This window comes from Salvia hispanica, chromosome 5, assembly GCF_029641045.1.
Source record: "Salvia hispanica isolate PSC_SH4W2 chromosome 5, Shi_PSC_v1, whole genome shotgun sequence".
Lineage (NCBI taxonomy): Eukaryota > Viridiplantae > Streptophyta > Magnoliopsida > Lamiales > Lamiaceae > Salvia > Salvia hispanica.
The window spans coordinates 9360882-9432970 of NC_142696.1; the positions used below are offsets into that span (position 1 = coordinate 9360882).

Consider the following 72089-nt stretch of genomic DNA (forward strand, 5'->3'; position numbering starts at 1 on the left):
CCACCAATATAGTCCGTTAGATCTCAATTATGGACGCCTAGGATTAAGTTTCATGAAAAAAACACGGGTTTGCAGTCTACTGTATTAGATATTGCAGTCTACCGTATTAGATATTGCAGTTGTGGTAAACTGCAATATTGTTGTGGTAAGACTGCAATGTTCAATGAACAGCACTGCAATCTGGTAACGTAAAATTAGAAATTTCTTAAGTTACCCCTCCGTGTTTTTACACGTGACAGCATGACAAGCACACGATTTTCGGATCCACTGGCCTAAAATGGTGGTATGGTGTTACAATAAAGAGGGTTGTCATATTAACACATCCATATATATATTATATATGCTAGACTGCAATAGTATAAACGCTAGACTGCAATATTATATATGCTAGACTGCAATAGTATAAACGCTAGACTGCAATCTATAGATTGCAGTCTAGCGTATTGGATATTGCAGTCGGGAAAAATTGCAGTCTAGTGTATTGGATATTGCAGTCCGTGAAAATTTACCCTTGAGCAATTTTTATGATTGCCACATGGCAGCTTATTATTCGTCCACATGTACAAATGATTGGCTAGGAATGGTGGTATGGTGTTACTTTAAGAGGTGTTGTCATTTTAACACAATTCTATATATATATATATATATATATATATAGGGACGTACTAAGATGACAACCCTCTTTATTGTAACACCATACCACCATTTTAGGCCATTGGATCTGAAAATCGTATGTTTGTCATGCTGCCAAGTGTAAAAACACGGAGGGGTAAAATAGGAAATTTCTAATTTTACGTTACCAGATTGCAGTGTTGTTCATTGAATATTGCAGTCTTACCACAACAATATTGCAGTTTACCACAACTGCAATATCTAATATAGTAGACTGCAATATCTAATACAGTAGACTGCAAACCCGTGTTTTTCACGAAACTTAATCCTAGGCGTCCATAGATGAGATCTAACGGACTATATTGGTGGTATGGTGTTATCCTATCTATGGTGGCACCCTAGTGCACCCCTATATATATATATATATATATATAGGTTTGTGTTAAAATGACAACTCCTCTTAAAATGACAACGTGACAACGCTTATACAGCAATATTATTAACGCTACACAGCAATATTCAATACGGTAGACAGCAATCTATAGATTGCTGTATAGTGTGTCGGATATTGCTGTTCAAGAAAAATTGCTGTTTAAAGAACAGCAGATTGCTGCCCGTCTTTTTCCAGATTTTTTTTTTTTTTTTGCCACGTGGCAGCTTATTATTCGTCCACGTGTACAAATGATTGGCTAGAAATGGTGGTATGGTGTTATTTTAAGGGGTGGTGGCACCCTAACATGCCCCTATATATATATATATATATATATATATATATATATATAGGGTAGTGATAAAATGCAAACTTATATATTGTACAAACTCAAAACTCCTCAACACAGCTTCAACACAATTTTAATACAATATCAACACAGTGTAAAATTTCAAGATTTTAATGTCAACACAGTATCAACACAATATCAACACAACATCAATCATTGACTACCATTGAAATCATGTTGACATTTTCTTGTTGATGTTTTTTTGTGATCCGTTGACATTTTTCAATGGTCAAGATCATAGTTTTAAGTTTGTACAATATTTAGAGTTTTCATTTGATCACATCCCTATATATATATATATATATGGGAGTGATTAATTGCTAACTAATTAGCAATCCCAAACTAAGACTAAATCTTAGCCATTAGATTAGAAGATCTAGGGGTTGAAATAATGCCACATGGATTATATTTTTAATTAAGAAAATTAATAAATAAAATCAGAGGGTATTAATGTCAGTTCTCTCTCATTAAAATCATCTTAAAACTTCAAATTTACGTAACTCTCTCGATTTAAATTATTTTTTCGCAAAAAATATATCAAATTAAAGATAATTATTTTTGAGCTGTTGACATAAAATTCGAGTTGTTGACATTACTATTGAAGTTGCTTTACTGATTTCATAGTTGTAATTGGCTGCGTAGTTCAAATCGATATATGATAATTGTTTTACACATCCATCTAATAAACATGATAACATCAAATATTCAAACCACTCTTTGTTCAAATCAAAATAAAACAGCTGTTTACTTATTGGTTCTACGGCTAAACCATTCCTTGTACTTGTTCTGTAACGCAGATAATCTTTGCTTGTTTGCATTCATCCAGATGTTAGCATGACATATCATATCCATACACTTCTTGTTGCTCTCTGATGTAAGCATTGCTTCGCAATATCTTCCTCTGAGTACCTGTAGAATCTTCAAGCCGCGTGGAGTAAAGCCAATATCCCAATCCCTTCCCTTCCTGCCAAAGTATGTCTCCATATGTCTCATCGTATAAACACCGTTGTCTTCTTTATTGGTGCTTGTGGCCCAATCTAAAGGAATAACCTTGTAAGGAGACTTCTTTATATTTTGTGATAGATCTGTAATGTTATTCTCTATAAAGTATGCCTCAAACATATCTTTCTGCAAATATATCAACAACTAAATTAAAATTTGCATACAAAGCATTTTAGCAAGATACATAAATTATGTCAACAAAAATCTAAACATAATGTTAGCTATATTTAAAAAAGCATACCAGTATTGCAACATCAAAGCTATACTTTTCCAAGGGATTCTTGTCTCTAGGTGGTTTGGCACTATCAATTATCTCAATTTTGTTCATCCTCATCCAGAATACCACAAGATAGTAATAGCCACTTTTAAAAACAGGGAAGAATACCTGTATTATATGTTAGATAAAATTAGAAAAAAGAATTTGACAACTCCTGTCGAAAACTATGTTGGTGAAACTGTGAGATCTTTGCACAAAAATAAATTTGTTACCAAATCAATCTTTCTCCAATCGAAATCTTCTATTGTTCTAATCTCCTGTTGAATTCGCGATACAAAGTTGTTCTGGGATTGTAATGGATCCCAATGAGGCTGCCGATTTGTTATATTCAAATACTGCATTTAACATTTTTTGTTAGTGAAATTTGTCATCCAAATAGTTGACACAGAAATTTAGATTACTCACGCATGGGGATGTTGTCAGAAACAGGCGCGGAGGTGACGATTTTGCCCTTCTCTTTCCTTGTAGTTCAGGTGTGATGCCCATACATCAATTACACCTGTACTGATTTCTGAATGGGGTTTCAGAGATGAAAACACTCCTTTGCTTGCCCAAACAAAGCCATTAATGTAGACACATGAATCACTGAAATGAAAGCGTGCAGACAACATTTAAATATCATTCATAAATTATGTCAACTGCATGGAAATATAAAAGGATTGTAGAAATTATTCAAAGAATTAAATTATGCATACTCATTTGTTCCTTCAGTTTCTACAATGTAGTAGTACATATCTCTTTCGTCTGGGTTCAGGGTTGTTTTCATATGCACGGTTCGTATTTCAAATGGTGAGCGTAGCACTGGGCTAGGACGCATTTCAGCACGAGTCCGTTTCTCTCTAGCTTCAGCCAGTGGAATCTCAGAGATCGGAACAGGGTTCAGATGCTGTTGTCAGTGAATTTAATGTTAGTTGCAATTACAAATCATGTCAACTATATTACACTAACTGTTTCAATAACTAATATGATTATGTCAACTACACTACATATCATGTCAACTGCACTACATATCGTGTCAATAACCGTGTCAATTACATTTTAACAACTATTACAAGCAATGTAAACAATAATTCATTCATTTTTTTACCTTGTAAACAGTCATTCTTCTTTCCGTGTTTTCAGGAGTTTTTTCTTTTTCCTCATGCATCTTCTCTTTCGCTTTATGTTCTTGTATTTGTATGTTCGATTCAGGAGGAGTGTCATCCAGTGTTTCAATACCCTCTCATGATATACTCAACAATTGAGCATGCAACTGCATCCTCCCTGTCTTCCTGAAACTCCATGCTATACGATGTCCATTATATTTTTATCTATGTCAACTATAATATCCACAATGTCAATAACTAATATAAAATTATATACAAAGATTCAAGAGTTTAATATAATCATTATAAACTGTACCTGTTCATTTATGATATCAACAATAGCATTTGTTGCCTTGATTGCTTATTCATTGTTGCTGATTTCAAAGTCAGTATATGCTTTTGATAATATATGCAAGGCATTTTGTGTTCTTAAGTCTATATCAGCTTCATCTTCTGCTTGAATTTCAAACTAACTTCTCCTGTTCTCAAATCCTATAGTTGATGCTTGAATATTGACATGTGCAGGAGATTGATTTGTTGGTGATGTCCTATCAGCTTCATCTTCTGCTTGAATTTCCAACTCACTACTCCTGTTTTCAAATTCTATAAGTGATGATTGATTATTGACTTGTCCAAGAGATTCAGTTGTTGGTGATGCTCTATCAGCTTCAACTTCTTCTTGCATTTCCAACTCAGTTCCACTGTTCTCAGATTCCTTAATTGATTCTTGAGTATTGACATGTCCAGGATATTCAGTAGTTGGTGATGCCCTATCAGCTTGAACTTCTACTTGAATTTCCAACTCACTTCCTCTGTTCTCAGATCCTAAAACTGATGCTTGAGTGTTGACATGCTCTGAAGCATTGGAATCTTGTTGTTGGAGAGATGGGGATGCTGTCTGTGGAGATCCTAGTACGGCTGTCAAGATAGGAGAGTTTGATTCATTATCACCATCACACATCATGTTCTCCTTGCTTTTTTCATCTTCTTCAACAGTCTGTCTGACCTCTTCAGGATTATCAACTGGTGTTGTAGGTAAATTTTCTCTATTTCTTTCTTCTATAGCCTGTTCAAAAATTAGTTCAACAATGTTACTTTCTAAACTGCAAGAGTAATCCAGTGTCAACTAAGAGAAACATATATCAATAAAATGATGTATTAATCTAAATATAGGTTGATTATGTGCTTACTTTATCGAAAAAATCTCCTAATCTGAAAGTTGGAAATTCATTCAAATCTTCAAGTGTTTCGTTTTCTTTTTCAGCATTCCGTATTGAGTCAAATACCGCTTTCCAGTTATGAACAGCAACATTGTTGTCTATATGAAATGACTTGGACAAATGCAGGAAAGTGTCACTCACAGATACAACCGGAGATTTTTGGCTTCCAATTGCGCTTCTAGCAATGTCACAAACAAATCCGAATAAATCATTATTCTTGATCTGTGAAGAAGCTTCTTTGAGGACTCTAACAAGATTGGTCCTGCCATCATTTATCTGGTTGATGTATTTTACGACATTTTTCACCATATCTGATGGGAGTATGTTCTGAGAAGAAGACCCCACTCCACTGTCATCTACATCAACACTTTGTTCTTCATTCTCTTGCTGATGCTCTTCATTTCGAATGTATCTCTTCTTTATATTTCCTAAACCAAAAACTCCTGCACTGATCTCTCTATCTTCTCTAGCCTGAAGATACTCACTTTTCCATCCTTTCATTAATGGAAATGTCCGAGGAACAGGACGCTTGTCTTGTATAACTCTGTCTAAGTAGCAGAGCTGCATATGTTAAAAAATGCATGTCAATTAGTATTGTGTCGTGTCAACTCAATACAAAAGCCACTTAAAATAACTAATACAGCTTATGTCAACTATAGTACGAGCTATATCAACTACACACACAACCTAATGTAATAATGTTAATAATCAACAATGCAAAATGTAAAACATACCATAAGGAAGGGAAGTGGTCCAGCAAATGCATTCTTCTCTGTGATTGACCAATTTTATTTTGCAAATTTGAGAACAGATATTACATACGAACACCAATTTACATTTCTCACGTTATCCAAATCATCAATTATCTCTCCAATCTTAGATTTTACCATTCCATATGTTGATTGCTCAATCAATGTTGATTCTAGCAATAACAAAAACATTGTCTTAAACTGCCTTCCTCCTTGAAGATCATTCAACATAACCTTTAAAACATCGTTATGGTTCACACTTTCTTTTTTCGTACCACATTTCTTTGCTATCTTCCTCATGAAAGCTGCATTACTTTTACACTTATCTCTAGAATAAGTAATGTCACATCTTGGGAATCCATATACAAGCTCCACATCCTCTTCAGTGATATGAATTTTTTTACCATTGTTAAGCTTTATCTTGCACTTATTCTCTTCAAAATTTTTTAATAATACTAATGTTAATCTGCTAGGAATGTAATCAATCTTGAAATGTAGGACACTCTTGAAACCCAACTCCTTCACAGAATTAATATGTTCCTCATTCAGTCTGCTTATTGCATCAACAAAATACATCGGCTTCCTTTTCACTAGAAGCCTTTGAGATAGATTTTCAGCAATAACAATTTGTTTTCCATCCTCTACACTTTTCTTTTGCTTTTTGTTAACAATAATTAACTCTTTCTGAGATACTGAGGTACTCCTTTTTCGCTTGGATGTTCTTCTGTTTTCTGGTTTAAAATCAAACATAATAAATCTATATCAATTATACAAAGTATCATGACAATAACAAGTGTACTCTGTTGACATCAAGTGTGTGTATATTACTAAAGTTATTTCATTAGATATACCAAGCACAATTAACAGAATTTCAGGCATTAAGTATGCTCTGTCATTAACAGGTATTTTTCATATATAGTTAGAACAATTATATTATTACTATTATGTCAATAGTTAAAGTTAACATAACCTGTTGATTATTTAATAAAGTTTATGGCAAGTATACTCTGTTTATATAAATATTACTATGTCAACTATTATTTAAACAAGCTTAGAATATGTCAATACCTATTGACACACTACTACGACCATACATATGTTTTCTACAGCCATCCTAACAGCCATTGAAACAAGCATACCCTATGTCAATAGTTGTTGACATACTACTACAGCCACACATTTGTATTTTTTTCTACAGCCACTCTAACAAGCATACAATATGTCAATATTATTATGTAAATACCTATTCAAACAAGCATACACTACTGTCATTACTGTCAACAGTATATTATTATAGCTATGTCAACAGCTAGTATATAAAATGTCAATAATCTTAAAAATTTAAACAAATCCTTATTTGGAAGGTGAAGCTTCTTCTCTTCCTTTTTTTTCAGCTGCATTTTTCGTTGCCATCTTTTCCGATTCTACAATCGCAAATCAACAAAAAAATTCAGCAAGTAACGAATTCATAAAAAACGAAATCGAGATGTTTATTAAAACACCAAAATCAAAGCAATATACTTAAAATTTGAATCAATTTCTTAACCTGAAGAAGTGGCTTCATGCATTGCCGATTTTGACTGCTGTTCTCAGCTTCAATTGATTTTTCAACCGATTCTTTCCGATTTTCCTCTTCATTCGTCATTTAGATCAGCGAGATTTTGCAGATTTTGAAGAGATTCGAGTTCTATGAATTTGATGAAGATGAGCGAGATTTGAGATTTTTGAAGAGAGATTTTAGAGAAACTTTTAGAAACTGATTTGAAATCAGTTTTGAGTTTTACGATTTTTTTTATTAATGAAATTACGATTTTACCCCCTTGTTGATATAATGTTGTATTTGTTGACATTTTGTTTAGTTTGTGGATTAGTGGCCATATTGCATCTCATTTCTCAATTTAGCTAAATAATCTCAACCTAACAAGACCCTATATATATATACATATATATATATATATAGAGTCCCATTATCCACAAATCCACTCTTAAAGACCGAACCACCGAACCCTACCAAATTAGGGCTTTTAGATCTAGTTTTTTATGGATAAGATACAGAAATTTATAAATTATTTTCGCCTTCATCACGAGCCTATTTTAATTCATCCGAAGGTAAATAAGTCATACTAACATGTTACGAAGATTTAACTTCGTCAAGAATATATTACATCATTCTAGTAGGTTTTTACTTCATTCTAGTAGGTTTTTACTTCATTCCAGTACGTAAATGTGGTTTCGCCGTTGCGTGCCGTTCTTTCTCTCTACAATATCTATCACCAACGCCATGGCGCTAATATGGTTTAATAAACACATGGAATGATGTAATAAATTATTGGAATGAAGTATGTGTAGAAGCATTTGAAGTCCTACGGGAATGAAGTAAAAATCTTATCCAATGAATTAATAACGTTTCTGAATGAAGTAATAAACTCACTTGAATAAATTGCATATTTAAATGTTAAACAAGCAAAAACCCACATCAATGAATTTGAATGAAGCATATGTTGAATTATTTCAAAACCTATTGGAAGCAAGTAAAAACATGTTGTAGTTTCAAGGTATTACGTACAAAATGAAGTAATAAACCTATATAATGAAGTAAAATGGGCTTGTAATGAAGCCAAAAAAAATTTCACAGCAGCACATCTCATCAAAAAAACTAGATTTAATGGCCCAGATTTGGTCTCTAGTTCGGTCTTTAAAATTAGTTCGACATGGATCACAAATCTATATATATATATATATATAGGGATGTATTCAGGTCAGAACGCTAAGTATAAGTAAAACTCAAAACACTTGCAGTCCATTGGATCATATGATCTAATGGTCAGATTAATGCCACGTGTCATCTAATAATGTAGAATTTTAGACTAATAATGTAGCTCGGATAATAATGTAGCATTTTAGTTTAATAATGTAGCATTTTAGTTTAGAAATGTACAGTTTTAGTCTTACAATGTACATTTCTAGTCTAATAATGTACCTCGCCTAATAATGTAGATTTTTAGTATCATAATGTAACAAATCACAGCCATGCAATCTAATGATCCAAGGGCTGTGATTTGTGCTGTGTTTTACGCTAAGATGCTGTAAGGACCCTAACACACCCCTATATATATATATATATATATATATATATATATATATATATATAGGGTCTTGTTAGGATAAGATTTTTGGGCATAATTGAGAAATGAAATGCAATCTCAGCCACTAATTCACAAGATTAACTTAATGTCAATTGACTGAATCTGATGAACGGAGTGATCTGGTTGAGAGAGAGGAATGATGATTGGATCACCGCGGCGGCGGCGCTGACGCCACCGCCGCCGGAGAAGCGGTTGAGGCGGAGGGTTAGGGCTTTGGTGAATTGGTGGACGAGTCACTCGGTGGCCATTTTCTTCACCCCTAATTAAAACATAAAATTACCATTCTACCCTTTCATAATAAATTAATCTAATTTTTTTTTTGTGTGGCAAAATCTGGACCACTCATTTAATAAAAATGAGTAGCTGATATTGCATCTCATTTCTCAATTACCCTAAAAAATCTCAATTGATCATGGACCTATAGATATATATAGGGGTGCGATCATATCATAACTCATATTTATGTGATACCCTAACAACCCCATCATTTTATGGGTCAAAAGTATCATTTTTACTAAAAATGATATTTATACACGATAAAATGATACTTTTATTCCATAAAATGATATTATGTTCCATAAAATGATATTTTTCGTCCATAAAATGAGGGTTATTAGGTTCTCACCATATATATGGGTTATGATATGATCACATCCATACATATATATATATATATATATATATATACACATAGGGGTGCGTTAGGCTCCTTTGCACCCTAAGTGTCCTATTTCCTTTTTAATCTCAGCCCTTGGATCCTTGAATTGGATGGTTGTGATCAATGCATTATTAGTCCATAATGTTGCATTATTAGCCGTTGTGCATTATTAGAATGAAAATGTGCATTATTAGTCTATAATGTTGCATTATTAGCCGTTGTGCATTATTAGAATGAAAATGTGCATTATTAAATGACACGTGGCATTAATCTAACCGTCAGATGACAAAATCGTAGGGCTAGGATTAAGAAGGAAAAAGGACAAAAGATATGAAAAGGATTTGAATACATCCCTATATACATATATATATAGAGTTTTGATCTATGTAAAATCCATTCTTAATACAAAAATACAGAACCAAGCATACAGAGGTCATTTTTAGGTCATCCTAAGCTTATTTTTATGTTATTATAATAAGGATGACATAAAATGATCTTAACATGACCTCAAACCCAAATTTTATAATATGACCTAAAACTTCTTTATAATGACCCATCGTGTTTTTTTTTAATTATTGACCATTAGATTGAAAATCTCATGGTCAGGATTTGGTCTGGATTTTGTATTGAGATGCATTTTTGTATTGATCATTTTCCTATATATATATATATATATATAGAGTTTTGATCTATGTAAAACTCATTCTTAATACAAAAATGCAGAACCAAGCATATAGAGGTCATTTTTAGGTCATCGTAAGCTTATTTTTATGTCATTATAAGAAGGATGACATAAAATGATCTTAACATGACCTCAAACCCAAATTTTATAATATGACCTAAAACTTCTTTATAATGACCCACCGTATTTTTCTTTAATTATTGACCATTAGGTTGAAAAATCTCATGGTCAGGATTTGGTCTGGATTTTGTATTGAGATGCATTTTTGTATTGATCATTTTCCTATATATATATATATATATATATATAGGGGAGTGCTCAAATCCATAACCCAATTTATGTCAAATATCCAAGTCAATCTCACCCCTTCAATTTGTGAATCGGACGCCTAATATGGCTCCATTTTATCATTTTTTTAATATTTAAAAAAAGCTTAAAAGGGTACGGATGGCATATCATATATCATGTAGTTATTTAGTTTCCAAGATTTACGCCACTCATCTTAACGTAAGATTTAATTTCATATAATACTCACGGCACTAAGGTTTTTTTCTTCCAGAACTTAAACACAACCATAGTAAGAACATCCGCGCCGTTCTTCATCATCTCCATTCTATTTTTGTTGTAATCAACGATGGAAGAATGTAAGTATTTTTTACGTTATCTGCATCGTTCATTGAATTTACGTTATCAAAATCGTTGCCAATTTTGTATATTACAAGATGAATGCAGAGCGTATGTTGGGTTTGGTTTTCGATTTAATGTTTTCTGTATTTCGACAACAATATATGAAGTAACCACTATAATCTCGCCATACCACTTTAATCTCGTCATGTTTGATGGAGTTCTACGGAAACATGGGACTGTGTTGTCCGTAATGTAACGTGATGCATAGTATAATGTATTTCATTTTCACGTATGCAGTATTAGTTGTTCCCGAATGTTCTCTGGAGTCGAAGCCAATTGTTGGTCAAAAGTTAATCTCACTGGATTTTGCAGTTGCATTTTATGACGTCTATGCACGTGCAGTTGGTTTTGATACACGAAAGCAAGGTACGAGGACGGTGGATAATGTCATAACTTGGCATAATGGTGGATAATGTCATGTCATAATTTGCCCGTGCAAATTGTTGCAACAGGGAAAGGCTTAAAAAAGTCGTCAGAGGAGTCAGATCAGATGAACGCTCTAAGTGGATTTACCTTGAAACGGAGACGGCAATCTAAGAGGTGTGGATGCAAAGCTGGCATATCCTTCACGTATTTCTCCGAAAGAGGGAATTCCGGTTTATGTAGTCCACACTTTTAATGATGAAAGAATGTAAATAATGTTTATGCATACGGTTTTTGTATTGAATTTATGTTCTACAAATTGTTGCAATTTTGTAAATTACAGATCAACAGAAAGAATAATGAATAGCTTAATTTGCATTATTTTCAATTCTCTGCTCTTATCAACGAGGGGAGAATGTAAATTTTGATTTAGATTTATCAAGTTTTAGTTATTTCTACAATAATTTTATGTATTTACAGTGACTTGTGATGACGGAGTATTATGCTTGAAGGCAGAATTATCTATTAAAAAATTCATTGTTCAATGATGCATTCAATTGATGCAATTGAATGAGAGTGAGTGATCACCAGATTTTGAGGAGAACTAAGATGTTGGTATTTGTGTTGTTGTTGCACTCTATGTTCTTGGGTGAACTATTGAAAAGGTAGCAACAATTAATATTCGATTTGTGGATATAATGTTGTCATAAACTTCCAGTAATGTAAACATTGTTATTCATATAATGTACATGCCTAACATTATAAATGACTTTTCGTACATTATTCACTAGTGAATGACTACATTAGTTATGTGTTTTATGTGCCTCATTCGTTTAGGCAGTGAATGACTACATTATTTACAATTGAATGCCTACGTTATTTAAGAGTTTTCCTTCATTATTTACAAGTGAATGACTACATTAGTTATGACTTGTGTGTACCTCTTCCAATTATTCTATTACAATGGTGTATTACTATGTCATGATGCGTTACATTATTGTTCCTTATATGTAAATTACCAACATACTCCCTCCGTCCCAAGGAAGATGACCCCTTTCTTGGGCGGCACGGGATTTTATGCAGTTATATTTTGTGTGTTAAGAGGAGAGAGTAAAGTAAGAAAGAGGGAATAAAGTAGAGATAAAGGTGTTTCCATTTTAAGTAATGAGTCATCTTGATTGGGACAAACCAAAAAGGAAAGTGGGTCATCTTCAATGGGACGGAGGGAGTACTTAATAAATAATGTATGCATTTTTATCAATTAATGTACTATTCATACAGTAAATAATGCACGCAATGATATCATTAATGTACAAAAGTCAAATTGTACATAAAAATATAAATATTATAAACAATGTAAACATGAATATTATAAATAATGTAAACGCTTTGGCGTGGCAGCACACTCTGCAGCCTCCCTATCCGCAGCCATTTCCTCCTCTTTCAACTCCTTTCGGTATTGTCTAACTGCTGCTATGAGAATGAAATCTTCCTAAGAATTAGCACCACCATCAACTATTCTTGCCCTCTTGGACCCTACCCTGTACATAAGTACATAGAACATGGACGATTACAAATCAACTATGTAATGATGTATTTCACACATGTATTGAAATATAATTTTGCTTAAAGTGCATAATGTTGCATCACAATCTGAATAATGTATATACATAACAACATGAAGACGCACCTGTTTACATTATTGCTACTAATAACATACATTGGTGTATAAAGACTATTATAATGTACTAATTGAGGTTAATAATGTAACGTGCAACACAAACACTTTGCATAACACCACTCATACGCATGACTACAATGTTAACAAATATGCAATACATTATTATCGGTTGTCTATTGGATAATGTATCAGACAGTGGTTAATAATGAAACAAAGGGCATTCAAAGAATGTCAACACACAACTTAATCTAGGGCGCATTATATGTTACATTACTAACAACGATACAATACATTATTTCATGCTTACTAGTTGATAATGTACCTCATTCCTGTTGATAATGTAACACATGGCATTGATTTTGCTCTATATACATAACTCCTATCAAACAGACTATACACAATGAAACAAAACACCACAACTCATGCCCCACCGTCACTTCACAACATTAAAACCAGGGACTAGTTCAAACAAACAACCCAAAGCAAACAAACAAACAAAAACTATCCAAAGTTATACTGAATAATGTAAATTACCTTATTCCCAACAAAAACTAAAGCTTTAACTACAAAATTGTTAATTTTCACAAAAATTCTGGAATTCGTATAAAAAATTTAAATATAAAATTGAACCCTTCAATTCGTGCAATCTATTCAATAATGTAAACCAAAAATCCAATCTTGGTATTAACTCAGTAGAATCAATGGACTACAGTGAAAAAAAAAACTAACTCAATCACCACTGTCGTTTCGATTGTAAAGGCTTGGGCGATTCTACCGCCATCGTCGTGTCCTGCCATCGCCGTGCAAAGTGAAGAAGGATTCGCCTAGGGTCAGCGATGCTAAATTGAGAGGGAGGGAATGTAGTGATAAAGAATACTAGGGTTGAATGTATAGAGATTTTTAGAGAACTAGGTTTTGTTGTCGATTGGGCTGCTTTTGGAGTGAGAAATCGAGAGTGAGGGGAATGTGGGAGGTTGGTTGCAATGAATTGAAGCAAATTTCGGAACTTCCATTTTGAAACCGTGTAATTTAGGTGATGTTCCAAATATACCCCTATATTGTAATTCGGAAGTGCCAATAATGTAACACGGAGAAGGATGTATATTATGAATCTCTACCATCGATCAAGTTAATCCTAAAGCTGAAAATACATTTGAACATAACACTTAAGGTCCACTTGGACCATAATGCTCCCCTATATATATATATATATATATATATAGATGCAAGTATGCACTTAAATCCAGAAATGCGGACTAAATCTTAGCCCTAGGATTAGAAGATCTAATGGTCAATAATTAACCAAAAATATGGAAAGTCATAATTAAGCAGTTTTAGGTCACATTATAAGATTTGGGTTTAATGTCATGTTAAGATCATTTTAGGTCATGCTTTCTTAGTATGACCTACATATAAACTAACTATGACCTAAAACTGCCCTACGCATGATATTGTTCTGTGTTTCTGTACTTAAATCTAGTTTTTATAGATCAAAACCGTATATATATATATATATATATATATATAGGGTCTTGTTAGGTTGAGATTATTTAGCTAAATTGAGAAATGAGATGCAATATGGGCCACTAATCCACAAGCTAAACAAAATGTCAACAAATACAACATTATGTCAACAAGGGGGTAAAATTGTAATTTCATAATTAAAAAAAGCGTGAAACATCCAAATTGTTTTCAAACCAGCTTCTGAAATTTCTCTAAAATCTCTCTTCAAAAATCTCAAATCTCGCTCATCTTCATACAATTCGAATCCCTTCAAATTCTGCAAAATCTCGCTGATATTCAAAATCTCGCTGCTATAAATGACGAATGAAGAGGAAAATCGAAAAGAATCGGTTCAAAAATCAACTGAAGCTAAGAAACAGAAGTCAAAATCGGCGTTGCATGAAGCCAATTCTTCAGGTTAAGAAATTGATTCAAATTTTAAGTATATTGCTTTGATTTTGGTATTTTAATAAACATCTCGATTTCGTTTTTTATGAATTTGATACTTACTGAATTTTTTTGTTGATTTGCGATTGTAGAATCGGAAAAGATGGCAACGAGAAATGCTGCTGTAGAAAAAGGAATAGAAGAAGCTTCACCTTCCAGTTAAGTATTTGTTTAAATTTTTAAGTTTATTGACATTCTATATACTAGCTATTGACATAACTATAATAATATACTGTTGACAGTAGTATATGCTTGTTTGAATAAGTATTGACATATTGTATGCTTGTTAGAGCGACTGTAGAAAACATACAAATGTATGGCTGTAGTAGTATGTCAACAACTATAGACATAGAGTATGCTTGTTTCAATGGCTATTAGGATGGCTGTAGAAAACATATGTATGGTTATAGAAGTATGTCAATAGCTATTGACATATTCTAAGCTTGTTTAAATAATAGTTGACATAGTAATATTTATATAAACAGAGTATACTTGCCATAAACTTTATAAGATAATCAACAGGTTATGTCAACTTTAACTGTTGACATAATAGTAATAATATAATTGTTCTAACTATATATAGAAAATACCTTTTAATGACAGAGCATACTTAATGCCTGAAATTCTGTTAATTGTGCTTGGTATATCTAATTAAATAATTTTAGTAGTATACACACACTTGATGTCAACAGAGTACACTTGTTATTGTCATGATACTTTGTATAATTGATATAGATTTATTATGTTTGATTTTAAACCAGAAAACAGAAGAACATCCAAGCGAAAAAGGAGTACCTCAGTATCTCAGAAAGAGTTAATTACTGTTAATAAAAAGCAAAAGAAAAGTGTAGAGGATGGAAAACAGATTGTTATTGCTGAAAATCTATCTCAAAGACTTCTAGTGAAAAGGAAGCCGATGTATTTTGTTGATGCAATAAGCAGCCTGAATGAGGAACAGATTAATTCTGTGAAGGAGTTGGGTTTCGAGAGTGTCCTACATTTCAAGATTGATTACATTCCTAGCAGATTAGCATTAGTATTATTAAAAAATTTTGAAGAGAATAAGTGCAAGATAAAGCTTAACAATGGTAAAAAAATTCATATCACTGAAGAGGATGTGGAGCTTGTATATGGATTCCCAAGAGGTGACATTACTTATTCTAGAGATAAGTGTAAAAGTAATGCAGCTTTCATGAGGAAGATAGCAAAGAAATGTGGTACGAAAAAAGAAAGTGTGAACCATAACGATGTTTTAAAGGTTATGTTGAATGATCTTAAAGGAGGAAGGCAGTTTAAAACAATGTTTTTGTTATTGCTAGAATCAACATTGATTGAGCAATCAACATGTGGAATGGTAAAATCTAAGATTGGAGAGATAGTTGATGATCTGGATAACGTGAGAAATGTAAATTGGTGTTCGTATGTAATATTTGTTCTCAAATTTGCAAAACAAAATTGGTCAATCACAGAGAAGAATGCATTTGCTGGACCACTTCCCTTCCTTATGGTATGTTTTACATTTTGCATTGTTGATTATTAACATTATTACATTAGGTTGTGTGTGTAGTTGATATAGCTCGTACTATAGTTGAAATAAGCTGTATTAGTTATTTTAAGTGGCTTGTGTATTGAGTTGACACAACACAATAATAATTGACATGCATTTTTTAACATATGCAGCTCTGCTACTTAGACAGAGTTATACAAGACAAGCGTCCTGTTCCTCGGACATTTCCATTAATGAAAGGATGGAAAAGTGAGCATCTTCAGGCTAGAGAAGATAGAGAGATTAGTGCAGGAGTTTTTGGTTTAGGAAATGTAAAGAAGAGATACATTCGAAATGAAGAGCAGCAGCAAGAGAATGTAGAACAAAGTGTTGATGTAGATGACAGTGGAGTGGGGTCTTCTTCTCAGAACATACTCCCATCAGATATGGTGAAAAATGTTTTAAAATACATAAATCAGATAAATGATGGCAGGACCAATCTAGTTAGAGTCCTCAAAGAAGCTTCTTCACAGATCAAGAATAATGATTTATTCGGATTTGTGTGTGACATTGCTAGAAGCGCAATTGGAAGCCAAAAATCTCCGATTGTATCTGTGAGTGACACTTTCCTGCATTTGTCCCAGTCATTTAATATAGACGACAATGTTGATGTTGATAACTGGAAAGCGGTGTTTGTCTCAATACGTAATGCTGAAAAAGAAAACGAAACACTTGAAGATTTGAATAAATTTCCAACTTTCAGATTGGGAGATTTCTTCGATAAAGTAAGCACATAATCAACCTATATTTAGATTAATACGTCATTTTGTTGATACATTGTTGAACTAATTTTTGAACAGGTTGTAGAAGAAACAAATAGAGAAAATTTACCTACATCACCAGTTGATAATCCTGAAGAGATCAGACAAACTGTTGAAGAAGATGAACAAAGCAAGGAGAACATGATGTGTGATGGTGATAATGAATCAAACTCTCCTATCTTGACAGCCGTACTAGGATCTCCACACACAGCATCCCCATCTCTACAACAACAAGAAGCCAATGCTTCAAAGCATGTCAACAATCAAGCATCAGTTTTAGGATCTGAGAACAGAGGAAGTGAGATGGAAATTCAAGTACAAGTTCAAGCTGATAGGGCATTACCAACTACTGAATATGCTGGACATGTCAATACTCAAGAATCACTTATGGAATCTGAGTTGGAAATGCAAGAAGAAGTTGAAGCTGATAGGGCATCACCAACAACTGAATCTTCTGGACAAGTCAATAATCAATCATCACTTATAGAATTTGAAAACAGGAGTAGTGAGTTGGAAATTCAAGCAGAAGATGAAGCTAATAGGACATCACCAACAAATGAATCTCCTGCACATGTCAATATTGAAGCATCAATTATAGGATTTGAGAACAGGAAAAGTGAGTTTGAAATTCAAGCAGAAGATGAAGCTGATATAGACTTAAGAACACAAAATGCCTTGCATCTATTATCAAAAGCATGTACTGACTTTGAAATCACCAACAATGAAGAAGCAATCAAGGCAACAAATGTTATTGTTGATATCATAAATGAACAGGTACAGTTTATAATGATTATATTAAACTCTTGAATATTTTTATATGATTTTATATTAGTTATTAACATTGTGGATATCATAGTTGACATAGATAAAAATATAATTGACATGGTATAACATGGAGTTTCAGGAAGACAGGGAGGATGCAGCTGCATGCTCAATTGTTGAGTATATGATGAGAGAGGGTATTGAAACACTGGATGACACTCCTCCTGAATCCAACATACAAATACAAGAACATAAGGGGAAAGAGAAGATGCATGAGGAAAAAGAAAAAACTCCTGAAAACACGGAAAGAAAAATGATTGTTTACAAGGTAAAAAAATGAATGAATTATTGTTTACATTGCTTGTAATAGTTGTTAAAATGTAATTGACACGGTTATTGACACGATATGTAGTGCAGTTGACATGATATGTAGTGTAGTTGACATAATAATATTAGTTATTGAAACAGTTAGTGTAATATAGTTGACATGATTTGTAATTGCAACTAACATTAAATTCACTTACAACAGCATCTGAACCCTGTTCCGATCTCTGAGATTCCACTGGCTGAAGCTAGAGAGAAACGGACTCGTGCTGAAATGTGTCCTAGTCCAGTGCTACGCTCACCATTTGAAATACGAGCCGTGCATATGAAAACAACCCTGAACCCAGACGAAAGAGATATGTACTATTACATAGTAGAAACTGAAGGAAAAAATGAGTATGCATAATTTAATTGTTTGAATAATCTCTACAATCCTTTTATATTTAGATGCAGTTGACATAATTTATGAATGATATTTAAATGTTGTCTGCACGCTTTCATTTCAGTGATTTATGTGTCTACACTAATGGCTTTGTTTGGGCAAGCAAAGGAGTGTTTTCATCTCTGAAACCCCATTCAGAAATCAGTACAGGTGTAATTGATGTATGGGCAGCGCACCTGAACTACAAGGAAAGAGAAAGGGCAAAATCGTCACCTCTGCGCCTGTTACTGACAACATCCCTATGCGTGAGTAATCTAAATTTCTGTGTAAACTATTTGGATGACAAATTTCACTAACAAAAAAATGTTAAATGCAGTATTTGAATATAACAAATCGGCAGCCTCATTGGGATCCATTACAATCCCAGAACAACTTTGTGTCACGAATTCAACAGGAGATTGGAACAATAGAAGATTTCGATTGGAGAAAGATTGATTTGGTAACAAATTTATTTTTGTGCAAAGATCTCACAGTTTCATCTACATAGTTTTTGACAGAATTTGTCAAATTCTTTTCTCTAATTTTATCTGACATACAATACAGGTATTCTTCCCTGTTTTTAAAAGTGGATCTTACTATGTTGTGGTATTCTGGATGAGGATGAACAAAATTGAGATAATTGATAGTGCCAAACCACCTAGAGACAAGAATCCCTTGGAAAAGTATAGCTTTGATGTTGCAATACTGGTATGCTTTTTTAAATATAGCTAACATTATGTTTAGATTTTTGTTGACATAATTTATGTATCTTGCTAAAATGCTTTGTATGCAAATTTTAATTTAGTTGTTTATATATTTGCAGAAAGATATGTTTGAGGCATACTTTATAGAGAATAACATGACAGATCTATCACAAAATATAAAGAAGTCTCCTTACAAGGTTATTCCTTTAGATTGGGCCACAAGCACCAATAAAGAAGACAGTGGTGTTTATGCAATGAGACATATGGAGACATACTTTGGCAATAAGGGAAGGGATTGGGATATTGGCTTTACTCCACGCGGCTTGAAGATTGTACAGGTACTCAGAGGAAGATATTGCGAAGCAATGCTTACATCAGAGAGCAACAAGAAGTCTATGGATATGATATGTCATGCTAACATCTGGATGAATGCAAACAGGCAAAGATTATCTGCGTTACAGAACAAGTACAAGGAATGGTTCAGCTGTAGAACCAATAAGTAAACAACTGTTTTATTTTAATTTGAACAAAGACTCGTTTGAATATTTGATGGTATCATGTTTTTCAGATGGATGTGTAAAACAATTATTATATATCGATTTGAACTACGCAGCACGTAATATTATATCAGCTATGAAATCAGTAAAGCAACTTCAGTAGTAATGTCAACAACTTGAATTTTATGTCAACAGCTCAAAAACAATTGTTTTAACTAAAAAAATGTACAACTATTTTTCTTCATTTTTTAATTTTAAATATGTACTGGCATTATTATTATAAAAAACATGTTAATAGTTTCCATATAAAAACTCAACAAATGTGAACAGCTTGTCAATAGGCTTCATATAAATTTTCAGATAACTGAATATTTTGAACATATTCATGAATTATGGTCATACAATATATTTCAGTATAAAGCAAATTAAATGTGAAAAACAAAAAAGAAAATATAAATAAACTGTATGTAATGCCAATAACTAAATAATTGTCATGTCAACTGCCTTTTTCAAAAATATTAACAATGTCAGCTGCCTTTTTTTCTAATGTCAACAACTTGAATTTTATGTCAACAGCTCAAAAACAATTGTTTTAACTAAAAAAATGTACAACTATTTTTCTTCATTTTTTAATTTTAAATATGTACTGGCATTATTATCATAAAAAACATGTTAATAGTTTCCATATAAAAACTCAACAAATGTGAACAGCTTGTCAATAGGCTTCATATAAATTTTCAGATAACTCAATATTTTGAACATATTCATGAATTATGGTCATACAATATATTTCAGTATAAAGAAAATTAAATGTGAAAAACAAAAAAGAAAATATAAATAAACTGTATGTAATGACAATAACTAAATAATTGTCATGTCAACTGCCTTTTTTTCAAATATTAACAATGTCAACTGCCTTTTTTTCTAATAAAATGGATGAAAAAATATTTAATTTAAAATAATCTACTCTACAAAGTATTCCGCCAAGTCACAAAAAAGCATAATATTAAATATTTCTCAACCACCTACTCTATCACAAATACTAGATTACCGCTCAAAACAATTTCTGTTACTCTCTCATATTCAAACCCTTCGTCTACCCGGCTTCATCTCTTTTCTAGGTTTCTAAATCGATTAGGAATGTCGACCGGAGAAAGAAACACTGATTCAGTTGGATCGTCAACCATTCTCGGAAAAACGAAGCCAGAAATGGAGGTCAACAGCAAATCAACAAAAAGTACTGAAACGACTAATTCAGGTTAAAGATTTCTTTCGTTTATAAATTGTATGACTTCAATTTCACTTTTGAAAAACACAGTTTGATTATTCAAAAGATTTTATTTTTAGGTTTCATTATTTAATTATCTGATGAGTTCGACTTTTGCTTTTTTAAAACAGCAGCAGAATTTTTTCTGAGGTCAAGTATTATGTATTTAAATTTTTATGATTATTGACATTAAAAGATGTATGTTGACATAGTAGTATTGACATTTTATAAAATAAATGTTAGCATAATGTATGCTTGTTTGAATTGCTGTTGACATAGTCATATGGTTCCTATAAAATAGATATGTTCTGTACACACAAAAATGAATTCATATGTGAAGTGTCAAAGGATAACAAAGTACGTCAACAGGGTATGATGGCAATTGTCATATGTATGATAGTAGTTGCTATAAATTTTGAAATGATAATACTGTATTGTTGACATTTTGTTGAAATAGTGATATTGACATTTTATACAATAATTATTGACATAATGTGAGCTTATCTGAATGGTTGTCAAGATAGTTATATGGGTGACATTATATTACTGAATTGTTGACATTTTTATTGTACTTGATTTAAAACCAGAAAAAAAGAACACAACAAAAAGAAAAAGAAGTACATCAATTGATGGGGATGAGTTGATTACATCTGAGATTAGAAGTAAAAGAAGAAATGACAAGAGACCATTAATTGCTTCTGAGATTAGAAGCAAAAAACAGAATGATAAGTATAGGGAGGCTAAGGAACAGAAAAAGAAAAGTGATTTCTTTTCTAAAAGGCTTCAGGTCAAAAGGAAGACGTTGTATTTTATTGAAACACTAAGTAAATTGAATGAGGCCTAGATTAATGTTGTCAAAGACTTGGGTTTTGGGAATGTTTTTCATTTCAAGGTCGATTACATTCCTAGCTATTTGGCATTTGAATTGGTAAAATGTTTTGATGACAAAGACTGCAAGATAAAGCTAAATAATAAGAGAAGTGTTAGTATAACAGAGGAAGATGTGGAGCTGGTATATGGATTTCCAAGAGGTAGGATAAATTACTCCAGAGCTAACTGTAAAAGTAATGCGTCTTTCATGAGAGATATAGCCACACATTGTGAAATAAAACAAGGAGGAAATGTTAGCCATAAAGCTGTGGAAGAGCTTATGTTAGAAGATAGTGAAGGAGGGCCATGGTTCAAAAGATTGTTCTTGTTACTATTAGAATCAGCATTGATTGAGCCATCAACATGTGGAACAATAAAGTCTAAGATTGGGGAAATAGTTGATGATCTGGATAATATTAGAAATGTCAACTGGTGTTCGTACACATTGTCTGTTCTGAAGTTTGTAAAGGAAAATTGGTCAAAGAAAAAGAAGAATGCTTTTGCAGGACCACTTCCTTTGCTCATGGTATGTTTTACGTTTCACATTAAAGATTATTAATAGTGAACATAATTACATTAGGTTATATGTGTAGTTGATATAGCTTATAATTGTTATTGATATGTATTTTATATGCAGCTCTGCTACATGGATAGAGTTTTACAAGCCAAACGTTCAATTCCTCGCACATTCCCATTAATGAAAGGCTGGACAAGCACACATCTCCAGGCTAGGGAAGATCGGGAGATAGATGTGGGAATATTTGGTAATGGACTTATCTTCAAAAGATATATCCGTGAACCGGAGCAGGAGCAGGAGCAGGAGCCTCAACAACAGATTCCCAACGTAGTTGACAGTGAGGTTGGGTCTTCCAAAAGCGTTGTCCCAAAAGATATCATGCAGAATGTATTGAAATACATTCAAATCATGAACTATGGGAAGACCAATCTAGTAAAAACACTTGAAGAAGTTCCTACACACGTCAAAACTAATCATCTATTTGGATTAGTTTGTGATATTGCTAGATCTGCAATTGGAAGCCCAACAACTTCTGTTCAATCTGTGGAAGACAAGTGTGTAAAATTAGCAGAGTCATTTCTTCAAGACAAAAATGAGGCATTTGACAACTGTAAAACAATCTGTGAAGCACTAGTTACTGTCGAAAAGAAAAGGGAAGCGCTTGAAGATTTGACTAAATTTCCAAGTTTCAAATGGAGAGATTGCTATAACAAAGTAAGTACATCATTTTGTTTACATACATTTTGTCTAAGTTGAAATTAATTTGATATTAATTATAAATAACCATTTCAATAGACTGCTGAAGAAGAAGGAAAAGAAGAACAGCACACTGAAGGACAAGAAGAACAACAAAGTGAAGGAAAAGAAGAACAAGAAGGATCAAAAGAGGACAACACATGTGGCATCAATAATGAATCTGATAACAAGCGGAGTGAGACAGAAAATCAGAAAGATCTTGAACAGGTACAATTTACAATAACTATCTTAAACTATAAAGATATTCTGCATAATATAGAAAAAAATATAATTAACATAACATAATGTGTTTCAATTGAAATAACAGGAAGATAAGGAGAATCAAGATGACACAAATGTTGAAACGGAGAGAGAAAAACCTCTGGATAAAGAAGATAATATTGATGAGGTAACTAAAACTGAGATTAAACAGTATATTAGTTTTATAAAAGGAGTGAAGTGTCGTTGACATGACTTGATAGTGTAGTTGATATGAGTTATAATAATTAGTGACATGGCTTCTAAGTGTAGTTGATATGGCTTCTACGTGTAGTTGACATGGCCTCTATGAGTAGTTGACATGGCCTCTATGAGTAGTTGATATATTATGTACCGTAGTTGACATTACTTTTATGACAAGATATGAACCGTAGTTGACATAGAAAGAATTTGTAGCTGACATGAATTTTATGTCAACTGAAAACAGAATATTGCTTCAATTTCTGAGATTGCACTTCCAGAAGATAGAAACAAAACTGAACTCAACACAGCAGAAGTAAATGATGTTGATATACTGCCATACCTGGAAGTTCATGAAAGAGATCTCTACTATTACATAGTGGAAACAGGAACAACAGATGAGTATGTATATTTTAATAATATTCACAATATAAAAAAAAATTAGTTTTCTAAACAGTTGACACGATTTATGATTGTTGTTCATATGTTATTTTAATAACTTCATTTCAGGAATGCATGTGTGTATGATGATGATTTTACTTGGGCAACCAAGGAATTGTTCAACTCACTGAAGCCCCATGAAGAAATCAAATCAGGTGTTATTGACTCATGGGCTTCACATTTGAACAACATTGAAAAACAAAAGCCAAAAACATCACCTGCACGGTTTGTCATGACAACAACTCCAACAGTAAGTAATTTAAAAATTTATATAAAATATTTGAATTACAGTCCTCCTTAACCGAATATGTTAATTGCAGAATTTCAATGTTACAAATCGGCCAGAAAGTTGGAATACTACGATGGCAACGAACAAATTCATCGATGAAATAGAGAATGAGATTTAAAAAAGACTAGAATTTGATTGGAGAAACATTGATTTGGTAATTAGATCTAACAATTAAATTTTTTAGAAAATATTAGGATGTGTTCTTTGAATGTAATTTTATCTTCCATGTGATATAGGTCTTCTTTCCAATCTGTGAAAACCGACATTACTACCTGGTAGTATTCTGGCTGAAACAAAGTAAGATTGAGATCATAGACAATAGAAAAGCATTTAAGGGAATGGATGAATTAGAGGAGTATGGACATGAAATTGGTTTACTGGTATGTTTTTTTTTATCTTATTGAAACAGTCTGTACATTTTTTTGATATAATTTATGCACAATGTTAAAATGTTTTTTATGTATACTTTTATTTATTTATTAATATATTTGCAGAAAGATATGTTGGAGGCATACTACAAAAAGAAGAACTTGTTAGAGATATTGGAAAATATTAACAAGTCTTCCATCGATGTTCTTTCCTTGAAGTGGGCCACAAACACCAACATAAAGGACTGTGGTGTCTATTTAATGAGACACATGGAAACTTATGTTGGAAAAAAAGATAGTGAATGGAATGTTGGTTTGTCTGCACACAGCATAAAGTTACTCCAAGTACTGCGTGGAAGATATTGCTACAACTTGATTGCATCAAGTTACAACAACCAGAGAGTGCCCATTTTAGAAGTAGCAAATGCATGGATGGAAGAAAACAAGAACAGATTGAAGAGTTTGAACAACAAATACAGAAAGTGGTTTGTTAATAGAAAGAAGTGAAACAGAATTTGGGATGTATTTAACGTTTAATGTTGTTAACTTTCTTGTTTTGGGATGAATTTCAAAACAGCTACTATTGTGGTTTCTAACTTTTGAACTTATTAAAATGTATATTTTCTGTTAATTTTGGTTATGATTCACATGACTTATTATTATTGTTGATATGGCTTATAATTGTTATTGACATGACTCATAATTGTTGTTGACATGATTCTGTAGATACTTAAAATAGTAAATAATATAGTTGACACGGCTTTAACGTGTAATTGACATGACATTTATATATCGTTGACACTATATGCACCATAGTTGATATAATTGTTATTGACATGACTTATAATTGGTGTAGACATGGCTTATACTTATTGTTGACACAGTTCTGTGCATAGTTGACATGACTTATAATTGTTGTTAAAATGATTCTGTGAGTAATTGACATAGTATGTAACGTAATTGAAATGGGTCTATACGTAGTTGACATGACTTATAATTTTTGTTGACATGATTCAATTTGTAGTTAAAATACTATGTAATATAGTAGACATGCTTGTATGTGTAGTTGACACGGCTCTAACGTGTAGTTGACATGAATTTTATGTACCGTTGAAACGATATGCACAAAATTTGATATAATTGTAAAACTAATATAGTTGACGTGGATTGTACGTGTAGTTGATATGGCTTAAAACATAGTTGACATGACTAGTATATGCCGTTGACACGAAGTTCACCATAGTTGACATAATTATATTAGTTGTTGACATGGCTACTACGTATAGTTAACATGGTTTGTAACATAATTGACATAACTTATACGTGTAGTTGACACGATATGTAGCGTAGTTGACATGACTGGTATGTGCCGTTGACACGATGTGCATGATAGTTGACATAATGTTGACATGGCCAGTATATATAGTTGACTCAATTTTTAAGTGGTTGACATGTGCACATTAAAAACATGAAGGAGCATGAAAGCAAGGCATGTCCAACTTGTATTGAAATGTCAACAACTTATAACCAAATGTCAACACTTTGTATAAAGGTGTACAACTCAGAAAACAAATCTTAAAATTAAAAAAACAGAATCATAAATAGATTTCAATAGAGATGAAAATCAGATATAAACAACAAATGAGAAAATGTCAATAATTTGTAGTCTATGTCAACAAATAAAAAAAAAACCCTGACTATTAAAAAAAACAATCATGTCTCCTTTCAGCCACAACTTCTAGCATTATGATCAGTAACTTTGTGACACTTTCCACAACGCCTATGAGGTTTATTTGCCTTTTCAATTGCTTTCTCTATGCTTGACTTAATCCTGCTTTTCTTGTCACTTGCACCTCCTTTTGTACTAACCACATCTGGAGCATGGACAGTTATTTCTTCAGGAACAGCAATACCATATATGTTCATGATTGAATCATTTTTATCAAGAGAAGACGATCCAGCACAGTCATCTTTAAAGATTTGAGGACCAATACCCGCAAGCAAATTATCCAAAGCAATCAAATGATCTTTATTTCTAAAAGCACGCTGATATAGACCAAAGTAACGACCATGACACCTGTTAGCAATCTGTAGTTTGTCATCTTTGTTAGAACCTGCGCACATATAAAATGTCAACAGCATATATAAGATGTCAACAGCTTAAACAACACATGCTAAAACTTAAACTGAAATATCTATAGAAAACAGTTTGCAGACCTCTGTCAGACGCACTTTCATCAATTGTGAGACCATGAACTGCCTTTAGTAATTCACTTTTAAGCCAACGGTTGCCAACATATTTCTCTGGAATATTGTTGACATCTTTGTTTCTGAGGATGAAAAAAAGGTGGCTGCATAGATAACCACACCTTAAAAATAGTTTACACTCACATTCATATGACTCAGTCTCTATCTCATGTCTAACTGTAAAGATCTTCTTTCTAGCATCAGAAACTTTGAAGACCTCGATGTTCTCCAATGTGGACATGCTAATCATCCGACAACTCTTATCAGCCTCAACAATCAAATCTTGTACCACTCTAAACATCCTATCTGTGTAAACAGATCCCAATTGCTTCTCAAATGCTAAATCAGTGACATATTTTGGAGTGATTACAGAATCATAATAGTCGAGCCTTTCAGTTTGATTCCTTTGAGCATCAATGGCATTGTTATACTGAAGAGTGAAATCAGCAAAATTGAACAACGGTTTCGAGTACCTCTTAAAAAAACTGCTTTCAGATTCTGAAAGAGATGTTGTTCTCATTAAAGAACCCATAGGAACATCTCTAAAGAAGGCTGGGATCCACATCTGTCTGATCAAAAACATATCCTTAAACCACTTATGATCTTCTACACTATATTTTTCAACAATACTAGTCCATAATATATCAAACTCATCTGGATCTAACAACTCTGACCAAACACAAGACTTAAACTCCTTACTAAACTTTTCTCTATCAGAAATTGATTTAGGTATCTTCTCAAATAACTTGCTCATAATATGCCACATACACAAACGATGCCTTGTACCGGGTAATACTTTCTCAATAGCAAGCCTCATTCCCCAATCTTGGTCAGTAATTATGATTCTTGGAGCAACACCCATGCATTCAACAAATACAGTGAAAAGCCATGAAAATGCATCACAATTCTCACCGGATACAAAACCAGCTCCAAATGCAATAGGACACCCATGATTGTCTTTCCCAGTAAATGGACCAAACACCATACGATACCTATTGAACAAATACATCAACACAAAACATCAATAATGTCAATTATAGATATATGCTATGTCAACTATTAAATCAGAAATGATGCAAAGTACAAATGTATCATATGTCAGCTACCATGTCAACTACCATCTATGTCAACTAATAAGTATAATAAATAAACTACTTGTTTGTTGAATATGTTGTATCAAATGCTACAACATCTCCAAACATGTGGTAATGCTTCCGAGACTCAGCATCAGACCAGAATAAGCTCACTAACTTATTATCTTCAGATGATAATTGATATTTGTAAAAAAAGCCTTCACAAATTCTCTTCTTCTCTTGCATCTGATTTAGAATCATTTGCACATCCACTTCTTTTAATTTCTCTTTAATATCACGTGAACAATTCCTAACATTAGTCAACGTACACCCAACAACATCATAACCACCGAAAAACTCTTTTAATAAGTTAAAAGTAGAGGTAGGACCGATGTTAGCTTTGGTGCAATCTTCAACAAACTTGTGATGAACATCATTCAAACTCCGATTACCTTTCAAAAATCTCTTATGATCTTTATCAACCATAGTATGATTATGTTCCTCAACAAACTGATGCACTAGGTAATACTTATCACCAAAATCAGAAAAAAACTTAAAACTAATTCTCGCTCCACATCCACATCTTTTCGTTCCACGTCTACGTCTCTTCTTTGAAGATACTTCTTCATCATCAGACACATTACCATCCTCAGATACATTAACATCAACATCCAATGAATCTACCGTATGAAATCCTTGTCTATTGCAAACAATATACTGAAAAATAATAACACCACCACTAGACCTATTCCCAAATCTTCGACAATCAAAACGACACTCCTGAGCATATATTTCATAAAATGAAATTCCTTCCTCAAGAGAAGAAAATTTTTGACCTTCATAAGGCCTTAACTCAGGCTTGCAAATTGGAATAACAGACCCTACAACATAGAATATTTACCCAAGAACATAAATCATGTCAACAGATTTTCAAGTCATGTCAACAGAGAATAAATCAACAACATAACAGCTTTAGTTATCTCTAAAGAGGTGGCTGCACTCTTGTAAAATTCTTAGACAATTATTATAAGTTATGTAAGCCAAAATATCAGAATAGACTTCAAATTACAAGGATCAAAATGTCCAGATTAATGAAACAGAAAGTGAACAAAGAGCATGACAACAACACAGAATATTTACCAAGGAACATAAATCATGTCAACGGATTTTCAAGTCATGTCAACAGAGCATAAATCAGCAACATAACACAAAAAAATCATCTTAATGAAAATCAAACCAAACTACCTTCACCATTCATAAATTATGTCATCAGATTTTCAAGTTACATCAATGCAAATCAAAAGACTTACGTAAATTACCCCTATAGTTATCTCCAAAGAGGTGGCTGCACTATTATAAATTCTTAGACAATTGTTATAAGTTATGTAAGCCAAAATATCAGAACAAGCTTCAAATTACAAGGATCAAAATGTACAGTTTAATTAGTATACACTGATGGAAACACACGATGTCAACAGAATAATTAACAAATACACATAAATCATGTCAACAGAGCATAAATCACCAACATAACACAACAAAATAATGTTAATGAAACAGAAAGTGAACAAAGAGCATAGCAACAACACAGAATATTTACCAAGGAACATAAATCATGTCAACAAATTTTCAAGTCATGTCAACAGAGCATAAATTACCAACATAACACAACAAAATAATGTTAATGAAACAGAATGTCCACAAAGAGCATAACAACAACACAATATTAACAAGTAACATAAATCATGTCAACAGATTTTCAAATCATGTCAACAGAGCATAAATCACCAACATAACACAAAAAATTCATGTTAATGAAAATCAAACAAAACTACCTCCACCATTCGTCGACGTAGACTCAGAATAAGATGAAGAATCCATCAAATAACACTTAGCTGTTGATTATGAACTGAAATCGGACCTGAAGATGAGAAAAAAAAAAAAAACTAATTAGGAACAAATTTAACTGGGCATCAACAAATAAAGGATAAAAACAGAATAAAAGTGGGTATAATCGACCGAAAAACGTCAAAATCAACAGAGAAATCCGTCGAAAATCCGTCGAACTGTTCGTCTGTTTTTCGAAAATTGAAGCACAAATCAGATATCATTGAAATCGTTGAAATCGTCTGAGTCTAATTTCGTGAATCAATAGAATCATAAATCCTTAGAATAGATTCAATCAGTGATAGTATTGAATTGTTAAATTCTCAGCAGAATCGCCGATGCAACATGAATATGATGAAGAACCCTGAATTAAAACGCGAAAAGACCATTATACCCTTTCATATTAAACTAATCTAATAATATTTATTGTGTGGCAAAATCTGGACCACTCATTTAATAAAAATGAGTGGCTGATATTGCATCTCATTTCTCAATTAGCCTAAATAATCTCAATTGATCATGATCCTATGTATATATATATATAGAGTTGTAATCAATGTCGAACCCTTCTTAAAGACCGAACTAGAGAACAAATCTGGGCCATAAGATCTAGTTTTTTGATGAGATATGTTGCCGTGTAAAATTTTTTCGCTCTTCATTACAAGCCAATTTTACTTCATTGTATAGGTTTATTACTTCATTCTGTACGTAATACATTGAAACTACAACATGTTTTTACTTGCTTCAAGAAGGTTTTGAAATGATTCAACATATGTTTCGTTCGAATTCATTGACATGAGTTTTTACTTTATTCACATTAAAAAATGCAATTTATTCAAGTGAATTTATTACTTCATTCAGAAACGTTATTACTTCATTGGATAAGGTTTTTACTTCATTCCAGTAGGACTTCAAATGCTTCTACACATACTTCATTCATATAATTTATTATATTATTCCATGTGTTTATTATACCATATCAGCGTCGTAGCAGTGGTGATAGATAGTGTAGAGAGAAAGTACGGCACCCGACGGCGAAACTGCATTTACGTACTAGAATGAAGTAATAATCCTATTAGAATGAAGTAAAACCCTACCGGATTGAAGTAATATATTCTGGAATGAAGTTAAATATTCGTAACGTGTTAGTATGACTTATTTACCTTCGGATGAATAAAAATAGACCGGTGATGAAGGAGAAAATAATTTATAAATTTGTGAATCTCATCCATAAAAAACTAGATCTAAAAATCCTAATTTGGTATGGTTCGGTCTTTAAGAGTGGGTTTGTGGATAATGGGACTCTATATATATATATATATATATATATATATATATATATATATATATATATAGGGATGTATTCAGGTCAGAACGCTAAGTATAAGTAAAACTCAAAACACTTGCAGTCCATTGGATCATATGATCTAATGGTTAGATTAATGCCACGTGTCATCTAATAATGTAGAATTTTAGACTAATAATGTAGCTAGGATAATAATGTAGCAATTTAGTTGAATAATGTAGCATTTTAGTTTAGAAATGTACAGTTTTAGTCTTATAATGTACATTTCTAGTCTAATAATGTACCTCGCCTAATAATGTAGATTTTTAGTATGATAATGTAACAAATCATAACCATCCAATCTAATGATCCAAGGGCTATGATTTGTGCTGTGTTTTACACTAAGATGCTGTAAGGACCCTAACACACCCCTATATATATATATATATATGTTTGTGTTAAAATGACAACACCGCTTAAGGTAACACCATACCACCAATCCTAGCCAATCATTTGTACACATGGACGAATAATCAGCTGCCATGTGGCAATCATAAAAAATTGCTCAAGGGTAAATTTTCGCGGACTGCAATATCCAATACGCAAGACTGCAATTTTTCTCGCCTGCAATATCTAATACGCTGGACTGCAATCTATAGATTGCAGTCTAGTGTATTGGATATTGCAGTCTAACGTTTATAATATTGCAGTCTAGCGTGGTGTCACAGTGTCATTTTAAGAGTGTTGTCATTTTAACGCATCCCTATATATATAGAGTTGTGATCAATGTCGAACCAATTTTAAAGACCGAACTAGAGACCAAATCTGGGCCATTAGATCTAGTTTTTTTGATGAGATGTGCTGCTGTGAAAATTTTTTCGGCTTCATTACAAGCCCATTTTACTTCAATATATAGGTTTATTACTTTATTCTGTACTTCAAATGCTTCTACACATACTTCATTCCAATAATTTATTACATTATTCCATGTATTTATTAAACCATATTAGCGCCATGGCGTTGGTGATAGATATTGTAGAGAGAAAGAACGGCACACGACGGAGAAACCACATTTACGTACTGGAATGAAGTAAAAACCTACTGGAATGAAGTAAAAACCTACTAAAATGAAGTAAAAACCTACTAGAATGAAGTAATATATTCTGGAACGAAGTTAAATCTTCTTAACATGTTAGTATGACTTATTTACCTTCAGATGGATTAAAATAGGCTCGTGATGAAGGCGAAAATAATTTATAAATTTATGTATCTTATCCATAAAAACTAGATCTAAAAGCCCTAATTTGGTAGGGTTCGGTGATTCGGTCTTTAAGAGTGGATTTGTGGATAATGAGACTCTCTCTCTCTCTCTCTCTCTCTCTATATATATATATATATATATATATATATATATAACGGATACGCTTTTCTCTATAATTGTATGGAAATATTAGTTCACACCCTATATATATATATATAACGGATACGTTATTCTCTATAATTGTATGGAAATATTAGTTCACAAGTAATCTCTATAATTATGCAAAATTATGATTAAATCTAAAAATAACAACTATTCTTGAAACAGAACAATTAGTTAACCTTTATAATTATGGAAATTAATTTTGTAATAAGTCTTGATTTAGGTTAATTGGTTGTTATTCAGTCGGTTAACCGATCCCAAAATTTCATCAAAAAAGTCAAGTTCGGTTACTTAATTAACCGACTCGGTTAGAACTGATAGGTTATCGGTTATAACCGAACTCACCGAATTGAAATGAAAATTATTTATGGTTTTTAATTTTTCATCTACTTTATTATTATTATTATTATTATTATTATTATTATTATTATTATTATTATTATTATTATTATTATTATTATTTACAAGTAATACATAAATTGTTTAGGCACTTTAAAAGACTTAACTTTAAATGATCAAAAATATAAAAACTTTTTTCCAACAATAAGTGAAGGGTTATTCTATTTTTAAAATAGTAATAATGCTTAACCACTTTATTGAATTTGAGAGATCTTATTTATAAAATACTAATATTTAGAAACTTTATAAGATTTGAGATATTATAAGTAACTGATAGTAATACAAATTAAAATGGACTTTTTTGACATTACAATATGAGACTATAACAAAATTTGGAAGTAAATTACAATTTTTTCTATTGTGACGAAGTTTGGAAGTAAAGTACAATTTCTTCTATTATTAATTAAAATATAATTAAAATTAAAATTATTTATGATTTTAATTTTAACTTTTCATCTATTTTTAATTTTTATTATTATTATTATTATTATTATTATTATTGTTATTATTATTATTATTATTATTATTATTATTATTATTATTATTATTATTATTATTATTATTATTATTATTATTATTATTATTGGAGTAAAAGAATGGGGTGAGTTTTACCTTCGGGTGATTGATTTGGTAGTGCAACTGTAGGGCCGAAAAGAGTGACCCTGACTTCGCAGATTTGATTTCCATGAGAAGTGAAGCAAACTTGAGATATGGGTTGTTGAAAGAATTACCTATGAATATGGTTGCTGGAACAATTGTGACATGTCGTCTCTGTTATTGAACAACAATGGTGGAGGTGTATGCTTATGGGGATTTAATCTCAATTAACCCCCAAAATTTCGCTCCCTCAAATTCTCGACATCATTCCTACTTTCTGCAAACACTCCAAAGTGGGTAATTATTGGCTGGAATAAATGGTGATTAATCACCATGATTAGAGTTCAATTTGGTGGAATGGAGGGGATTTCTTGAAGATTTTTGCTGAGGAAGTTACGCTGGAAAAGGAGAAGATTCTTAGTCGCAAATGCTGAAGCATTTTACGTGGAACCAAGGAATAGTGAGCGTTGGGCTCAAGATCATCACCACTTATTTATTCATTAGTTTATAGGCCCAAGGAATTTAATTTGTTGTAATTAAATCAAGCCCAAAAGTTTATTTAGTTATTGGAATCTTGTATTTCACGTAGCCCAAAATCAATTGTGTAAAACAAAACATTGGACTTTATATTTATTAATTTGGGAAGGCCCAAATGTATTATTTTATATTTCCATTCCTTTCAATTAATTAAAGTTAACGGAAAACTCTAATTAATCTCGTCATCCCGTTCCCAAACAAAAGATTAATTCGCCCAACAAAATCCCAAACAATATTTGGTGTTGTTCCAAATATAACTTCCAAGATTAATCCTCGGCTCCAACCACAACGTACACGCATAGTACTTAAATAAATTCCATGAAGATAGAACTATTTCTCTCCACCAATTAATTCATACTATGCAAATATGAAATTAATTCATACTATGCAAATATGAATATTAAATCAAGGTGCGCACTTCCCTTCGCTCAATCCTAAATAATTAATCCCTTGGTGTTATGGCAAGTACTACAAAAATTCATCAACACATCGACTTGATTTATCAATCAAGGTTCGTATATCAAAAAGTTCATAAAAAACCAACTTATTTGAGTTTATGTGCAATTATAAACCCAAAGATTAAAATTCAATGACAAATATCATTACAAGACAGGACCATAAGTTTCTATATCAATGTCTGGGTTTGGATCTCCTGCCGTGCTAACAGCCACAGCAGGCCCCGCTGTTCCATACATGTATTTTTTAATTGGTAAATTATAACATTAAAATATTAGTTTTTTTTATTATAAAACAATTAAATGTGTGCATATTCAGCACAACCCCCCTACTATGGATCTTGGCCCATCAATGTCTAGTCACCAATTTTCAGGTTGTAAGTACTTAAAACGGTTGGCATGATTGAATCTCCTGACTAAAAGATTCATAAACTCGAATTCTCATACAAATTAATAAACGCATCAACACATGTAATGATGTTAGTATAACTAATCATAGCGAAAAGAGCATAAAGAAAAAAGATATTCAAGAAAACAAAAGGTATGTGAAAAGTAAGAACGTGGAATATCAGATTTTCAGTTAAAAATTAAGAATAGGTACAAACTTGCAAGTCATAATATTATAGGGAAAGAAACAGTGAAAGATTTTTACAACCCAGTATCAATGTAAAGCAGATGTGGAGAACAAGCAAGAAGTTAAAGCAAGTATAGAACCCTCTATTCCACTCGATAGTTGGGTTTTGGAGGACATCTCTATAAACCCCTATCCGGTAACTGAGGTATTTAACTCAGCAACAAAACGATGATATGTGTTGTGGTCAGGACTGCTCTTGAAGCCAGGAATGAAATCAGAAAAGAACCTGAGAACTGCAGCTAGATGTTGTGGATCTTTAGAAACATATGCTGCTTCCAGAAACAAAGAGGGCCGAACGGTGGTCACCTGAAACCAACACAATTACAGAGAAGCATCTGATTCAGATGTAAATTGATGAAGTAATAGGAACAGATTTGAGGGAACCCACACGAAGGACAATCCTAATGCACGTAGAGATGTACGAGAAAATACAATGCATTTTGTAACTCGGCCAAATTACGAGGAAGACCACAAATGAAAGGTATACGAAGAGTTCAGATACAAGTCACAGGAATATCAATGCTACAAGTCTAGGGGTAGAGTAGGAAATACAAATAAAGAAAGTCTCCATATCAAAACACACATGGACTTAGCAGATTACAAAGGCATTTCACTTTCAGGGAGTGTATCTTTCATAGTGGCCTCAAGAGAAGCTTAAACAGAGAGATACATTGATACACAACCCGCTGTAGTGTAGTAGTGTTAGTTTGGTAGAGTCCTTTATGCAGTAGATTAGTTAAGTTGTTAGGTTTATCTCCAATTATGTTTATCTTTTGATATATATAGTTTTATTCTGATCAGGAGTCTTTTAGAGTGGACAGGCTTGTCTGCACTGGTCGACGATAAGAAAAAGAGGAATAGTCGACAGAAACAAAGAAGAACGGAAATAAATGTGACAAATAAAAGATAACACTCCTAAAACCAAGAGGCCACACCTCCAAGTAGGATAGAAAGCATATAATGAAGTTGACTAAATTTATGAACACTTGAAACATAAGAAACAAAGGCTTATATATAAGAAACTGACTCCTGGTCTACAAAGCTTCCTAATCAGAGTAAAACTAAAAATCAAAACATAAACATAAGACTCCCTACGTCCCACATTAGTTGGGGCATTTCTTTTTGGCATGGAGATTAAGAAATAAGTATTAGAGGTTAAGACAGAATAAAGTAAAAGATATAAAGAAAGGGTAAAGTAAAAATTCAAAAGATAAACATAAGACTCCCTCCGTCCCACATTAGATGGGGCATTTATTTTTGGCACGGAGATTAAGAAATAAGTATTAGAGGTTAAGTTAAGAGAGAAATAAGGGGTAAAGTAAAAAATGAGAATAAAAGTTTTTGCCAAAAAAGAAATGACTCAACTAACTTGGCACGGCCAACCCGAAATACAACTCAACTACCATGGGACGGATGGATTAGGAGATAAACCTAACAACTCAACCAATCTACTGCACGGAGGACTCTGCCAAACTAACACTATACACTGACTAATAACAAAATACTGCAGCAAGATGCATATCATACAGTTATTTATCTATATGACTATCATTTAAACAAAAAGTGGACATTGTTAATTCGTATTACATTTATCATTTGCAATAAAATTGATGAATTCATACCACATAAAGCCCATTTTGTTCGGGAAGACCATTCTTAGCAGATGTAACAGATTAATTGAAAATGTACAAATATCATGAACATGTGACTGATCAGATGGAAATTACAGCAAACAAATCCTGGTGCAAAAACATTTTGGGTCAGAATAATGAATATTACCTTGTTCTTCCGTGCATAGCGAAGAGCCTCAAGGTAATAACCATCTTGTACAAGGAGTAAAACATAGTCATGGTGCAACGAGAGCTGTCTGAGGATATCCTGGCCCAGCTTCCTAATTTGTTGGTTCTGACGTCCAGAGTCCAGAAGTTGAAGTGCTACTTCTTTGGAAGGCTCAATAATCTGCATCTTACAGCATGTCATTTCAGTCTCCATTTCATGTTCAAGTAATCGTTCTTTTCAATAACTGTCAAAATACCAGATTTTAGTAATTTCTCAAATATAATCAAGCAAAGCGTAACCTTGTTCATGATAAACAATCCAAGTTCAGCATAACGCTCATCCCGGGCCAGGATTTGCACCAACAAGACATAGGTATTGGGATAGACCTTCAATTTTTCCAGACTACAACTGCAACGTACATGGAAGAAAAGGAATGAGACAAATAAACAAGAGAAGACCAGTGTAGTCACCTAAGAAAAAGAAGCCATTGAAGTTATTTAAAGAATGACATGCAACTTTTTGAGCCAACATACAAAAAGGAATTCAGATCAAAATTGGAAGTGTCAATACAAAATAGGACTTTTAAACTGCAAAGTAAAAAAAGGAAAAATCTAGTGATTTCATCAATGGCGCCCAGTTAATCCAATTGGAGTTACATCCAAGTTTAATCAGTGCGTCCTGGTATACTATAAAGAAGCTGTGCAAGTTCTAGTTTACAATAACTTAAAAGATGATACACTCTATGGGGATAAAATTTTCCATGAATACCTTCGAAGAAACTCAACAATTATCGCTGTCAGATAAGATCCATCTCCCATCATCTCTTCCACTATTGGAGAAAACACGTGGCTGTAAAAATCTGCAGGTGAAGTAGCAGCTGAAGAAGTGACTGCAGATTGTTTTCTTTGAGTAGCACTAGAGTTTAACTGGTTGTTAGTAGGCCCATGTGTTTGAGAAGTCCCAGCAGGAAGATCTTCACCTCCTAACAAACCAGGCTCCAACAGATCCCCCGTTTCTGTTTTCTCAATAGATCCGTCTGACTCTGAAGTTGCCACGATAGACCTGTTAGAAGAATCATTCTGAGTGACACTTTCGGGTTCTTGGTTGATGCTTCTAGACACATCAGTTCCAGTGATGGTCTCACCAACAGCTGCATTAGGAGCATTTGATGGTGAAATTTCTTCTGTTATGTTTCTCTTATTATAGCTTCCTGTTTTGATTGCTTGTGAGTATGCTGCAAGTAAGACATCCATAGCCCTGGCAACCATAGGCACAGGCTTCCTTTCCAAAATAATGGTACGCACAATCGCCAGAGACAACTGTTTAGCCTGAAAAAAACAAAAAATGGCAGATCATACGTTGAATGAAGATTATATTGCAACACTGGCAAAATATAACCAAAAGAAATTGGTCTATACATAACTTTGATATCATAAATTTCTTCTTTCAAACACAACAACTAATGGCTGTACTCTAACCTTTTCTGCATCCAATTTCCTTCTTTGTAAGAATTCAAGAATAAGTTGAACTTCTGAGCTACTAGCTGAAATTCCCTGCAAAAGATGAATGATAGATGTAATTACATAAGAGATCAGAAAGTATCAATCTGCGAGATAATCTCAGCTACCAAACTTGCCTCCAAATCCAAACTGATTTTCCACAAAGACCCATTAGAAACATCAAGAACAAGATCAGGTACAAGAAATTGCCAGTGATCTCCATAGATAGTTTCTTCAGTGGCACTCAAATTTTTGGACTCTGACGCCCCAGAAGTTTTGGTAGAAGTATGAAAAGACGCAATGCTAGCTCTAGAATATCCTCTCAAACATAGTGGAAGCGGGGCAGAAATTGGTACTTTTGAATCTGCATATATATCGTATACAATGATAACTTTTGCTTCTGCTTGATGAACTAGTAAAACATTGTCAACAACACTCACAGCAATTCTATTCGAATAAACTGGCAGAGAACCCTGAAATGTGAAAATAAAACATTGTTGCAGAATTCAAAAAATAATTGACTCAGAGAAATGACAAATAAATCTTCAGATACAGTAACAAGATCAATAATAAAGACCAATAAAAATAACAACTTATTACACCTGAAGATTACACATCTATCCAATGTATGGTATCAAAAACTAAAGGCAAGCCCTTTATATAAAATATCAAACCCGAAGGAAGACAATCAGTAAATGCAAAATACAGCCATCTTTTAGGCTGTTAATATATGTAGATTATAAAAGTAACAGAGTTTGAGGGAGGGGAGAATGAGAAAAACACGTACCTGTTGTACTACAGCATCTCTATAGAACCTATATAAGCGAAGTAGCATAGCAACTTTATCAAACTGCAGGCAGTATAACCTGCCATACCTGTAAATCAAGGAAAAATATCAAGACAAGGTTTTAAATCTTGTATCTACCCATTATTCAGGAAAAAAAGAACATACACGGTGATAATATGGACTTCTTCAGCAGCAAGAATAGGGTTACTATTCGCCTCAGGTTTGGTCATCACCATCTCAAACTTAGGTAAGCGGATTATTCCCGCAGATGACAGCTAAACACAGAAATTGCACATTTGTCACAACAATTATATGTATGATACTATGATCCATTAAATAACCTTTTTAGCCAGTACTGTTTTTTGGATAACTATAAGACACCAACTTAACAAAACAAAACTGATACCGGAAAAAGTGAAATAGCATTCTCGTCATGTGTACCACCTTCTACATATACCTTATTAATGTCCTAATAATATGCTACACATCGGTTCCAATAAACACAAAATAAAGAATAAATATGTCAATAGCCCAGGATGCATTCAGATATTACACTCTCAAGTCTCAATTCCACTAATAAACCATCATTAGTATATTACTATATTGACTGGAAAAATTACTATCACTATCGACGAAGCTAGATAGCAAGACAGGAAAGTTTTAGGGTCAGATGCAGGTGAGGACGTCCTACCTGAAAACCAGTAAAACTTTTGCATTGCATTCCTGACGCAAGCAGTACCAACCTGCTTTCATGAGTGTAGATATACCAACTAATGCTCAGTTTCTTAGTCTGGACCAACTGGAGGTTCCGGGACTCAGTACCATATGTGTACAAATCCAGCCCACTGCAGTCACATATGGCTTTAAACAATTGAAATACAGCCATGATATGTGTAAAATAAAAATGCAGAGCACTTTGAGAGCATAAAATCATCCGCTCATAAAGAGAACTTTGAGAGCACAGAAATAAAAATGCAGAGCTGAAATAAATAATACAAACAGCTTCAATTCTGGTGAGACTGCCAGGAAGCAAGTTCATATGTGTAACAGACCTACTAACAGTGGTAAGACCACAGAACACTATAGAATCTTAACACATAAATTGAGCATGAGAATAAGATAGTTTTGACAATATATAAACAGCCACAAATGCTACTTATCCAGATCCAGAGAGAAACTTCCGATCAAGTAGATGAACAGAACCCGATGCTATGTAATTTTCACATATTCATGAATTGTAATTAGTCTAGTCTAAAGGGAACTTTAGTACAGCAATACAAATTCACAGTGGCCAACAAGGATTTGAAGAAGTTACCTTGTTTTCACAAAAACAACATCACAGGTCGGACAATCAGTCCAAAAGAACCCCAGAATGCTTTCTGACTCAGGCCTACACTTTTGACTAAAAGTATCTCCAGTATCTTTGTTCCAAATTTGGATCTCGTGACTTGATCGTTGAATAGCCAAAAGCTTGAGATCCAATGAATATCGAATAGAAAGGACTGGTCCTTCACTTATTTGATCAGATGAGGGAGCAGCATAAGGATTATATGTAGCAGTTTTCCATGAAAATACCTACATATGAACATTGTATAATATTTAGCTGAAATCAACAGATGTAAACCCGGCGTCATGAGTCTGTTCTTAGGTTATTACCTGATTAGGGGTCAGAGCGAGAATCAGTTTATTACCGTCATCATAAAACAAACTCCTTGATGCAGGAACATGGCATCTTAGAGGTGGGTATTGAATATAAACATGAGACAGTGCATTAGATCCACTGGAGTACGAAAGAGCAGAAGAAGATGATTCTCCAGTCATATTATGTAAGTTCACGTTCTTAAGGTTGTCACCCTAGATAACTCGGACCAAGTAGATCTGATGAGATGGGCAGGGAGAGAGGGATGGCAAATGGATGTCATATTTACCAACAAGAATATCGATAAGTAAAAAGTCACATATCATAGACTAAACTAAGCTTACTAAGACAATTGAAGGCTTAACACTCGCTTGATATGTCATATAAGTCAAACCTTCCCTCGGAGCTGATGCACAAACAAAAAATTAGCATATCAAAATAAGAAACTTGTAAACTTAACAGGATAAGAGGAACTATGAGATCTGAACTAGCCATACCACATTCTGCATGCAATTCTTCAACACAACAAATTCTTTTACACACATATCTTTTTCAACTTCTGGAACCCTTGCCGAAACACAGCTACCATATTGTTTGGCCTAAAATGAAAATTGTTATCAACACATAAATTTGTGTCTGCATTTAGTGCGAAATCCACATGTATAAGTGAAAGAAAGAGAAATTGCACATTTGATAGCAACTCTCTTGGGTAGATAATCTATCATGCCATACTAGTAATAAGAAGAAGAATCATCGTGTTTTGCAAAATGCCCAAAATGAAACACAACATTTGGAACTTCAAACATCGGTTCCCCATCAAACGTTGAGATAGGGAAATTCGGCATAAGCCGATTACATAGTTCTCCTCTATGAAAGACATTTACCAAGACTCTTTTCATGATTTGAATACGAATAAGTCAATCGAAACAAACCTGAGCAGAACAATTGAGCAAAATCCGCTTCAGTAAAGACGTTGTAGCATAATTCTTATCCTTCATCACTGAAATTTCAACAGAATCATGAGTGTGCTGTGTAGATATGTGACCAGACCTAGATTATTCGACCATCCCGCTAAAAAAATGTGTAATTTTTCACCAACAAAAAAGAATCTGGAAAACCTTGATAATGACAGAATGGTGATATAGGAGTATTGTTTTTCAGTTCGCCTAACCATCAAACGACAACGTTTCACCAAAATTGACAGAATATGCACGGGAACAACCCAATGGGCTTCTAGCCAAGGGCCCTATAGAAGGCCCATATACGCAATGCTCTATGCCTACCAAACCCGTAATATATCCCCTCCGTCCCACCGTGTCTCATTTGAGTTCGACACGTGTTTTAAAAAATATAGAGGAAAGTTATTGGAAAAAATTGAAAATATATAGTAGAACGTGGGTTTTACTTTTATATATTAGTTTCATAATAATATGTGAATGAAAAATCATTAAAACACGCGTCGTTCTCTTCCTCTCTATTACTTTATTAATTTTGTATTAAAACACGTGTCATTTTCAAAGTTTTTATTTTTCAAAAACATAGGGAATATGTTTTAAAATCGTTACAATAATTCAAATATACAATTGTTAACATTTATCGAATTCGCAATTTAGGAAGATAAGTGAATAAATTTATAAATAAATAATATGATGAAATTCGCAATTTAGCTGAATCGCGAAAAGCGAAAAATGTGAACATATAAGGTCTTCAAATAAATGTCAAAATAAGCTTGATAAAACTTCTTAAAACTACTACCTTCATTCCAGATCAATTTTCCATATTGAATTAATCCATCATAAATAATTGATTTCCTTTTTTGAAAATGTTATTTCTTCACTTTAACTACTACCTCCATTCCATTATATGTAATCAATTTTCCATATTGAATTAATCCACCATAAAGAAAGTGACTAAACTTTTTGGACAAAGTGAGTATTTTTAATCAAAATATTTAAAAGTTGGGTTTGGAGTGTTTTTTCTTTTTAATTCTATTTGTATATAAATATATTAAATATAATAATATAATAATACATCTGTCCCGCATTAAAAGTCACATTTGTTTTTCTGCACTCGTTTTTATCTCTCTCTAATATGGTATCAGAGCAGACCCAAGTCGATGATGGATTTTTTCTCTTTATCTCTTCTCTTGTCTACCCACGTGATAGGAGTCTGATCTGTCATTTCGGCCCACACGTGAGGGCGCGTGTTAAAACTCTTAAATCTTGTCCCACATCGACTTGATGATGATCCTAACTCATCTATATAAGTATTGATAACCATCCCCCTTATTACCATTGACTCATTTCTAATATCTACTTTAACTATTTATTACGATTTTTTTAGAACAGGTGAAAAAAGAAGTGACTCAACTTTTTTGGGATGAAGGGAGTAGGTTTTTTGCGGTATAATGACATTACGGTATATTGTACCGTATTTTGGTATACCATAACAATGCAGTATACCGCAATAACGATAAGGCAATGGTATAAAAAAATTAGCCATAAAGAATTTACAATATATCAAATCTCATCGGTATGATATTTTACCATACCACAATATGCGGTATGACACTCTCGGCACGATATACCATACCGACCCACCCCTAATTAGACCTTAGAACTTCATTAGTATACAATATGGACAGTCAATGGTGATTGCAATAGCATTCTTTTACTATTTCTATTTAACTGTATAAACAACAAATCAAAATTTTAAAAAAAACTACCTTATAAAGAAAAATAAAAAACTGCATTTAATATCTAAAAAGCAAAAAAAAAAAAAAGAATAAAAGAAACAACATAATACTTCCTCCGTACTATGCTACTTGACACACTTCTTTTTAATGGTCATTTTAAAAAAAAGTAAAGTAAGAGGGAGGATAATGAACAAAATAGTTTATCTTACTTTACTTTTTTTATTAAGGATATCAGTTTTAGCAAATTTATCAAATTAAAATTAGTTTTTTTTTTTCAATTTATCTTTTACAACTTTGCATTAACTATATTTAAAATCATACCAAAGGTTATTATATAAATTTAAATTAATTACGATAGCATTTTTGTTATTTTTTTCAAAATTCTCCTTTTATATGTGTATAGGTTGGTTTTTACAAGTTTGCATTAACTATATCATACCAAAAGTTATTACTCCCTCCGTCCCACGATAGATGACACATTTGGAAAATTATATGAGAATTTAGGAGATGTCCACTCCGGGTTGCTTCCATGACTATTTTTGTCTTAATGATGATCAATATATATATTTTTTTCATATTCCTTTGTGATGACTTGAATTTCCGACCTATTGGATATAGAGGAGAAGCGTATCAACTGAAAATTGATCCATCGTTGGGTTGCTTTCACTACTCCAATCAAATAAGTCCCTGAAACTATAATAGCATGTTTTCACTATAACTTGTACTTTCTCCTCCCATATATGTATTTCTTTGTTGGATATCACACTCTAATTGACACATTTCTATAAATGGAACCATCATTATCTCTACTTTACTATCTGATCTTCACTCGATTAATAAAATAAAATTGCACAAAAATCCATACTGAATTTAGAAATTCTCCACTTAAAATGGGATGAAGGCACTAAATAGCAAACCCAACAATTTGCTTAAACCCTACTTGAAGAAAACACTACACCCCGGCAAAAATAAGAGATCAAAACAGCAACATGTTCATCAAATAAACAACACAAAGCCACGTACAATCGATAATGCACATGGCAATTTTAGCCTTTATGTCCTATAATGTACTCCTTCCATGCCATCTAAGAATGAAAGCACCAATTTGTTAAGGAAAAACCTCCCTCAATGATTCCGAGACATCGAAGGCAGTGTCGCCGCGAGAACAACAAGGCAGTCGCGGGCCTGCCCCATCGATCACACCGGAAACTTGAACTTTACAGAAAGGAAAAATTACGCAAAAATGGAAAATAGGTAATTTCATTCATGATTATAAAATAACGATATCTCCCTTTTTATACTAAGGACGATAGGATTGATTCGACCTACATTCGGGAAATAATCAATAAAGAAAACTCAAAATTTGACGATGTTGCCGAAGACGAGGGCGTTGTCGTCTATGACAATGAGGAGGACAATGAGCCTGAAGGGTAAAACCGTCTCCTAGGACTCATGTTTGAGAATGTTAACGGTGTTGGTGTTCTTCCAGTTGAGAAAGATACAACACCAGAGGATAGTATATCTAGCTTGAAAAGTTGTGTCACTAATGGTCCATATATCTCGAACAATTTGCATTGTAGGCTTGGATCTATCCAATACTAGTTCTACAACTGTAGATACTAGCAAGATAAATGATGAAAACTACACGACAAATTTGGCACAAATTCTTTTGGGGTACTACTGTGATGTTTATAATCGTGTTAGCCTCTTGGTGGTTGAAAAGAGTTGGGAAGAGCCTTTACGGATTGATTTCTTGCACAAAAGAGATGATCTAGTTTTCGATGTGAAGAATGCTTCTCTTGATTGTGCAAGCGTGCTGATTGGAGAAATTTTGATTGAGTTAAGATGCTATTTCAATAAAGTACACTCGAGGACGAGTCTTTTTCAAGAATGGGAGTATGATGCAGTAGAAGACAAGACTTGGAGGCTAAGAAAAATATATTTTTTGTTTTATTTATTTCTTAGTTAATAGAATTAGTAGATGGAAAAAATATTAGGAGAATTTGTTTTTCCTTACTAAATTAGGTTTTCCTTTTTGCTTATTCGCTTATTTTCTTATTTTTGCTTATTACTACCTCCGTCTCCCAAAATTTGCTACACTTTGACCCGACACGGGTTTTAAGAAATGTAATGGAAAGTGAGTTGAAAAAGTTGGTGGGACGTGGGTCCTACTTTTAAAGTATTAGTTTTATAATAAAATGTGAGTAGGAATGAGTTAGTGGAATATGGGGTCCACTACCAAAAATGGTAAAAGTGAAGTGTATCAAATTTTTAGGGACGGACCGAAATGGTAATATGTATCAAATTTTCAGGGACAGAGGTAGTATCTTTTTAGTTATTTTCTTTCCATAAGTTTAGGATTTCCCTAGCCTATATAAAGGCATCATTGTTGATCTTAAATGACAGACTTTGATTATTTAATTTTACATGGAGTGTTTATACTCTTTAAGTTCTCAATTAGTTTGGATTCTTTATTACCAGTTCAGTCATTCTCATACTTCTTCGTTCATTTGCATCATTGAGCTTATAAACCCAAAGCAAAATAACTTAACAAAAAAATCCTTTGCTTAAATAAAACATGCTACCAGGTAGTCCGTCTAATGGGAGGCTAAGTTTCCATATTTAACTGCCTTCCTAGATGCCCTCTTCGGTCTTGGGCTCTTCACAGCCTCGACTACTTCCACTCTAGTTGTGTTGTTGGCATCATACTGCAACTGTTCCGGTTCCTCTACTAATGATTCACGGATTGGCAGAAAAACTATTCCTTTTAGTTTGTCTAATACATTTCTATTTTTGTAAACAATAAAATAACTTTCTTTTTTCTAATTAATATATCCAACAAATTTCCTCTCTCCAACTAAAATATTCAACTCTCTTTCTCTCTTCATTTAATACTCACACCTACCTTTTATCTCTCCAATTAAATACATTAATCATCAACTTCTAAAATCTCATGTCAACTAAAAAACATGTCATCTTAGCTGGGATAGAGGGATACTAAAGATGTTTTGTGGATCGGGTATGGATTTTACACATGGGAAAGAATGTCAATCTACCTGCATGTCTCGAAATCCTTGATCTGCATCTTCCAAAACCTAAATTTACATCCGCCGAAGTTCTTCACAATAAGCTTCCCATCGATCCTCATCGTAATTTTTGTCTGAGATTCTCGACATTAGTTGTTGGGAAATAAGAACAAATACTAAGACATGCGTTTTCAATGGGTGAGTAGTTCTAGGCAAAATTGGGAGCACTAATTCTACTCACACTAGAAAACATATCCCAGAGGGGGTAGTACTACCTCTGTTCGCGAATAAGAGTCTCGTTTTCCATTTTAGTCTGTATGCGAATAGGAGTCCCGGTTCACTTTTACCATAAATGGTAATCGGGTCTCACATTCCATTAACTCATTTCACTCACATTTCATTTAAAACTAATATATACAAGTGAGATCCCTATTCCACTAACTTTTTACCAAGGAATGAGACTCCTAATGACGGACGGAGGGAGTATATTCTAAGGAAACAAATTATAGATACACTAGGAAGCATATTGTCTTTATTTACGCCATTTAAGACTATATTTAACACATACGCATCATATCGAACTCGGTTAACAATTCTTGTGTAAAAAATAGACAAATTTGTAAATAACACGAGTTTTAATGCGCGATTGATAATGTAAGAGAAAGATGGGAAGAAGTAAGAGAGAGAGAGAGAAAAAAGAGTGGAAGAGTTTTAATGGAATGTGTGGTCCATATTATTAATGGTACGTAATTGATTGAAAACCTTCCATGTTTAGACTTGGTCTAACTTTGGGGGGACATCCCAAAATAGTAAAATTAGTCTATTTTTTTTAGGACGGATGTAGTATTTGTGATAACTGTATTTATTTCCCGATTACATAAACATTACCTAGTTCAACCATTTAGTTGAATGTCAAACTAATAAGACATTCTTGGTTTGTATACCAACTGGAAAACTACTGGACTCATATCATAGTGTTGTAGAACATTTGTGTCAAGTGTCACAATGTTTGTAATGTAAAAATTATTGGATGGAGTCAGTCCAAGTCGGCCAAAATCACGATATATATGTAGCAAATACAATACGAGTTTACACTTCGAATCTACTATGCCACATAATAAACTCTTTGCTTCTAAACATTATGGCTGCTAAACTTTGTTGGTTTATAACAACGACAGTAGATTCATCTTCGTGCGAGGTGTTACATCGTACCACTGCTGAAGCAACAACTATTGTTACATAGGATTCTCTCAAGTAGATGAACAACTTAGTGTTACACTCAAAACTCATGTATGAGAATCAGGTGCAGCTGGTTTAGCATTTAGAAGCGGCTGCAATGCCTTTACCACTATAGTCATGTTTGGCCGGAAATCTGCTTCATACTGCACGCAAAGTGCTGCGACGGCAGCCATCTGAAAATGGACAAACATCTTCTTGCATTCATCATAATGTAATAGAGAGACAGAGAGAATAGTGTGTTTCTAGACCTTAGCAATAGCCTTTGGTGGAAAATCTTCTTGTAGCTTGGGATCAACACATTGCTTCACCTTATCTTCACTCAATCTTGGAGTTGCCTGGAGATTTAAAGGTTAATTTATTTCGAAGCACACACCAAAAACAATAAAGAAATACTGACCCAAGTGACAAGACTCTGCTGGCCTTTAGGCATGGTGTGGTCTACTGGCTTCCTTCCAGTGAGGAGTTCGAGAAGCACGACCCCGAAGCTATAGACATCGCTCTTCTGAGTTATCTGCCCTGTCATTGCGTACCTGGTCAAATCACCACACAATTCGAACTATTCAGCCCTGTCAACTGAATCTAAACACCGAATCAATCAATCAATCAATCAATCAATCAACTGACTCTGGAGCGTGGTAACCGAATGTTCCAAGGACTCTTGTGGAGTGCAGCCTGGCTGCCGAGTCTGAGGACGAGCTGGTGCTGAAGTCAGCAATCTTGGAAACGAAATCGTCAAACAGAAGCACGTTGCTTGATCTAACATCGCGATGAACGATTGAAGGCTGACACTTTTCGTGCAGGAATTCAAGCCCTTTTGCAGCCCCCAATGCAACCTTCACTCTCTGATACCATGTTAGAACAGGCCCAGGCTCAGCTCCTTGCACTCCTTTCCTACCTTCAACAACATTTTCACACAAGAATAACTATCTAAAAAAAATTCAAGATTTCAACTCCACCAATTCATGTTACACACACACATATATATATATATATATATATACCATGCAACACATCATGTAAAGTTCCCATTGTAGCATACTCGTAGGCAAGAATTCTTGTATTTTCTTCGAGGCAGTACCCGAGCAGTGCACAAAAATACTCATTCTTGAGCCGGGACACCATAGATATCTGCAGAGAGCAAGCTCGTTCAGTTCAGTGCAGCCTCGAGCCTATTCCAAAGATTAAAACCATTTTCACCTGGGCTGGGAAGTCGTCAGAGTCTGGCTCGGCTGACGCGGTGTCTAGCTTCTTGATGGCTACTTCACGGCCATCGCTGAGCTTGGCGTAGTAGACGCGGCCGTAGGAGCCCTCTCCGATCAAGGCCTTTGTTCCAAAATCATAAGTCAGCTTATTCAGCTCACCCAACGACAACGCTGGTATTTCGATAGGCAGCGCTTTCTGCGGTGGCCCGTTTCTCGCACCAGACCTCGGCTCTCCTCTGCCATTGCCTACACATTATATTAACATGAGAGACAGCCAGATGCCCGCAGGGGCAGCGCAGTTGGTTCCAGAAGGGCAGAGTGGCAAGAATGAGAGATAGACAGATATGCGGATGGGGACTATCCATACGTACGTACCTCCACCGGCGCCAGCATAGGGAATGCCAGCCTTAGGCGGAGCAGTGGATACGGGCGGAGGATTAGGCTCCTCCTCTGCTCCTCCGCAACACCACATTCTACAAATCCGAGGGTGGATGGATATGTTTAGCTTACGCAAACGTCGTTGTTATCGACGCCCACATTTGCTATCTCTTATGTTATGACCCTGTATTCCTACAACATGTGACATGTAACAAATGAGGAAAAACATTGATTTTAAATCAGAAGAAATCACGACCAAGAATCAAGAGATGGAATCTTAAAGATGAGCAGAAAATGGAGGGAAAGAAGATGTGAGTTTTTTCTGTTTTTTCTGTTTTGTTTTAGCGACAAACACGCATACATAAACCGCTTACACATGACAACAAAAAATATTCAAATACTACAAGTTTTTTGGTTTGATTAAATTTCTGGACATGCCTCATTTTTATTGGAAGTTATTGGATATTAATTCTATTTACGGTAAGTCACAAATGCAACATTAAAAAAATTCAAATGTACTGAGGTTCAGTTGAGCAATTTATTCCCATCATAAATGATTTTCATTTACCTATCCAATATTGAAAATCATAATCGTGCCATGGAAGATGATGACCAGGGAGTCGTAGTGCAACGGTCACATAAGAATCTTGAACCTCTGTTTAATACGAAGTGGTTTGTGACTGGTGATTATCTTTTCTCCGGCAAATGTGAATTGTGTGTGTTGTGCTTGTATGATTCTGCAGTTGAGAATGCTCGTTTACTTGAGTTGAATCTTGTTTTAAAATGCAAAGGGTGTGCGTAGTGTCGGCTTGTTGGGCCGAATTGCGAATGTTTTGATGAGAAAGTGTGGTTTTGTGAACAACATAATGTACTTTTCTATGTTCTCCAGACCACTTGCTTCAGCTTGTTTTACAATATAGACTCTTGCAAACTCTGTCTTTTCGGAATCAACTGCGATGTCCCTGCGAACTTGTTTTACAATATAGACTCTTGCAACTCTGCCCTTCCAAAACTAACCGCGCTGCCATGCAGGCTTGTTGTACAATATAGATCATGTTGATATTGGGGGTGTTTAAGGAAGTATTTACATGACATTTACACGTAACAAAAAGCAAAAAAAAGGCAGTAAAATGGTGTGTGATTGGTTTACTCAAAGTCAAGTATCATCTGCCTGACTTCTTCAATGACAAGCCACGCCTTGTGCCCACCTATCACTTCCGCCTTCATCTCCCCATCTTTCCACAACTGCCCAAAACACCTCTTTCACAATTCAAAACAACACAACATAGGAGTATATCATCCACTCCTTCCATCCCAATAAGTATGAAACATTTGGTTTTCAGAACGAGATTTTATGTAGTGTTATTTTATGAGTTAATAAAGAAAGAGGAAAAAGTAGAGATAATGTTATTTTTATTTTAGGAAACGTTTCATATTTAATGGGACAAAGAGAGTACTACTACTATTTGTGTAAGCTCTAACCTGAATGGTCGGCATTTTCTTCACGAGGGCGGCCGTCAAAAATCAAGTCTTTGTTAGTCATCAAATTAAAAAAGGTAACTATCTTGGTAGATGGAATGAAATGTGATCCTACTTCGATTCGATTCATTTGCTTGCTATGATGGAATGAAGGAGAGAATGGAACACAAAATGTAAAAAAATGATCATTCCATTCCATCGTACCAAGAAGTATATATGTATGCAATGCAAAACTCGGAATGTAATTCACATACTGATACGTTTCCACGCTTCACCAACGATTGAGGCACGTTGTTCACGTCTACATAGTAGAATTTCATCCTACAATGTCAAACAAATGTATGCAACTTCATCATCTAATTAAGATGGAGGTAGCAAAACATAAACAATTCATATAACTAACTCACTTGGTATCAAATTCAGCAGCTAACTTCTCCAATTTTGGTTTCAGAAATATGCATTTTCTGCACCAGGTTGCCATCCTGTCAATATTTTCCAAACACAATCAAATACTCAACACAAATTATGGTGTGTGTGTGTGTGAGAGCAATCAAAGGGGGGAGAGAGAGAGAGACCAATCAACGAGAAGGGGCTGAGACAGCTCTTTAGCAGATTCCAAAATCCGATCAAAGTGCTCGCTATCTTGAATTGGCTCCATCTCCACAGATGAAGGCTTTGACAGTTCAGGCCAAAACGCCCAATTTCTCAAATCTCTCTTTGCTCGTTTTCTGCACTCGTTTCTGCTGCGATCCAAACCCAAACCCGAACCCAACCCATTTGGTTTTACCCAGATCGAACCGCTCCACAACTGTTGCTGCTGTGCCTCCTTTTGGTAGATTTCTCGGTACAGAATGTGTGAATTCGGTGACAAAATTGACATGTTTACGAATCTAGTCTTTCGTTTTGAGCAGCCAAGCTATTGGAGATAAGATTTTATGCGTCAGCACACATAATAAAGCGCAATATCTCTGTTCTAATTTTAGATATTTTCCATTCGTCAAACCTTATTTTATCGTTTTCTGTTTACGGATTTTAGGAAGAGTTAAGTGGATTAGTTAAAGACAAAAATGTTGTAGATTTGTACTCCAGTTCAATATTTTAATAAAAAAAAAGAAAATGAAAATGTACATTTTTAATATGTCAAACTAAAAATAAAATATTGATATCTTAAATAAAACAGAGAGAAATTTCGAATTAATATTTTATTTTATTAATTCTATTTGTAGTCAGTGAATTTCACATTTTATTAACTAATTTTTATTCACAATTATTATAAAATTAATATTTAAAAATAAAGTCTATATTTTACTACCTTTTCCTATCTCTTATTTTTATAAAATCAAACAAATTTTTAAAGCCTACACCTATCAGATATGGGATATCCATTGAAGGACATAGTATATTTTAGAGTATCTCCAATGCAAATAGGCCAGTCATAGGTCAGCCACTCTCTCTCTCTGTCACGTCAGCAGCACTAAAAATCCACCTGCCATATCAGATTTAGGTCAGCCATAGGCCAGCCGCAATAAAAATAATTCAAAAAATACTACATTTACGGAATTAAAATTACGATTAAATTACGGAATTAAATTTACGAGACATATACGAGAAAATTCATTAATTGCATTAAAAAAGGTACATAGATAAAAAAAAATTACATAATAAAGAAAAAAAACTATCGCCGTACAGTCCTCCGTGCCCACAACTCTTCAATTATATCCTTTTGGAGTTGAATATGAGCATCCACTTGGCGCATGTCGGCAAATTCCTTGAGGCGGTCGGCTTCATCGAGAGGTACCCCACGTCGTACGCTAGGGGTGGCCGTTCCGTGGCTTGGACCGGCTTCATCGTCATTGGCCCAACTAGTCAGTTGTACGCCTTCGTCTTCGACGATCATGTTGTGCAGGATAATGCAGGCGTACATTATTTGGGAAACGCATGTGACATCCCACAAATGCGTTGGACCCTTAATTGCCGCCCATCGAGACTGGAGCACACCAAATGCGCGCTCCACGTCCTTGCGCGCCGACTCCTATCGTTCCGCAAAGTAGGTCTTCCTTTCATCACTTGCGTGCATGATCGTCTTCACAAAGACAGACCACCTAGGGTATATCCCATCCGCCAAGTAGTAGCCCATATCATGCCGGTTGTCGTTGGCCACAAACGAGACGGCTGGACCGACGCCCTGACACTTCTCGTTGAAGAGGGGAGACGAGTTCAGGACGTTGAGGTCGTTGTTCGACCCGGCTACCCCAAAATACGCGTGCCAGATCCACAGCCGGTAATCAGCTACGGCCTCGAGGATCATCGTGGGATTCTTTGACTTGTAGCCGGTCGTGTAGGCCCCCTTCCAGGCAGTCGGACAGTTCTTCCACTCCCAATGCATACAATCTATGCTGCCTAACATCCCGGGGAACCCATGCTTCTCCCCGTGCATTTGCATCAAATTCTGACAATCTTCGGGAGTAGGGCTTCGAAGGTACTGCTCACCGAAACGTTCATCACGCCCTCACAGAAATACTTCAGACATTCCAGGGCTGTCGACTAACTGATGTGGAGGTACTCATCCCACATGTCTGTCGCGCCTCCGTAGGCCAACTGCCTGATTGCCGCCGTGCACTTTTGAATAGGGGTGTGGCCGGGTCTGCCAACCGCATCGTGCCTGAAGCGGAAACACAGATATCGACGCTCTAATGCGCCAACAATACGCATAAACAACTCCCTGCGCATTCTAAAACGCCGCCGGAACATGTTTGCGGGAAACCGCGGGTTCTCTGAAAAGTAGTCGTCGTACAACCGCTGATGTGCAGCTACGTGATCCCGATCAATCCCGATCCCGATCAATCACTGCTCGGCGGTGGATAACCCGTGATCCATAATAATTAGAAGTATTTCTTTGTGGCACGAGATTTTAAAAAAGTTAAGTTTAGTAAGTTAAATGGAGATAAAATAATGTAGGGGGAGATTAACCTAGGAGAGAGAAGAGAAAGAAGAGAAAGTATGGGAACCCGTAACGGCAAGTCATTTTGGCTCGGTCTCGTTTTGCTGAGAAGAAATGGGTGCGGGATTCAGTTGCGGGTGGCTCGTCTCGCCGATGTTCGCGGTGTGGAGAGGAGGGGATCGACGAGCTAACTCTCCACACGCTCCCCCTCCCATCCACGTGGCGCAGTTTCATTGGGCGGTGACACTCTCCTACGAGTGGACGTCGTTTCTACCGTTGGAAAATTAATTACTTTTTTTTTTAAAAAAAAACACGGAAATTAATTAAAAGTTAGTATGTCACTTCCACAAATATAACCGTTATTATATTGTTTTCTCTTTTTATTTTTTATTTTTTATTTTTTTATACCCCAATGCATCCCAAAATCATCTATAAATGCCTCATCCATCGGATAATTTTTTTCACACAAAAAAAACTATCTCACCCATTTTCGTCTCTAAGTTCTCATTATCAATTCAATTATGGCTGAATTGCCATACGACATGGAGGGGGGTTGGGGGTTGTACACAACCAGCCACAAAAGGCTATCACCCGACGATTGTGCTAGAGGCGGTCGCCGACTACCGCCTATCGATTGATTTGGTATGCGTGCTTCGGGATTTCTGTATCGTACAACGATGACAATGTGCAACCACTTCGACGTCTTCAACAATATTTTACACTGTAGAGCACTGACAATATCCTTCACGGCAAATAACCAATAATACAACATGAGGTTCTCTCCGATGGTATCAATCCGAAGTGACAGATCTTCGTGAAGACGCTCAATATGCCGCAAGACCTCAAACGTGTTCTTTTTGTGACTAAGCAAGAGTCAGCTTGAAAAGATGTGGAAAGAGTTTTCCGGGTTCTACAAGCACGGTTCACGATTGTCAAAGTCCCAAGCCGTTCTTGGTATGTACAAAACCTCACCAACATTATATGTGTATTATCCATGCACAAATTTAATTGTTACTGTTGGCTTTCTGTTAATAGATAAAATATAAGAATTTAAGTTTAGTTTCACTTATTTTAACAACAATAGGTCGAGAATATATTTTGAATTAAAAAAAAAAATGTTGGACAAAATGATCTTGCACTTCTTCTCCATGCTTTTAAAAAATCGGGTCAGTCCTCAAAATGTTGGGAAAGATTGTTTTAAATTTCTTTTCTTAAAATGAAAGTTTAATCAAATTAACGTCTTATTTCCTTTTCATAACGAAAAATAAAATAAATTTGATTGAATACTATTTTGGTTAAATTTCTTGATTTAAAAAATGGTTAGCTTAATATTTGCTTCTTATACCACCACGTTAAATATCGACCAAAACTTTTGATATTAGCTCTAATAGGTAGTGTGAATTATTTGTATATTAGAGCTGCTTACTCTTTGTTGCATTGATTCGGCAATATTTTTGGCTACCTGTGAATGTAATAGCAATTTTAAATAATACTTCCCCGTCCCAAAGGAATATGCACTGTAGGTTTGGCACGAGTTTAATACAAATTTGGTAAAGTAAAAGAGACGTAGAGAGAAAAAGTAAGTAAAGTATTGTTAGTGGAGAATGAGTCTCACCTCATTAGAGAGAAAATAGTTTTTAAAATTATAAAGTGCATATTATTGTTAACAGACGAAAAAGGAAATAGTGCATATTCTTGTGGCACGTGGGACAGATGGAATACAGTATCCTTTATCTATGAATAAATGTTCAGCACAAACTTTTAAAAATTTTACAAGTAAAGGAGTATCGTTTTATTCCAATGAGAATTATTAGTAGTATTATATATTGAAGATTAAAGACTAATTATCACCATATATGGTGAAGTAACATACAAGGATTAAATATACCACATCTTTGTCTGCAAATCTTTGACAGTTTTTTCGTACAGCTTAAACGCTCCGGCAAGATAAGTGCTGTTGATGGCCGGCTTGGCCGCGAAAACTGAGTCGGGCATGTAAATAAAGCCTGGATTCTGGCTATGAACGACACCGTTATGACACATCTCACTGGCTAGGTTTCGCACGGTGTGAACGAGGCCGAAAGGAATCATGAAGGCATCACCTTTGTTAAGAACTTTGCTATAATATTTGTAGGCAGGGTATGAGGTTACAAATCCAACCTCCATCGTACCTTCCAATATATAGATGATCTCCGACGCCCTAGGGTGACTGTGCGGCGGCAGGAACCCATTTGGTGCAAACTCCGCGACGTATAAATGTCTGCCCCATAGTGTTAAACCCCAGTATTGTATCTGCAGATGCAAAGACGGGGGCAACGCCGTACGAATTAAAGTGTCCGGGCCGATCCAGACCGGTCATGGAGAAGTCATTGGCGGTAGGGTCCTTGCATTTTCCTGCTGAATATTATTATGATGATTAATAAGTACAGTATATAATAATTTGAGAAATTTGTAGTAGTGAAATATACTCCTATATCAATACCGATTCCCCTAGGATCTGTGACGCAGAAATCTAGAAGAGGACGAGTGTCGAAGGCCAAAGAAATGGAAATGCAATTGACCAGGGCTAATGTGATGAACAAGAATGCACTGGAAGCCATTTAGTATTATTAGTGAATGCAAATCAAGAATGTTTTTATTGTTTGAGTATAATGAAAGCATGGCAGCCTCTTTTTATAGAGGTGCTTCACTAATATTGGAAAGTTGTTCGTTTGCCAAATGAAAAAAGAAATGGTGAAATATTAAATTATCCTCCACAATTAAATATGTCTAGAAACTCACCTAATTAATTTGCCACCCCTATATTCTACTACTTATAAACTACTCCCTCCGTTTCTTAAAAATTGTCACTATTTCCTTTTTCGTCTGTTCCTAAAAATTTGTCACCTTTCATTTTTACCATTTCTACATTCCACTAACTCATTCTCACTCACATTATATTTTAAAACTAATATATAAAAGTATATAGGATTCACACGCCACTAACTTTTTCACCTCACTTTCTATTACATTTCTTAAAACTCGTATCGAATCAAATGGTGTCCAATTATTAGGGATAGAGGGAGTACTATTTTGTAATATTAGTAAATCATTGTTATTGGGGACAAATTTACTTTTTTGTGTAGTATTAGTTACTCCCTCCGTCCCATATTATGAGTCATTCTTTGACCGGACACGAGTTTTAAGAAATGTAAAGAAAAGTTGGTTGAAAAAGTTAGTGGAATGTGAGACCTATTTTTTTTTATATTGGTTTTATAATAAAATGTGAGTGAATTGAGTTAGTGGAATGTAGGACCTACTTACTATTTATGGTAAAAATGAAGTGTGACTCTTAATTGGGGACGGACCGAAATGGAAAAATGTGACTCTTAATGGGGGACGGAGGGAGTAATACGGAGTAATTTGTACTCCCTCCGTCCCACAAAGATTGTCCCATTTTTCTATTTCCGTCCGTCCTACAAAATTTGTCTCATTTCACTTTTTATTATTTTTGGTAGTGGACCCCATATTCCACTAACTCAACCTTACTCACACTTTATTATAAAACTAATACTTTAAAAATAGGACCCACAACTCACCAACTTTTTCAACCCACTTTCCATTATATTTCTTAAAACCCGTGTCGGGTCAAAGTGAGACTATCTTTGTGGGACGGAGGGAGTATTTGATAAATTTTCTTATTTGGGTATAATTTGTTATGAAATCTTAGCTGTAGCTTAAGCCGACTTTCAAGTGTTAAACAAGTTAATGCGTCTAATTTCATTCAATTGAGAATTAGAGATACAATACAGAGATGTAATCGTACACACCTCCTAAAAGCAAGTAAGGGTGTGAGGGTGTGCACAACTTCGTCACTAAAATTGATAATTTCCTTAACTATTTATATCCCAGCACTTTTTATCTCCTCCATTATTAAAAAACAATACTCACAACCTACTATTCATTCTCTTAACTAATTATGAGTCTTACTTTGTAGTTTTTTTAATTCGTTTCACTTTATATTAGATGTTTTAATGTATAAAATGCTTCATTATCCATGAAATATTGTCCACTTCTTCTCTTTATAACCTTTTCACATCTTTCTTTTTTCTGTTATAATTTTCCAATTGCGTATTATCGTGTCATTTCTAAATAAGATAATTTTTTGGATGTATGAAGTATTTTATAAAATTAAGATACATATTTCTTTAGAAATTAAATTTAAGCAAAAAAAATATATTGAAGTTTTCATATTATTATTATTCAACTTAAACTCATAAACTAATATTTAAAAAAAGAGAAAAAAACAAAAAACTAAACAAAATGAAAGTATGGAATTTTTGGACGTGGTTGGTGGGTTCAAAATCAAAACATTGGTTCGTAAAAATCCCTCCGAACCAACTCGGCTTGACAAACTAATTAATTATATGCAGAAGCTGAAAATGAAGAAAAATAGGCGCTCATATTCTATGAAGAATTTTTGTTTGACATATTAAAAATCGACAATATTTTATTGAATTAAATTGGTGGGTAACTATGGACATCCTAATTGATAATATTAAATTTCACCAATTTAATTTTTTGTAGTTTTTAAACCAAAAACGAAATTGTTGGCAATGGTGGCCTATATTTGGTTTCCTGTTATGAATTTATTTTATATATGAATGGAATTTTATAGGCATTTATTGTATATCTTATAGCTTAAATGAATGGAATTAGGCACATTAATTTGCTGAAAGGGAGTAGCAAATTAATGCTAAATAGTAAGCTTAAGCTACAGTTGAAATTTTACAAAAATGAAATCATATAAATTTATTAAATCTATTTTACACAGCCAAAACCATATTATTAAATGCTATATATTATACAAAGAATAGTGGTAAATTTATTAAATCTATTTTATACAACCAAAACCAATATTATTTTATAAACTATACTTCATAATTGGATATTTTAAAATAAAATTGTTAGTATTATTAATTAATTTTATATATTACAGATTTATTCTTCTATGATCATTTCGGAAAGATCAAGTTTCCAAATTCTGTACATATTTAGGAAATTATTTACTACATGTACGTAATTAATTCTTTAGATTAAGATATATTAGCTGCATAATTTCTTCTTCCATTGATAAGAATGAGAAATTTCTTCTTCCATTTTCTGAAAATTTAACCTTTCTTCACTACAAATAAAATATCTTTTGAACTGTTTTTTTTGTTGTAGCTAATTCCCGTTGCTTCTTGGTTGTAAAGCTCTAGTGATCAAAATTTTAAATCGAATTATTTTATTACCGTCGCATAAAAATATATTAGCAATAGGTATGGCATGAGAATTAAAACAAAATTAGTAAAATAAGCAAGAGGAGGAGAATGGTATGGTAAAGTAAGAGAGAGAAGGAGAATCATAGTTAAAGTAGAGTTAGTGAATACACTGAATAGTGAGAACTACATTATTAAATTGATACTACCTCCGTCCGCGAATAAGAGTCTCATTCATCTCCGGCATGGGTTTTAATAAATGTTGAAAAAAATGGGTGGAAGAAAGTTAGTGGAATATGGGTCCCACTTTATATTGGTTTTAAATGATATGTGAGTCGAATGAGTTGGTGGAATGTGGGGTCTCTTTACCATTTATGATAATTATAAACCGGGATTCCTATTCGCGGACGGAGGGAGAACTATTTAATACTCCCCCCATCCCATAATAGGAATCGCTCTTATTGTGGGCACGAGTTTTAAGAAATGTAAAGAATACTTAGTAAGTTGGAAAAGTTAGTGGAATATGAACCCACTTTTTTATATTGGTTTATAATAAAATGTGAGTGAAATAAGTTAGTGGAATGTGAGACCTACTTACCATTTATGGTAAAAATGAAATAGGCTTTTATTATAGAACGAACAAAAATAACAAAATGTTACTCTTATTATAGGACAGAGAGAGTAATTATTAAAGTCTTAAGTTATAAAAATGACTAAATGTCTTTCTGAAATCTTTAATTTTTTAGTGCTATCATTTAGCTAATTCATGATCATCGAGTCAATTTCATTGTGTGCTCTACGTCTTCACTCGAAAAGTCATGAAACAAAATTAAAATTAATACATAATACTCCTACTAAAAAGTAAATTAAAATTATAATAATTATTCGTATCTAATTATTTTATTATTTAATAATTCTTAAAATCGTAAATAATAAAAATAACATTGTCTATATACTTAATTTTTTAGTATTATCCTTCAATAATATAATAATAGTCATTCATATCCAATTATTTCATCAGTAATTCTTAAAATTTTGTTATAAAAATGACTTCGCTCGTATATATTGGTTCTTAATTTCTCAATGCTATCATTCAACTAATTCATGGCCATGACTCGCTTTTTATTTACTGCTAAAGCTATGCCACAAGTGTAGAGAGCTAATGCAGCAATGGCAAGTAAGAGGATCGTTATTCCACAGACCAATCTCAACTATACCATATAGAAAATCAAATTGGAATTTTGTTCTAAAATTACTACTTCAATGTCAAATAAAACAAGAACAAGTAAAAAATATGATGTGAAAAGTGAGATGGAATGAATGCAATTTTCTACGGTCCAATGCACGATGATAAACTATTAGCCAATTGATCTCCTTGTCTTTAGTGTTCTAAAGTTGCTAAGTCGGTCACTTATTTAGATTAAACCCCCTTTTGAGGTGAGAAATCCGTAGCTTAGATGTTGATAGCATAGTCCCATTTAAATACCTAACACATCTTACTCCCAAAAGATTTAAATGCCCAAGACTTCACGTAAAACCTCACCTCTCCTAAATTTATGTGATTAAATAGTGAATTATACTGATCCAAGTTAATTATTTCGTCGTTCGATTAATCTAACTAACTATAACAACATTCATAATAAACTAATTCATTTGAATGAGAAAAGCACGAGAATAATTCACACAACAACAAGAGCATGCAAGACAAAATTAATTGGATAAATAACTCAAATCATAGCATCTTCACCTAGAATTCTATAAAACAGAATTAGCTATTCATGTTCATAACAAAATCCATAGAAATATTCACATAAACATTCAAGGAAATTATTTAGAATTAAAGCAAACTAATTTAAGGAATTAGAATGGTCAGATTGAAAGCTTCGTATTCAATATTGCGATGAATACTTGTTTCCTGCTCGTTCTTCTCATATTCAATCATGCGGTGAAGTGTTGAGAAGAGCGCTGCTCCGACCTTCCACCCTCTGCCGCATCTTGGCACCTTCTCTGTATTCTCCCTCGATCGCTCCAATTTGTACAATCCGTATGGTCCTCTTCCATTCCTAAATTTAGTATTCTCCCTCGATCGCTCCAATTTGTACAATCCGTATGGTCCTCTTCCATTCCTAAATTTAGTGCAATTAGTCCGCATTTGCCATGCTACCTATCTCTATTTGTTAACCAATTATCAGAGATTTTATTCACATGTAGAGAATCCACAAGAACCGTCGGCTGAGTCAGGATCTAGTTAAGCACCTCAAGTCGATATCAAGTTATCAAACCATAAGTGTAAGAGAAGAAAATATCTCACTTTGGAGAAAGAGATAGATTGACTATGTATGTGGCGATTTTTTTTAATTTTATGGACTAAATCTTATCCTTATTTATATAATACTAATGGGCTTGGTATGGGCCGGCTTATACCGAACTTGGTCCGTGCTGGGTCCAGTTGGTCCAGTTTAGGATGTCACTCAAAATGTTACCGTAAAAACTACTCCTCGAGCACTATAACTAATACTCCTCCTATCAGAACTTATTTGTAACATTTTTATTGGACACGAAACTTTAAGGAATTCATATTTAAAATTTAAGTGGAGAGATAATAAAGTATAAAAGATAGTGTCTTTGAAGCACGTTTTGTATTTTGGATTGTCATACTAAAAATAACATATTTTTGAAATGGAAGCATGTATTCTCCCACTTAGTTTATTCTCTCTTCATTTCACGTACAGATAACACTATATTAAAAAAGGAGAGGAAAAGAATAAGTGTAAATAACGTTTAGTGGAGTGAAGGAAGTAATAAAGAAAAAGATGAGAATAATGTTTTTTCCAAAGAAAGGAAAATAACTTGGAACGACTTGAAATGATATATATATGGTACAAGTAGCTTAGTAGGAGATCAAGTTTAATTAGTAAAAAGTATCTATACCTCGAAATTACTTGTTCTGCTCTAATTTTAATAGTTGTAAATGCAAAAAATAGGTATTTTGTTATTTTCCATGAACTACAAAAGTTGCACCTAAAGCCAAAAACTTTGGTATTGGTTAATGGGTCAGGGGCGGTTCCGAATGGAATTATGTGACATTTAAATCTTAGTTATCGCTACTTCTCTTCACGTGGCGTATGATATGTAAAATTTCAAGGTTAAAAATTGAAACATTTAAGAAACAAAATAGTGTATATTAGCCAATTCCCCAAAACGCATACCATTTTCCCTATTCAAAATATTCCAACCTAAGCTTTAAACTGCGATTTGTCAGCTAAATTCTTAGATTTATCGAAAAATCTAGGGAAGAAAATGACGTAGTAAGGTTTTAAATTTCGGTAAACACATGAGGACTTTACGATTGCCTATGTAGATCGTATTTTACCAGAAAATTTTTAAAATCGGGTAGCAGGAAAAAACATGCTCCGCCAAAATTTACGGTATTTTATACCACTTTATAATTCATGGGAAATAGAGGTTTTTTTAGGAAATTTGATGGTTTTAGGTACCAAATCCCAATAAAATATTATAGAAACTATATTATAAAACTACAACTTGTTTTAATTCTTGAACTAATTGCTCTTGAAATTGAAATGTTTTAGTACTTATCCGATTTCCACGAGAATGCACCCTATAATATATGTATAGTAGTCTAAATATTCATCATTTCTTTGTTTATAATATTATTTTTAAGTTATATGTTCAAATTTATTTGTTACTGTTGGCTTCTGTTAGTAGATTAAGTATAAGAGTTTAAGTTTAGTCTCACTTAAATTAACGACAATTAATCGAAAATATATTTTGAATTTTTTAAAAGACAAGCAATGTTGGACGAAATGAAATTTGGTCCAGTCCTCTAATATCATGAAATTTGAAGCAATATTGGTGGGCAAGATTTTTTTAAAATTTCTTTGTCAAATTTAAAGGTTAACCAAACTTAAAGGTTAACCAAATTTAAAGGTTAACCAAATTAAAGGTTAACCAAATTTCTTATTTCACTTTTAAAATGAAAAATTAAAATAAATTACTTTAATAGTTTGATTCAAATTTTATAAGACAGATTAAAACTTGATCAAATTTCTTGATTTTAAAAATGGTTAGCTTAATATTTGCTTCTTATACCAACACGTGAAATATCAAGTATAGAAAACTTTTGATATTAGATCTAAGCTATAATGTGATGAATTATACATGTATGTTTCAGCTGCTTGATGTTTGTTGCATTGATTTAGTCAATATTTTTAGTTAAATGTAATAGCACTTTTAAATCATATCCCTCCGTCCAAAAAAAAAATAGTCTTACTGTGGACGGCACGGATTTTAATGACAAATTGGTGCAGTAAGAAAGAGAGAGAGAAAAAGTAGGTAAAGTATAATAGAGATGGTTGAAAAAATGGATAAAATATGAGAGATGAGAAAAAGTATGATGCACATAAATTTTCCACTTTTAGAAATAAAACTATGTTGTGGTTATCCTCAAATGGCAAAATGAGACTATTTTTCGTATATGGAGGAGTAGTATTTCCTTTGTCTTTGAATAGATGTTCAGCACAAATTTATAAAATTTATTCGTAAACAATACTAATAAAGGAATATCATTTTATTCCAAAGAGAATTATTAATAGTATTATTTATTATTGTATTGGTTGAGAAACTGAAGACTGTTTATCACACATACAAGGATTACATATACCACGTTTTAGTCTGCAAATCTTTGACAGTGTTTTCGTCCAGCTTAAAAGCTCCGGCTAGATAAGTGCTGTTGATAGCCGGCTTGGCCGCGAAAACAGAGTCGGGCATGAAAATAAATCCCGGATTCTGGCTATTGAAGGAGGCCGTTATGACACTCTTCACCCTGGCTACGTTTCGAACGGTGTGAACGAGGCCGAAAGGGATGATGGTGACATCACCTTTGTTAAGGACTTTGCTGTAATATTTGTAGTCTGGGTATGAGGTTACGAATCCGACCTCCATCGTACCTTCCAATATATAGATGATCTCTGACGCCCTAGGGTGCGTGTGGGGCGGCAAGAACCCATTCGGTGCAAACTCCGCGCGTAGAAATGTCTGGCCCATGGTGTTAAACCCGGGCGTTGTGGTTGCGGATGCAATGACGGGGGCAACACCGTACGAATTAAAGGGCCCGGGCCGGTCCAGACCGTTCATGGAGAAGTCATTCGCGGTAACTAATCTAGGGTCCTTGCATTTTCCTGTTCAATATTATTGTTATATTTAATACTTCCTATGTTCCATAACCATTTCATTTTCTACACTCGTTTTGAAAAAATAATTATAAATAGTTAAAGTGGAGAATGAATAAAATAAGAGAGAGAGTATTGTGGATAAGTTTCTTCTTTTGAGGTGCGTTATATTGCTAACTTTTTAAGCTGCTAACTCATCAACATAGTGTATTAAAAATGTCAACACATAATATCAACACAATATATTGAAATGTCAAAAAAATTATGCGCTGATATATTAATGTCATCGTGTTGACATTTTTAATGAGTGCAAAAAATGAAATAACTCTACTACTCTACTGCTATGAAACAAAGGAAGTGTAATTATTTTGGGAAATTTGTAGCAGTAAAATATACTCCATATAAATAAAAACTAAGAAGATAGAGATACCGATTCCGGTGGGATCTGTGACGCAGAAATCTAGAAGAGGACGAGTGTCGAAGGCCAAGGATATGCAAATGGAATTGATCAAGGCTAATGTGACACACAAGGTTGCAGTTGAAGCCATTTAGAATTATTAGTGAATGCAAATGATGAATGCTTATGCTTTGCTTGTTTGAGCATTGAAAGAAGCCTCTTTTTATAGAGGTGCTTCACTAATAAAGAAATGCATGGTGAAATAATAAATTATCCTCTAAAATTAAATATGTCTAGAAACTCACCTATCTATTTGCCAACCCTATATTCACCACCTTCTTATAAACTCATGTTGTAATATTCTAGTTTAACGCGAGTTTTAATGTGTAACTTATAAAGTAAGAGAGAATGACAAAAAGTAGTTGAAATTTTATGGTAGATGGTGGGACCATAAATAATAAAGTAAAAGATAAGGATACAAAAGTTGGCATAAATGGATATCAATTATTTCTACGGGACGGACGAAAAAAGAAATATGACCTATTTATATGGACGGAGGGAGTATTAGTACTCCCCTCGTCCCAAGATAAGCATATCACTTCTTTTGGGCATTAAATTTAAGGAATTGATATTTAAAGAGTTAAAGTAGAGATAGTAAAATATGAGAGAGAAAAGTAGAAGTAAGTGAGAATAAAGTAGGTGGATAATAAAGTAAGAGATGATTTTTTTTGGTAAAAATGGAAATGACTCATTTACAATGGGGTATCCAAAAAGAAATATGACTCGCTTATCTTGGGACGAATGGTATATTGTTATTGGACAAATTTCCTTTTTTTTGTGTAAGTAGTTAATACTATCTCCGTACACAAAAGCTAGACAAAATTGTAAATGACACGAATTTTAATGCGCAATTGGTAACGTAAGGAAGAGGAAGGGAAAATGTGATGAAAGTAGTTTTAGTCGTTGTGGAGTCTATATTCAGAATGATGTGTAGGGTTAGTATTTGTTTAAAGCTTTCCATAATTAGAATTAGACTAGTTTTGATGGACACCCAAAAATAATAAAATTAGTCTAATTTTTATGAACGGAGGTAGTAATTTGTTATCTGATAAAATTCCATTTTTGTGTAATAGTTAATAAATAGTTATTTGATAATTTTCTTGTTTGGGTACAAATTTTGTTAAATCATAGTTGTAGCTTTAGCCGACTTTCAAGTTTTAAACAAGTTAATGCGCCTAATTTCATTAATTTGAGAATTAGAGAGACAATATAGATAGAATAAACCTCCTAAAAGCATGTAAGAGTATCCATAATTCCATCACTAAAATTGGTCATTTTCTTAGCTATTTATAATTATATATCCCATCACTTTTTATCACTTCCATTATTTAATATTCACAACTCTTAGCGATTTATAATTTTATATCCCATCACTTTTTATCACTTCCATTACTTAATATTCACGACTCGCTATTCATTCACTTAACTAATTATGTCTTTTATTTTTTTCTATTTCATTTCATTTATTATACATTTTACTTCATTTTGGTTCGTCTATCAAAATAATCTCATTTATATTTGTGGGAAAGTTTAACCAATTTTTCTTCATTTTCTTATGCTTTTTTCATTTTTTTTCTTTATCCTTTCAACCATATCTTTTCTTTTTACGTCCTAATTTATCAATTGCTTATTATAACTAGTGTCATACTACGTGATGTGAACAGATGAAATATTTTATTTAATTAAGATATAAATTTAATTTCTTTAAGTATACAAATTAAATTTAAGTATACAAAATATATTGAATTTTTAAAAAATTAATATTCAACTTAAACTCATAAACTAAAACTAATATTAAAAAAATGCAAAAATACACACGAAAACAGACAAAAAAAAAATAACAAAGACTATACAAAATGAAAGTAAGGAAATTGCGACGTGGTTGGTGGGTTCAAAATCCCTCCGAACCGAACCAACTCGGCTTAATTAATTACTACCTCCATCCCTTAATATTTGTCTCACTCTGACCTGACACGAGTTTTAAGAAATATAACGAAAAGTAAGTTGAAAAAGTTAGTGGATTATGGGTCCTTTTATATATTAGTATTATAATAAAACGTGAGTAGGAAATGAGTTAGTGGAATGTATATGAGGTCCACTGTAAAAAAATGATAAAAGATGAAATGAGACAAATTTTGGCGTATGAACGAAAATGAAAAAATGAGATAAATTTTCAGGGACGGAGGTAGTAGTACTTGTACGCAATATATTTATATAATTATATGTATATATTCAGACGCTGAAAATGAAGAAAAATGGGCGCTCAATGCTCATATTCATATGAATAATTTTTGTCTAAAAAGTGAAAATCGATAATATTTTATTGAAATAAATTGGTGGATAACTATTGACATCCTAATTGCTAATATTTGATTTCCCCAGTTTAATTTTTGTATTGAATTCACTTTGTCACCATTTACATAATATTAAAAACTATTTATTTAATAGTTTCTCGATGAATTGTAATTTCCAATTTGTTCCGAAGCCAATTGTATAAAACTCGTAGAGTTGGTTTGATTCGATTATTTGTACTATAGATATTTTGTTCACTCCATAATAATGAGAAAAGATAAATATACATAAATTGTACATGTACATTATATTCTTAAACTTTAAATTTAAGTGAGTTTAATCAAAAATTAGTTTTATTATTTGTTGTATTATTATATAGCAATAAGAAAGAATTTACATATAAATTTTATTTCAAATTGTAACATGATTCCAAGCTTGATTTGAATTATTTATACAATATTTAGTAAAAAAGTGTTTTTTTTAAATATACAAATATTTAAGTTAAGATTTCAAATATTTTTTAAAGTGTTGCAAAATGATTAGTATGAAATTTATTTCAAATTATTTAATATTTATGAATTAATTTTCAATATAAACTGTTAAAAAAAAAAATTCGATTATATATGCATAATTATGTACATTTATCACTACTTCCATAATTAAATGGTTCTATAAATTAGTTTTTAGGAAGAAGTGGTATGCAATATGTTTACCTAGACGTTTTTAAACCAAAAACGAAATTGCTGGTCTGTATTTGGTATCCTGTTATTAATTTATTGTATATCCTGCAGCTTAAATGAATGAAACTAGGCACATTAATTTGCCGAAAGGGACTTGCAAATTAATGCTCAATAGTAAACTTAAGCTACAGTTGAAATTTTTCAAAAAATGAAATATCATAAATTTATTAAATTTATTTTGTGTAAACTAAACACACACATATTATTATGTGTTTAATGGTTGCACTCATGGGTTGAATTTTGAAAATATCTAATTCCAATTTTTTATATTAAAAACAATCTTTCCTTAATAATAATATGGTACTACCATAAATTATACAGTAAGTAATAAATAATTCACTATTAGTTTATTTATTAAAAAAACAATTCACAGAAACCTTTGGCACGGTTTAACAATAAAAAATTCCATGTGTAAATACGTGAAGAATAATTATAGTCATAATTCTAAAGGTTCACATCAATGATTATATTAATTTCAAATATAAAATGTAGAGTGACCAAACAATTACTGAATTAAGTAACAGAGTAATATAATTAATTATAGAAAGTTAAAAACTTAGGAAAATGATCAATACAAAAATTGATCTCCATATTAAGATAATTTTATGTCGTCCTTACTATAATAACACAAAAATAAGTTTACGATGACCTAAAATTGACCTCCGTATACTTGGTTCTATATTTTTGTATTAAGAATGAGTTTTGCATGAAACAAAACCCGTATTAGAGGATCTCTAATTACAATAGGCTAGCCATTCTCTCTCCCTGTCACGTCATCAGCACTAAAAATCCACCTGTCACATCATCATTTTACTCAAATAGGCTAGCCGCAATAAAAATAATTCAAAAACAACTACATTTACTGAATAAAATTTACGATTAAATTACGGAATGAAATTTACGAGACATATACGGGAAAATTCATTCATTTCATAAAAAATAGAGTCTGCCCCCCGCCCGGCATCCCCCACGGCATCCCCCCCTGCACCCCCCCTGCACTCTCGCCATCATCCCCATCAACTGTTGCCAAGGGACGTTAAACCCTGGGCCCATCTGCCCGCCCATCTGGCCCCATCCAGATCCCACGGGTACCGTGGGAGTCTGAGATCCGCTCGTCGCCGGACTAGACTCGTTGTTGTGGTCCATCGCTCGATGTTGTTCTTGTACAGAAATTTAAGAGAGAGAAAACTCGTTAAAACAAGTGGTTCAAATGAAAATGAAACTAAAATCGCGTATATATAGGTTTTCAAAAATAAAAATAAAAAATAAAAATTGGGCGTTGGCCAATCGGCACGCCACAATGGTGGCCACCGCATCGGCCAGCGCCCTCAAATCGGCTAGCCCATGCCGAACTTTTCACCGATTCGCGGCTGGCCGGTTCCAATGGTTCGGCTAGCCGGTGGGCTAGCCGCTATTGAAGATGCTCTTATGTATAATTATATTTTCTCAGTGTGTTATGTATATCATTGCTCATGAATTCCTTTCACTGTAAAAAGCATGAGATTTAATCCAAAGAATACTTGATTTACTAAATAATTTGAATGGTGCATTTGTTAGACATGGAAACTTGAATCGAGATTGACTCTAGAACACGCGAATTTTATTAACCGAAATCTTGAAAAACGAACTTGACAAATCAATTCGATAGATGCTATCTTTGGTAGTGTTGATAACTCATCTTTCATAGAATTTCATTCCCTAGATGAATTATCAATCCTAAGTACTCCTAAAACCATGCTCCCTCCGTTTTTTAAAAATAGGGAGGTTTGAAACGATACGAGTTTTAGTGCACAATTTGGTAAAGTAAGAGAGAGGGGGAGAAAAATTGGTAAAGTAAGAGAGAGAGAGAGAGAAGAATGGAATTAATGTTAGTGGATGACAGTCGGCCCTTTTCCGCTCTCGTCTCCCTCTTCTTGAAAGCTGTGTGTCGTCGCAAGCTGCTGAAGTTGGGCAGTCGATCTGATCAAGCCAGCCTACTTCTTCTTGTTTCACCTACAAAATTGTGGGTGAGTGAATTCGGTAAAGGTTTGGACTGATCAAGCTGAGTGGCTCCGACTTGAGTGAGAAGAATTGAGAGGCTGAAGGGAATACGACATCAAAAACCTTAACCCACTAATACTAATTAATTAGCATATGGAAGCAAGGATCGATCCAACAAAGATGAGGCGTTTTGAATTGTTTGTATGATACGGTTTGGGGCTTGGCTGCTGCCACGCTTTACTTTGGGGGCGGGTTAAGTATCTGCTGATGCGGAAAAGAAGAAAACTAACTAAGCTGAACAACTAAACTACCTAACTGATCAACTCAGAAAACATTACTATAAAAAGACAAACAGAATAAACGGGGTTGTCAACCCCTGCAAAAAGGTACTAAAAACAAAATAACTTTAACAAAATCGTCTTCCTCAACAGATCAACATAAAGAAAACAGAGCAGCAACATATCTGAAAAGCTGAAGAAGACGAAACAAAAGAAAACACATAAAACTTAAAATTACTTCTACGATCTAAGCTACGACAACGTAAAAACAAGAACTACGACTAAAGCATGCAAAGACGAAAAGAAAACACGTAGATCTAAACAGAAAACAGCGACTCAAACAGAAAATAGAAAATCTACGCTAAGACTCACAAGAAAACATAAGAGAGAAAACAGATCTAAGCATTAAAACATAAAATAAGCACAGAACGAAGAAACGAAATCAGAAACTTAGATTAAACTAAAACAGAACAGGAAATAGAGTTGATTACATGAAATTAAAACAGAAACTACACTAAGAAAGCAGGAAATTGTTTCATCACCCCTTCTCGGACTGGGATTACAGAACGGAAACTGAAATGTGCGAGGTACAACAAGGAAAACAGCTAACTACCAGCTATCTAGTCGGAACCAAGTGTGTGCAGAGGATTGAAAAGCGCGGAATTGAAGAGAACTTTGATTTCAGCTCTGGAAGAGAGCTAGAAATCCTACATACTCTAAGGAGAACCCCCCTAAACTACTCGACAAGAAATGAAATGTGGGAGAACTCCTTCTCTTAGTGTGCAAGGCTCCTTTATATATGGAGGCGTAGGGCTCCGATCCCTAGGGTACCACCCCTGAAATGACGCTTTTGCCCTTCACATGTTAGAGTGGAGTTCAAAGTCTTCTTTCCAGCGCAAGGTTGGTTGGCTCTGGTTGAATAATGACTTGATCAGTTTGAAAGCCGCCTGATAAGGATAATTTCATGCATCGGTTATATAATGAAAAACACTACATGTTGCTGGGTCTAACACAGTTTCTAAGCCAGGTGTGTGACAAAATCGCTAGATCCTGGAGATGCTGGAGGAAACGGTCTAGCGAAGAAATGAAGGTGAAGTGAGCAGAACTTAAAGAAAAAAAGGCTAGAAGAAGGGAGTCAATAGCTGAGGGCAACAAGATCTATCTATACCTCGCTGGGCCCCACTTCAACGCCTATAAATAGAGGAGCATGCAACACACAAGATTATCACTTTTTCGTTTACTCTTAGCTCACACACAACACACACTTGGGAAATGGGAGTTCTGGGGTAGTTTTAGGTTTCAAGGGGTAAATTCTTCAAAGAAATTCCGTCGTAACACCGTCCGCGTGAGGGCGAAGATACAATCTATTTACTTTCAGTTTTTTTTGCACTCTATTTCGTTCGAACTTCACTTTTGGAAGTCGGATTGGCTGTTGATGTTACTGATGATCTATGCATTTCTTAGTTTTCGTTATATTTGTGTTATTTCGTGTTGATCTACGTTGATCCTGCTGTTAAGAGTTTTTTATTTCGGCAAGTTACATGTTGATCTCTGTTTTTGTTACTTTGGTGCTCGATCTGGGAATTTGGCTGTAGATCTGCGGTGTTGTTGTTGATCGGAGGTTGTTGGTTGAATCTGAAGCTATGAAATGTTTCTTTTGGCTGGAGTTTGTGTCGAATGCTTCGATCTGGAGTGGATTTAGCGTCCGAGGTTGGATCTGAACAGGGGAAGTCGAGTTATGCATGGATTTTGAGTTTTCAGTTTGCTTTCTGTTTTGCTTCGTCTAGCATCCATAGATCTGTTTAGTTCTTAATTGTTCTTCATTAAATCGTTAAAATCCAGTCTGCTCTGTTCCGATTT

At 33.8% G+C, this 72089-nt stretch overlaps 5 protein-coding genes and 1 pseudogene across 5 annotated transcripts; all 6 read right to left on the reverse strand.

Annotated features, from left to right (window-relative positions):
- Positions 1-26531: 26531 nt before the first annotated feature.
- Positions 26532-28084, reverse strand: LOC125198723 (protein FAR1-RELATED SEQUENCE 5-like). The gene is made up of 2 exons (XM_089059056.1): positions 27070-28084; positions 26532-26966 (listed from the first exon to the last, which is right to left on the reverse strand). The coding sequence occupies exons 1-2, from the start codon at positions 28082-28084 to the stop codon at positions 26578-26580; spliced, it is 1404 nt and encodes a 467-aa protein (XP_088915182.1). The 3' UTR covers positions 26532-26577.
- A 7215-nt stretch (positions 28085-35299) lies between these two features.
- LOC148924329 (uncharacterized) lies at positions 35300-42207 on the reverse strand. Its single transcript, XM_089059381.1, has 14 exons — positions 42026-42207; positions 41591-41692; positions 41438-41499; positions 41111-41332; positions 40770-41029; positions 40146-40299; positions 39620-39729; positions 39455-39542; positions 38805-39140; positions 38647-38721; positions 37937-38496; positions 37468-37576; positions 37169-37348; positions 35300-35695 (listed from the first exon to the last, which is right to left on the reverse strand). Exons 4-14 carry the CDS (start codon positions 41273-41275, stop codon positions 35519-35521), a joined length of 2214 nt encoding a protein of 737 aa, XP_088915507.1. The 5' UTR covers positions 41276-41332; positions 41438-41499; positions 41591-41692; positions 42026-42207; the 3' UTR covers positions 35300-35518.
- Positions 42208-47870: 5663 nt separating this feature from the next.
- LOC148924330 (protein CYTOSOLIC ABA RECEPTOR KINASE 4-like) lies at positions 47871-49907 on the reverse strand. Its single transcript, XM_089059499.1, has 7 exons — positions 49631-49907; positions 49251-49501; positions 49055-49181; positions 48678-48948; positions 48451-48583; positions 48302-48388; positions 47871-48226 (listed from the first exon to the last, which is right to left on the reverse strand). The coding sequence occupies exons 1-7, from the start codon at positions 49725-49727 to the stop codon at positions 48101-48103; spliced, it is 1092 nt and encodes a 363-aa protein (XP_088915625.1). The 5' UTR covers positions 49728-49907; the 3' UTR covers positions 47871-48100.
- A 648-nt stretch (positions 49908-50555) lies between these two features.
- On the reverse strand, positions 50556-52047 carry WCRKC1 (WCRKC thioredoxin 1). Its single transcript, XM_089058539.1, has 5 exons — positions 51688-52047; positions 51520-51594; positions 51367-51433; positions 51116-51133; positions 50556-50878 (listed from the first exon to the last, which is right to left on the reverse strand). The coding sequence occupies exons 1-5, from the start codon at positions 51990-51992 to the stop codon at positions 50780-50782; spliced, it is 564 nt and encodes a 187-aa protein (XP_088914665.1). The 5' UTR covers positions 51993-52047; the 3' UTR covers positions 50556-50779.
- A 3884-nt stretch (positions 52048-55931) lies between these two features.
- On the reverse strand, positions 55932-56653 carry LOC148924332 (germin-like protein subfamily 1 member 11; annotated as a pseudogene).
- Positions 56654-63885: 7232 nt separating this feature from the next.
- On the reverse strand, positions 63886-65045 carry LOC148924333 (germin-like protein subfamily 1 member 11). The gene is made up of 2 exons (XM_089057894.1): positions 64913-65045; positions 63886-64491 (listed from the first exon to the last, which is right to left on the reverse strand). Exons 1-2 carry the CDS (start codon positions 65028-65030, stop codon positions 63965-63967), a joined length of 645 nt encoding a protein of 214 aa, XP_088914020.1. The 5' UTR covers positions 65031-65045; the 3' UTR covers positions 63886-63964.
- Positions 65046-72089: the final 7044 nt, after the last annotated feature.

What these genes read in the sequence shown, in the direction of transcription:
- WCRKC1 (XM_089058539.1), bottom strand. Translation starts at nt 51,992, where the DNA reads ATGTCAATTTTGTCACCGAATTCACACATTCTGTACCGAGAAATCTAC. An exon ending in CAGCCCCTTCTCGTTGATTG is followed by an intron (nt 51,595 to 51,687) that starts GTCTCTCTCTCT and finishes AAATATTGACAG; the next exon opens with GATGGCAACCTGGTGCAGAA. An exon ending in GCTGCTGAATTTGATACCAA is followed by an intron (nt 51,434 to 51,519) that starts GTGAGTTAGTTA and finishes TTGACATTGTAG; the next exon opens with GATGAAATTCTACTATGTAG.
- LOC148924330 (XM_089059499.1), bottom strand. Translation starts at nt 49,727, where the DNA reads ATGTGGTGTTGCGGAGGAGCAGAGGAGGAGCCTAATCCTCCGCCCGTA. An exon ending in CTATGCTGGCGCCGGTGGAG is followed by an intron (nt 49,502 to 49,630) that starts GTACGTACGTAT and finishes TATAATGTGTAG; the next exon opens with GCAATGGCAGAGGAGAGCCG. An exon ending in TTTACATGATGTGTTGCATG is followed by an intron (nt 48,949 to 49,054) that starts GTATATATATAT and finishes ATGTTGTTGAAG; the next exon opens with GTAGGAAAGGAGTGCAAGGA.
- LOC148924333 (XM_089057894.1), bottom strand. Translation starts at nt 65,030, where the DNA reads ATGGCTTCAACTGCAACCTTGTGTGTCACATTAGCCTTGATCAATTCC. An exon ending in CACAGATCCCACCGGAATCG is followed by an intron (nt 64,492 to 64,912) that starts GTATCTCTATCT and finishes AATATTGAACAG; the next exon opens with GAAAATGCAAGGACCCTAGA.
- LOC125198723 (XM_089059056.1), bottom strand. Translation starts at nt 28,084, where the DNA reads ATGGTGTTTGGTCCATTTACTGGGAAAGACAATCATGGGTGTCCTATT. An exon ending in TGAAAGTGCGTCTGACAGAG is followed by an intron (nt 26,967 to 27,069) that starts GTCTGCAAACTG and finishes ATATGTGCGCAG; the next exon opens with GTTCTAACAAAGATGACAAA.
- LOC148924329 (XM_089059381.1), bottom strand. Translation starts at nt 41,275, where the DNA reads ATGACTGGAGAATCATCTTCTTCTGCTCTTTCGTACTCCAGTGGATCT. An exon ending in GAAGTCCATATTATCACCGT is followed by an intron (nt 39,543 to 39,619) that starts GTATGTTCTTTT and finishes CTTGATTTACAG; the next exon opens with GTATGGCAGGTTATACTGCC. An exon ending in GATTGTTTATCATGAACAAG is followed by an intron (nt 37,349 to 37,467) that starts GTTACGCTTTGC and finishes TGTAAGATGCAG; the next exon opens with ATTATTGAGCCTTCCAAAGA.